Source organism: Perca fluviatilis, chromosome 3 (genome assembly GCF_010015445.1).
Source record: "Perca fluviatilis chromosome 3, GENO_Pfluv_1.0, whole genome shotgun sequence".
Taxonomy (NCBI): Eukaryota; Metazoa; Chordata; class Actinopteri; order Perciformes; family Percidae; genus Perca; species Perca fluviatilis.
Window position 1 is genome coordinate 45,193,390 of NC_053114.1, and position 72,089 is coordinate 45,265,478.

General features: G+C 40.4%; 5 protein-coding genes across 6 annotated transcripts; all 5 read right to left on the reverse strand.

Moving 5' to 3' along the window:
* Positions 1 to 13,278: 13,278 nt before the first annotated feature.
* LOC120555435 (nuclear factor 7, brain-like) lies at positions 13,279 to 14,892 on the reverse strand. Its single transcript, XM_039794125.1, has one exon. The coding sequence runs from the start codon at positions 14,773 to 14,775 to the stop codon at positions 13,288 to 13,290; it is 1,488 nt and encodes a 495-aa protein (XP_039650059.1). The 5' UTR covers positions 14,776 to 14,892; the 3' UTR covers positions 13,279 to 13,287.
* Positions 14,893 to 18,268: 3,376 nt separating this feature from the next.
* Positions 18,269 to 35,685, reverse strand: LOC120555436 (nuclear factor 7, brain-like). Its single transcript, XM_039794126.1, has 3 exons — positions 35,517 to 35,685; positions 25,058 to 25,509; positions 18,269 to 19,750 (listed from the first exon to the last, which is right to left on the reverse strand). The coding sequence occupies exons 2-3, from the start codon at positions 25,279 to 25,281 to the stop codon at positions 18,487 to 18,489; spliced, it is 1,488 nt and encodes a 495-aa protein (XP_039650060.1). The 5' UTR covers positions 25,282 to 25,509; positions 35,517 to 35,685; the 3' UTR covers positions 18,269 to 18,486.
* On the reverse strand, positions 33,960 to 35,559 carry LOC120555433 (nuclear factor 7, brain-like). Its single transcript, XM_039794121.1, has one exon. It carries the CDS (start codon positions 35,474 to 35,476, stop codon positions 33,971 to 33,973), a length of 1,506 nt encoding a protein of 501 aa, XP_039650055.1. The 5' UTR covers positions 35,477 to 35,559; the 3' UTR covers positions 33,960 to 33,970.
* A 12,588-nt stretch (positions 35,686 to 48,273) lies between the features above and the next one.
* On the reverse strand, positions 48,274 to 50,499 carry LOC120555432 (nuclear factor 7, brain-like). The gene has a single exon (XM_039794120.1). The coding sequence runs from the start codon at positions 50,314 to 50,316 to the stop codon at positions 48,790 to 48,792; it is 1,527 nt and encodes a 508-aa protein (XP_039650054.1). The 5' UTR covers positions 50,317 to 50,499; the 3' UTR covers positions 48,274 to 48,789.
* Positions 50,500 to 61,844: 11,345 nt separating this feature from the next.
* On the reverse strand, positions 61,845 to 69,331 carry LOC120555434 (nuclear factor 7, brain-like). Of its 2 annotated transcripts, XM_039794123.1 has the most exons (2): positions 68,510 to 69,331; positions 61,845 to 63,003 (listed from the first exon to the last, which is right to left on the reverse strand). In XM_039794123.1, the coding sequence occupies exons 1-2, from the start codon at positions 69,158 to 69,160 to the stop codon at positions 62,152 to 62,154; spliced, it is 1,503 nt and encodes a 500-aa protein (XP_039650057.1). In that variant the 5' UTR covers positions 69,161 to 69,331; the 3' UTR covers positions 61,845 to 62,151. The 2 variants fall into 2 exon arrangements, with proteins under 2 accessions (XP_039650057.1, XP_039650056.1); XM_039794122.1 differs by lacking the exon at positions 61,845 to 63,003 and having other exon boundaries at positions 67,509 to 69,331.
* Positions 69,332 to 72,089: the final 2,758 nt, after the last annotated feature.

Sequence of the window (72,089 nt, forward strand, 5' to 3'; positions counted from 1 at the left end):
AGAACGACGCAGACACATAAGCGCACAAGTAGAAATCCTCCCAACGGTGTAAGCTCTGCGTAGAGTACGCACAACTAGAGCTGCACAATATTTGGTGTTTTTATCGTGATATCAGCTGGCGACATAAAAGACATGCAGAGACTTTTTGAGTTAGTTGAAAGAGTATCGGTAGAAAACTCCACTTCACTCCACTTTCATGTTCAATCCAATGTTCAATTAGTTCAATAAAAGAAAGTCAGAACTGAAACCGTTAGTTTGTCCGAAGGGAAAGAATTGCTTATTGCTTTTATTAAAATCTATTTGAGTGTTTGGACGTGAGATGCAGCAGGTCGTCTGACAACATGAAGAGAAAGTTGTGTTTGTGTAAACAGTTTAACCATAAACACACAGTTTGACTCTGCAAGAAAAGTCCCAGCAGCAAAGCATGCTGGGAGTATTTCATGGATTAAATCTGTGTTGATCTTCACGTTTGACTTGTTTTCTGAACCAGACTTTCTGGTCCGATTGGACTCTGACACCCAGCTTCCTACTGGCGTCTCAGTGTAAGGTATTGACGGCAAAATAGGCTCCAGAATATTTTGTTCTGTATTGACAGGTTTTAAATTACATTCATATCTGCATTTATATCAAAACCTCGAGACTTTCACACATAAAAATTTCATTTATTAAATGTATTTGTGTCTTAAAATCTGTACGACACCCAACCCTACTTATTTGGCTCTTGCTTAGGATCAGTGTAATACCAATTTAATACATGCGTGGGGATATATAGGTCCTTTTTATTGGAGTGAGACACATTTTCCCAAAAGGGGGGGACACAGAGGAGGTCAATCCCCAACAACGGGTTGGCAGGTGTCAATTTAAAGTGTCCACATTATGAAAAAATCACTTTTTCTGGTGATTTGGGGTGTTATTTTGTGTCTCTGGTGCTTCCACACACATACAGACTTTGAATAATCCATCCATGGTGTTCGGAGTGAGATCCGGTTTCTGAATGTGTCCTGCCTTCAGTCTCCTGGTGAGCTGGTCAAAATCTGCATGGCTTTCTACGGCACTAGCCGAGACGAAGGGGGCTAGGGGGCTAACCGTTAGCATGCTAGCTCATTCTCAATAGTAAAACACTGCTACAACACACACTAGTTCACTATAATCTCCAAAAGAACTACTTCCATGTGCGCCCTGGTTTAGAAGCCTTTCTTTTACTGTCTATGGGGCTAGCTGACATGATCTACGATCTGAGCTACTGAGCATGTGCGATCAAAGATAGTACAGAAGAAGAAGAGATGTCTCACTCTGTAGCTAAAACAGAGACCTGAACACAGGGTGAAAAGAGGAGCTGCAGCAATGTGCAGTACAACTAAAATATGGTGTTTTTGAAAATTAAACCATGTAAACCTATTCTGGTACAACCTTAAAATACAATTATGAACCTGAAAATGAGCAGAATATGGGCGCTTTAAAGCCCTGATCTCAAGTAATATCCTTATGGCAATATTCAACGTTATCGTATAGTGCAGCTTTTCATACAACCATGAATCAGCCCTAACGACTCCTTCAGCCCAATGTAATGTTCCAGACTCAAGCTCCCCCTCTCTTCCTCTCTTCCTCTCCTCCTCCTCCCAGTCTGCAGTGACGTTTAAACTCGCTCACTACAAAGCCGTCCCAAACAGTAACTACAGGCCTGTGATGTGTTCACTGGCCTCTGATTCCAGTGGGTCTCTGGGGTGCTGAGCTGCTGGGTTTCCTACAGACTGAAGGACACGCGGAGTAACAAACCCAACCCAGCTGCAGCCTCCCGCACGTCACTAAAGATTAACTCCATGTTTTCCTGAGTCCACGGTCTGTTATCTACAGGTGTTACACACACACACACACACACACACACACACACACACACACACACACACACACGCACACACACACACACACACACACACACACGCGCACATGCACACAGACACACACACACACACACACACAGACACATGCGACACACACACACGTACACAGAACCACACATACACACACAAGCATGCACACACACACATGCACACGTACACCGCCACGTGCACACAACCACACACACACACTGACACACACGCACTTGCACGCACACAGACTCACACGTGTGCGCGCACACACACACAGACACAGACGTACGCACAGACATACACGCACACAGACTCACTCACGCACACGTGCACACACTCCCACAGGCACACACACACACACACACACACACACACACACACACACACACACACACACACACACACACACACACACACACACACACACACACATTCTAATGTAAGGTTTGGCTTTCTGCTAATATTGATCTACAGGTGGGACCAGAAACATGTCTGTGTGTTTCTGGTCTTCTCCGGTCTCTCAGTTTATTAGAGCTGCTCGCTGCTCTCAGTGCTCGAGCTACTGAAACAGCTGTTTTTGTATATACGTGTCTATATTTATTCTTATTAATCTTCAATAGGTTTGTCACCAAGGCAAATCCACGTAGGGTAACAGCTGTGGCAGTAAACTCCTTTCTGATTATAAGCTATTGAATATTTTATTTTTTATTAATGTGTGGGTTATGTTCTGGATGAATGGATGAGTTGTTAGGTCTCTAAAATGTGGACCAGTGTTCCCCAAAGCCCACGATGACGTCCTCAATGTCTCAAATGTCTTGTGTTGTCCACAACTCGAAGATATTCAGTTTCCTGTCCCAGAGGAGAGAAGAAACTAGAACAATTTTCACATTTAACAAGTGGACATCTCACTAGTTCAGTGTCGGCGCTATGGTGGGGCATTTGAGGGCCGTGGCCCCAGCGGTCATTGATGCCCCTCCTACCACAGGCCATGGCGTGGCAAAAAAATATCCCTTTTAGTTATTTTAATATTAAATGTGCAAACTGTAACTTAAATTAAATCAAATAAAATTAACTGGGAGAACGCAACATTTTAGTTGTGCATGTGCAGCATAGCAGGTTACTAGGCTTGGTCAGCGCTCAAGTTTACTCAGCGGCCCTCGAATGCCCCACCATGGCGCCGATACTGGTTGAGCTGCAGCGCACAGAATCCATTTCAAGTTGTTGGTTGGAATCGAAAACAATAGAACTAACAGTTTGTGCGTCTACATAGGCAGTTAGCCTAATTATCGACAAAAAATGGATTTACGAAAATGGCTTAGACCTCCTCCTCTTCAGACTCTTCCAGCAGCAGACTCTGACACTCCGGCCACCACCACCAGAACAGCCACCACCACCAGTAGGCCTACAGCCACCACCAGTACAGCCACCACCACCAGTACAGCCACCACCATCAGTACAGCCACCACCACCAGTAGGCCTACAGCCACCACCACCAGTACAGCCACCACCACCAATAGGCCTACAGCCACCACCACCAGTACAGCCACCACCACCAATAGGCCTACAGCCACCACCACCAGTACAGCCACCACCACCAGTACAGCCACCACCATCAGTACAGCCACCACCACCACCAGTAGGCCTACAGCCACCACCACCAGTACAGCCACCACCGTCAGTACAGCCACCACCACCAGTAGGCCTACAGCCACCACCTTCACCAGTAGGCCTACAGCCACCACCAGTACAGCCACCACCACCACCAGTAGGCCTACAGCCACCACCAGTAGGCCTACAGCCACCACCACCAGTACAGCCACCACCAGTAGGCCTACAGCCACCACCAGTACAGCCATTACCACCAATAGGCCTACAGCCACCACCACCAGTAGGCCTACAGCCACCACCACCAGTACAGCCACGGTCTCTGGGAGCCGACCTGGCCCTTCAGCTTCATGGAGCTAAATGCTTGGAAAACAAATGATTGAAGACTCACCGATTCCATTCTACGAAGGCAAAGTAGGAGACTATAGTCTTTATATTATTTTCTGTGTCCCAAATCACACTGATTGGAGCCTAGATGTTGAAGAGCTCTCTCACCAATCGGAGTTTAAAAATGGTCAGTAGTAGGAACCAGATAACCGCAAACTCCCATAGCCTCGTCTTTGTTGCTTTCATGATTTCCTTTTAAAAGTTTTTCTTATATTAAAAAAGAGATACACAATGACAAGCCAGCGTTCCCAATTAGTGGAGTAAATAAAGTTAGATAGAGCTGCTACTAGGGCTGGGCGATAAAACGATAACGATATGTATCGCGATAGACACGTAATCAATATCAATAGAAAATGCGTTCGATAAGTTGTTTTTCTTCTTCTTTGCGAAGCAAGTTTGGTTGCATGAACAAAGGCACTCATTCTCTGGTAACCTAGCAACGTAGGGAGTGACACTCTAACAGCCAATCATGTAACAGTATCATGTTTGGTTGCGCCACATCGCTGTCTCGTGTTGGATTCTACAATAACAGAACCGGCGGCGTGGAGCGATAAGTGGAAAGTGAGTGCCGCAGCGAGCGAGGAAATTGTTGATAAAACAGGAAAAGTCAGTATGGCAGTTTTGGGGATTTTATAAGTCTGACCGTCGTCCCCACCAACACTACCGCAAACTTGTTTTACCACCTTAGCCGCGCTCTCACACTTTGGAGCACAGCCGTATTCGCCAGCAACGTCCAACATCTGCAGCTGCTACACCGCAACGCAGCAGACCGCCATGGAGAGGTACTCTGCATCAGGCTTTACTAAACGCTACCAGAAAGAAATACGAGGCAGACGCGTGCTGAGCACTGTCCAGAAGCCAGGTTACCAACCTAGCACTAAACCTGCAGAAAATAGTTCTTCTCAGGTTTCAGGTTTCTCTAAGTTTATATTTAACACTTAACACCATTTTATTACACCTTATTAAGCAGTTCTTACTTATTCTTTCTTCACTGTGATTTTAGACTTATGTTTACATTTTAATTATTTGAGTGATTTCCATGGTTGTGTTGACATTTCTGCTTTTATAACTGAGGGGATTATAATCAGAGGAAGGTTAAGTTTAAAATAAAAATGTTTAAATTTAATATATTTTTCTCCTGGTCCTTATTTTAAATAGGTCATAAAAAATATCAATAATTATCGATATCGACCGATATGAAACACTTATATCGTGATACAGTTTTCAGCCATATCGCCCAGCCCTAGCTGCTACGTGGTGGCATGACAACGGAAATTAACAACAACAAAACCGAAATTCACTAATGAAATAATTTAATAATAATAAAGAAAAACTAACAACCATTTCTGCTGTGTTGGAGTATGTCGCCACTGCGTTAAAATATTTCTCAAACGGCAGTGCCCCCCCACTGATGACCCAATGCCCCCCCCCCAGTAGATCTGCTCTGGTGCCGACTCTGCACTAGTTTACCTGTTTTATCATAAAAAAAATGACTCTAATCGACATTTGTCACTTTATCGTGTGTGTGTGTGTGTGTGTCTCGGTCTGTGTGTGTGTGTGTGTGTCTCTCGGTCTGTGTGTGTGTGTGTGTCTGTCTGTCTGTCGGTCTGTCTGTCGGTCTGTCTGTCGGTCTGTCTGTCGGTCTGTCTGTCGGTCTGTCTCTGTCTGTCTCTGTCTGTCTCTGTCTGTCTCTCTGTCTCTCTCTGTCTCTGTCTGTCTCTGTCTGTCTCTGTGTGTGTCTGTGTGTTTATCTCTGTGTGTGTGTGTGTGTGTGTGTCTCGCGTGTGTGTGTGTGTGTGTGTGTGTGTGTGTGTCTGTGTGTGTGTGTCTCGGTCTGTGTGTGGGTCTGTGTGTGTGTGTGTGTGTGTCTCGGTCTGTCTGTGTGTGGGTCTGTGTGTGTGTGTGTGTGTGTGTGTGTGTGTGTGTCTTGGTTGTGTGTGTGTGTGTGTGTGTGTGTGTGTGTGTGTGTGTGTGTGTGTCTCTGTCGGTGTGTGTGTGTGTGTGTCTGTCGGTGTGTGTGTGTGTGTGTGTGTGTGTGTGTGTGTGTTTCCAGAGCTCTCAAGTGTTTCCAGTTTAGTAAATGTGATTAGAAGCACCACGAGGTCAAGTCTTATCTGTGGCGAGGTGATTATGCTCCGTGATCAGACTCAGGCGGTAGTTTGTGTAGATTCAGACGGCGTGGCGTGTGAAGTTGGCGTGTGAAGTTGGCGTGTAAAGTTGTGGGAGAAACTGCAGACCTGAGGAGCGTGACGGAGCGAGAGGAGAACATAGACGTGACAGTTAGTTTGTCCGAAGGGAAATCTATTTGAGTGTTTGGATGTGAGCTGCAGCAGTTCGTCTGACATGAAGAGAAAGTGCGGGAGAAGTGCTCTTGTGTTTCTGTAAACAGTTTAACCATAAACACACAGTTTGACCAACAGCAGCAAAGCATGCTGGGAGTATTTCACGGATTAAATCTGTGTTGATCTTCATGTCTGACTTGTTTTCTGAACCAGACTTTCTGGTCAGATGGGACTCTGACACCCAGCTTTGTGTGTGTGTGTGTGTGTGTGTGTGTGTGTGTGTGTGTGTGTCGGTCTTTAACCTTTGTGTGTGTGGGTCGGTCTTTAACCTTTGTGTGTGTGTGTGGGTCGGTCTTTAACCTTTGTGTGTGTGTGTGGGTCGGTCTTTAACCTTTGTGTGTGTGTTTGGGTCGGTCTTTAACCTTTGTGTGTGTGTCGGTCTGTCTTTAACCTTTTGTGTGTGTGTGTGTCGGTCTGTCTTTAACCTTTTGTGTGTGTGTGTGTCGGTCTGTCTTTAACCTTTTGTGTGTGTGTGTGTGTGTGTGTGTGTGTGTGTGTGTGTCGGTCTGTCTTTAACCTTTTTTGTGTGTGTGTGTGTGTGTGTGTGTGTGTGTGTGTGTGTGTGTGTGTGTGTGTGTGTGTGTGTGTGTGTGTGTGTGTGTGTGTGTGTGTGTGTGTGTGTGTGTGTGTGTGTGTGTGTGTGGGTTTGTTTTAATCTTTTGTGTTGTCCTTTCGGTCCCTAGCACCGGGCGGACAACACAAGGATTATGTAATCTCCGTTTACTTTGTTGAGAATTGCTCTCTAAACAAGGGTTAATACAGCACCTTAGTTCTTGTTTGTACAGCATTTTGGTCAGCTTAAACTGTGTTTAAATGTGTTCTAGAAATAAACTTTATTTACTTACTTTACAAGAAACAGGGTTTAGAGAGCAATTCTCAACAAAGTAAACGGGAGATAATCCTTGTGTTGTCCTTCGGTCACTGGGACCAGGGACAAACACAAGGGTTTAACCTTGGTGTGTGGTGTGTGTGTGTGGGGGGGTGTTTTAAATTCCTGTTTGTGTGTGTGTCTGTGTGTCGGTCTGTCTTTAACCTTTTGTGTGTGTGTGTGTGTGTCGGTCTGTCTTTAACCTTTTGTGTGTGTGTGTGTGTGTCGGTCTGTCTTTAACCTTTTGTGTGTGTGTCTGTCTGTCTTTAACCTTTTGTGTGTGTGTCTCTGTCTTTAACCTTTGTGTGTGTGTGTGTCTGTCTGTCTTTAAACTTTGTGTGAGTGTAAACAGTTTGAGACCAGCAGGTGGAGCTGTTGAGCCAGATCTCCCATGATGCTGCAGGGCGTCTGGCTGTCTGAGTGACTTCACTTCCTGCCCAATAAAACCCAGAAACACAACTTAAATTAGCACATTAAAGGCAGAGCCACTCTCTAACTCTCTAGTTGGATCTGTGGTCATTTTCAGTAGCAATACTTAGTTATTTTTGAGATTTCTCAGTAAATTTAGCTCATTTATGATCATGAATGATGTCACATGTTCCCTTAACTTTTAATTGTGTATTTCTCCTGTTGATGGAGCTACTGGAGGGGGAGAGAAAGAGAGGGAGGGAAGGAGAGAGAGAGGGACCACCTTGGTTGTTTCCTTCACTGTCAGATTTTCTCTTTCTGTCGGTTTTCTTTTTTCCAGATGACTGATGGTGTGTGTGTGTGTGTGTGTGTGTGTGTGTGTGTGTGTGTGTGTGTGTGTGTGTGTGTGTGTGTGTGTGTGTGTGTGTGTGTGTGTGTGTGTGTGTGTGTGTGTGTGTGTGTGTGTGTGTGTGTGTGTGTGTGTGTGTGTGTGTTCCACCCAGCTGCTAACGCTGTAATTTCCTCCTAAAATAGCTCCGTTGGAGAAGGTGAAATGGGTGTGTGCGATGCATTTAGCGACTCTGTAAACCACTTTACCCAAACATTTTTTTTTTTTTTTTTTTTTTTTTTTTTTTTTTTTTTTTCTCTCTCTCTCTCTGTGTATGTCTGTCTGTCTGTCTGTCTGTCCCTCTCTGTCTATTTTCTGCTCTTTGTCCGCACGGCTGATAGTATATTTATTTGCATTTACAGAACATTTAAATTGTTATTGCAAAAATATTTGATTAACAATATAATTTTCTCTTTAAGTCAAATTTTAAAATATGTAGTGTGTGTGGGGGGGGATATACAGCTTGTAACAAAGCTCATGTTTTGATTCACTAAATAAAGAATAGAAATGTTAATTAAATGCCACAAACAAGGAAAGGACTAAAGAGTTATAGTCTACAGAGGAATGAACATTTCAACTGGCTGACCCACACTAAACCAGTTTGACAACATTTTTTATTTCTCAGCAGCTGTAACAGAAAACCTGTTGCATGGCAGTGTTCATTTCACCCAGTCGGACTAAACTGTACAGGGGTGGGTTAGGGTAAGTGTTAGGTATAGGGGTGGGTTAGGGTAAGCGTTAGGTATAGGGGTGGGTTAGGGTAAGTGTTAGGTATAGGGGTGGGTTAGGGTAAGTGTTAGGTATAGGGGTGGGTTAGGGTAAGCGTTAGGTATAGGGGTGGGTTAGGGTAAGTGTTAGGCATAGGGGTGGGTTAGGGTAAGGGTTAGGTATAGGGGTGGGTTAGGGTAAGGGTTAGGTATAGGGGTGGGTTAGGGTAAGGGTTAGGTATAGGGGTGGGTTAGGGTAAGGGTTAGGCATAGGGGTGGGTAAGGGTTAGGTATAGGGGTGGGTTATGGTTAGGGATGGGCGCTTTGAGGGGCATGGGCACAGTTTTTTCAAATGTCTTCCAGATTGTCCAGCTTTCTCGTTTCGGCCACCAGCCGGAGCAAAGATAAGAAACCACGGTACAATTGGGAACACTTTTGCCAAAAGGGAACATATGCTCATCCAAAGTTTCCGAAATGTTCCAAATAGACCTTTTTCACGGCAGACATGTTGACATGTCATAGTAGGAAAAGCACAGGTGTATTCAAACCCATTAATGATAGCTGCATTCCACTTAGGAGAGGTCCTGGTATTGTGCATGCTGACTCACTGAAATAGCTTACTGGGACACTTGATGGAACTGAGCCATCGTTAAGGTTATCTGTTTCAGCTTTGCTTTACCTACTATGACAAGTCAAAATGTGTGCTGTGAAAAAGGTCCCTTGGCCAAATGAGAACACTTCTGTGAAATGCAAAAAGCCAAATGGGAACACTTACGATATTTGGGAAGAACCATTGGGAACACTTTAGCCATTTGGGAAGGACACTTGGGAGGACAATTGCTCCATTGAAAGGCTGCCAAATGTCCACCAGCCCCGAGGGATGCTAATCATCCCAAATGGCATAATTATATCCCATTTTTAACTAAGATAAGTACGGTATTAGGGAAGACTAACCCAGGACATTTGGCCTGTGTTTAATAGGGGGATTGACTGTTCCCAAGTGTCCCTTGCAAATGTCAAAAGTGTTCCCAAATGTCCTTCCCCAACTGGAGGTGGCTTGGATGCATTTTTGGCCTCAACCTAAAGCTTAAAAATTGCAATTTTTTGACTTTCAGCTATAGCCCTGGTTTTTGAGTATGTTGTTGCCAGCTCTTTATGGAGCAAAACTGTGTTGGTTTGGACATGCTAGCACTTAACATGGCTGCACAGGAAGATAGGCCATTTGGGAACACTTTTGCCATTTGGGAAGGACAATTGGGAACAGTCACTCCCCCCTATTAAAAACAGGCCAAATGTCTTGTGTTGGGCTTTCCTAACACTGTTCTTCCCTTAGTTAAAAATGGGACATTTGGCCTGTTTTTAATAGGGGGGTTGACTGTTCCCAAGTGTCCTTTCCAAATGGAAGAAGTGTTCCCAAATGTCCTTTCCCAACTGGAGTCCAGAACCTTTCTGGTGGGAGCCAGTAGGGGCCCTTTCCATGGTTCCAGGTCCACCAAAATGTTGTAATTTATTCTCCAGAACAACATCTCCAATATTGAACAGGTTTCCGGTCATTATTGCACTGTTAAATGTGAATATTTTTATTAGCATTAAAAAATGGTTTTCTGACCTTTTGGGTCTTATATTTTGGGACATTTGGGAACACTTCTTCCATTTGGGAAGGACATTCAAGAAGAGCCAATCCTCCTATTAAAAACATGCCAAATGTCCCATTTTTAACTAAGATAAGTACGGTATTAGGGAAGCCTAACCCAGGACATATGGCCTATTTTGAATAGGCTTTTCCCAAATGGAAGAAGTGTTCCCAAATGTTCTTTCCCAACTGGAGGTGGCTTGGATGCATTTTTGGCCTCAAACCTGAACCAGACAATTTTTCCACTTTCAGCTAGAGCCCTGGTTTTTGAGTGTTTTTGCCAGCTCTTTATGGAGTAACACTGTGTTGGTTTGGAGATGGAATTGGAAACTGATTTATTTGAAACGGGGACAATGTACAAATAAACATTAAGCTTGTTAAACAAGAGAATATGTCTTGGGCCAGGTTATAGCAACAATTGCTAATTTCCACCTGTAGTCCCTGGGCAATGGGTAGATACTAGCACTTAACATGGCTGCACAGGAAGGTATGCCATTTGGGAAGGACAATTGGGAACAGTCAACCCCCCTATTAAAAACTAAATGTCCTGAGTTGGGCTTCCCTAACACTGCTCCCGAGTTCTCAGATTATGTAAATTTAGGCTATGTATGCTTGTCCCTCCCAAATGGCAAACGTGTCCCCAAATGTCCTTTCCCAACTGGAGGTGGCTTGTTTTACACCACTACTGATCACCACCCCTGCAACTCTTTCACATGTGTTCCCAAGTGTCAATCGTGCCCCAGTGTCCCCGGCACAGCAACCTATGGGTCCACGGTACCAGGCACATTGCACACCCAAATGGCTGAAGGGAAGGCCCAAATGGAAAAAAATGTTCCCCAAAAATAAACAAGGGGCTGCTAATTGTCCCAAAACCCAACCACAATGAAAATGAGGTGCATTTCTGCCGTGTCCCTATACACTCCCATTGAAAATGAGGGACAAACGGGAATAGTTCCCTTAACCTAACCCATCCCTATATCTAACCCTTACACTAACCCATCCCTATACCTAACCCTCAGTATTTTCAACATGGCTACTCAGAATACAGTGGTGCTCATAAATGTATGAACCCATGCTTAAGTTGACTAAAAAGAGAAATTAAAAAAAATTATCTTTTGGAAATTGATCTTAATGCCTTAATTAAAAAAAAATTGGAAAAATCCAACCTTTTAAGGACACCAATTTTCTTTGTGAATGAATAATGTTTCATAAATAAATGTTCTTCCTTAAAATACAGGGGGCATAAGTCAGTACACCCCTATGTTAAATTCCCATAGAGTCAGGCATTTTTATTTTTAAAGGCCAGTGATTTCATTTACCCAGGATACTATGCATCCTGATAAATCATCACATACCCTTCACCATACCTAGAGATTGGCATGAGGTACTTTCAATAAAATCATCTTTTTTTTAATTCTTCTTTTTAGTCAACTTTAGCATGGGTTCATAAACTTATGAGCACCACTGTATTCTCCTCCTCCTCCCCACTTCTCTTCCTAATAGTTCCTGTTTGGAGCAATGATCTGTGTTTTTGAACAATTTATTTTACCTCTGCTTACTATCTTACATCACATCTTGAAACTAATTATAGATGTGTGCTCACTCTGTCCATGACGCAGCTGATATCTAAACAAACCTATTACACTTAAAAAAACCATTTTATATTACTTTATAGTTATCATAGTTTAAGTATTATTAATGGAGATGTTGTAGTATTTCTATAGAACTGTTTTTAAATTACTTATTTTTTTAATATATCAGATTTCAGTTCAGTTTGAGAACAAGTGAACAAATCGATTTGTCGACAAAATAGTGTTAGTAGAGCTGAAACTACTCCAAATTTTTCCAGATGACTGTTGTCATGTTACAGCTGTTTCCATCCACCCAGCTGCTCCTCCTAAAATAGCTCCGTTGGAAGGTGAAGTGTGTGTGTGTGTGTGTGTGTGTGTGTGTGTGCGTGTGTGTGTGTGTTTTGTGTGTGTGTGTGTGTGTGTGTGTGTGTGTGTGTGTGTGTGTGTGTGTGTGTGTGTGTGTGTGTGTGTGTGTGTGTGTGTGTGTGTGTGTGTGTGTGTGTGTGTGTGTGTGTGTGTGTGTGTGGTGTGTGTGTGTGTGTGTGTGTGCTTGTGTGTGGTTGTGGGGTTTTCTGAACCGGAATTTCTTGTCAGATGTGACTCTGACACCTGGCTTCCAACTGTGTGTGTGTCTCTAAGTCTTTGTCTCTACTTGTGTGTGGGTGTTTTAATAACAGATAAGCAGCCTATAAAGTAAACCATGCCTCTTTATTATCATAAAACATTGAATATTTTTCTTAAATGAACATTAAACTGACAGAACATTTATCGTCATCAATAAAAACAAACCACCAATAATCACTTATATAATTACAATTATGCAAATCTAAACAAAATCAACAATTACCATCAACAGTCATACCCAAAACTTAACATGTCTACACTGATATTACTAATAGGAGCAACAACAGTTCTGCTGATCAGAGCTACAAATACATAACAATACTAAGTCAAAACCAAACTGTTGTAAATCCTATTAAAGCCAGTAAAATAGAACATATGAGGATTGAGAGACAAGTTCAAATAAAGGAAGTAAATGTACATTTCAAATGTTCTCTCCACTCTCTCCCCTTTCTGTCATATAAGAGTCTACTCTGGACCCCCTCCCAAACATTTAGGATCACTCACTTTAAGAGTGATGCATTCTGGGAATGCAATTAGTTGTTTTTTAACAAAACCTACAACTTGCAACTTGAACACCACCCATCCAGACACACACACACACAGCAACTACAATATTCCAGATCATTCAACAAAATAGACAATAAACTAAATAAATATTATTAAAAAATATGTATAAATGACATCATCATCATCAGCCCATCATACATGTCTCTCCCCAGCACAAAGCTTCTTAGGAGCCTCCAGAAAGTTCAGCTACTTTCTCCATTTTCTAGTAGAAACATCCAATCTGGCAAACACTTTTAAATAAAAAGATGAATCTTTTCAAACCAAAAAAAAAAAAATTTCATTTTACATCAGGTCATTTGCTAAAACGCATCAGTTCTTATTTTTTTTTACGACTAATAAACAACTTTCTCTCCACCTTCTCGGAGTTCTTTAAACCTGACAGAGAAATCTCAGCTGGACAGATTTTGATTTCTGCAGTTTTAGCATCACCAGCCTTTCCCATACTGAAATAAGGAAAGAGTTTCTCAGTGAAAGTGTCTCTGTGAGTGTAGATGTGAGTCATGTCTTCAGCATTGTAGAAGGACACCTCCCGCCCCTTATAGTCCAGCTGGACTCTGATCCTCTGGAGACTCTTCTTCACTGTGAGGGTCTTACCAGATCCATCAGTGTATTTTCCATTGTGATATTTAAAACACCAGATTCCATATTCTGGTGAAACACCTCTTTTTCCCTTCCTGTCAGCTGACTCTTTGGCTAAACCCACAAGCCAGTCAGGATAATCTCCCACCTCCACCTCCCAGCTGTGTTTCCCTGAGCTGAAACCCTCAGAGCCCAGAACCTCTGCATACCTGCTGTGTCTCTCTGGATTGTCTGGAAGCTTCTGCTTTGTGTCTCCACGTCTCACACTGGTCAGATCATCAGACAGATGGAGACTGAAGGCTGCAGTGTTTGGTTCCAAAATGACTGGACAGAAGTGGACCATGTCCTTCATCTTCTCCCAGACTCTGAAGGACAGGTTGCCCAGATGTTTGGCCACATCTGTCAGCGCTCCTGAGAGCAGCTGTGGATCTGACAGCGAGCACTGGACTCTGGCTCTGCTCTGAGAGGCTTTATAACTGCTGAGGAACGGCACGCTGTCTTTCTGCAGCTCTGCTTCCACAGCAGAGATGCTGTCTGACAGAGAGGAGATCTGCTCCTGAATCCTCTTCATCTCTCTGCTGACAGTCTTCCCCCTCTGCTGCTCTTCCTTCCTCAGAGCTGCCAGTCTGGACTCCTCTTCCTCTTTCAGGAACTGGTGCAGCTTGTTGAACTCGGCTCTGATCTGACTCTCTGTAGACAGCAGCTGCTTCTTGGAGTGTTGATTTATTTCATCGTATGTTTCCTCCACTCGTCTGTGTTTGTCCCTCTTGTCCTGCAGAGACTGTAAGTCAGATTTCAGCTGCTCCTTCAGATCTCTGACTGTTTGTTCTACAGGAACCACCGTGTGACCGTGGTGGAGAGAAAACTCACAGACAGGACACACAGCTCTATCTTCATCCTTACAGAACCAATAAGGCACTTCTGGATGTTTATCACCCACCACCTCCACTTTCTTCTTTTCTTTTCCCGTCTCAGATGATCCAGATTTCTGTCTTCCAGCAAAGTTATCAGCCAGTTCCTTCAGTGCAAAGTTCACTGCTGGTTCATCCGTTAAGGACTTTGTTTTACAAATGGGACAGTTTTTGTTGTTAGCTTGTTCCCAGAATGCGTGCAGGCAGCTTGAACAGAAGCTGTGGTTGCAGCTCAGAGACACAAGATCTCTGAAAGTCTCTGAACACATATGGCAGTTCAGGTAACTTTCTAAAAGAGCAGTTTTCTCAGCCATCTGTCTTTGTATCTAAATGTCTCTCAAAAACAAGACTCACCGAGTTCCTGTCCCTTCTCTTGACTGCTTCAAATCTTCCCGTCGTGTGTTTTCCAGCAGAGATCTTACACCCTGTAATGGCATCTCAGCTCCGTTCAGAAATGTCAAAATCTACTTTCATTTTCACTCACCAGTCACCAGGTGAACATTTCAACCGGCTGACTCACACTAAACCAATTTGACATTTGCTAGCAACTGTAACAGAAGACATGTTGCATGGCAGTGTTCATTTCACCCAGTCGGACTAAATATACGTCTCTCTCTTAAGTTACACTTCTATTAATCAGAGTTGTTTAGTGTTGGGTGGCCAACCCAGTTCTCTCCCGGAGTTAGAGGAAGACATTACAGCTAGAATAGAAGATAGCTTCATGCAGAGCATGAGCATTGCAATTGGACTATTCCTCAATTGCGTAACTAAACCTTGTGAGTTCAAGATACTGTCACAGCATAACAGATATGAGCTAAGAGGTGAGATTGAGGCCCCCATCCCTAACCCTAACCATAACCCATCCCTATACCTTACCCATCTCTATACCTAACCCATCCCTAGACCTAACCCATTTCTCTACCTATACCTAACCCATTCCTATACCCATCCCTAACCCTAATCCATCCCTCAATGCACACTCTGTCATGAAAAGTGCCACCAGGAGTGCCCCTTCTTGCTCAGTATGAGACATGGGTCGGGTGCAGTTTGTGGAACATGGAAGATAAGTTCTCGAACTGTTTCCACACAGTGGCCACACATCAGCTCTACTTGTGCTTTGATTAACAAACCATGAGGCTAAGTAGTTACCTATGTCGGTAGGTCAATTCATAGAATTCCAAAAATCGATTCATATTTTTTACTTTTTTTTAAATTGTATGTCTACTGCAATCACATGGGAAAAGTAACTACATTTAAAAACTGAATCGTTTTTTTAATATTTTTTTAATATTTTGAATCTAATCTTGAGCCTAAAAATCTTTCGAATCGTGACCTTTTCTAAATTGTGCACCCATTGTCACTAGGAAAGAGAATATCCCAGCGAAATCAAGACATTATCCCCATTTTGTCTTAAACAAGTAGTCTTTCTGAATAAAGAAATACAATTTATCTCACCTAGGAATCCATCTCCAGTGGTTCTGTCCTCTGTTCAAAAAAGGAAACAGTCCCCTTCCCTCCAGCTGGAACTGGCCTCTGTGGAAACAGCAATTCAAGTTGGAGGTCTTTCAGGACCCAAAAGCTGGAAGTGGGGGGACGGACGTCTGGGATCCGGCTCGAAGGATCAAGTTGTTAGGATAATTATTAATTTAATTTTTTTTTTTCTTTTTATCGAACAATCAACAATTTTGCAACAAAAAACAAAATTCAAACCCCAAAATTCAAACGCAAACCATCAGAATTTACCAAAGACAAAAAAATAAATGATAAAGTTCGAGAATGAGCAGGCAGAAGCAAATAGTTTATAGATATTATTATTATTATTATTATTATTATTATTATTATTATTATTATTATTATAATAGAACAAATGGATATGCAAATACAGCATGCAATCTTTCAGGTCTTATAATAACAAGGTACAGAGTATGTAGTGTATTTTGGTTCAGTATGTATCTAGTTTTACACAATATACCAAAACCTCTGGCCATCTTCATGCACAGATATTTAATGTGGGGCTTCCAGCAGAGTTTATGGTCAAGAACAACACCCAGAAATTTATTTTCATAGACTTTTCAGTTATTTCATAATCAATTACTATTTGAACATCTGTATTTATAGTACGATTTCCAAATATCATGAATTTAGTTTTGTTCATGTTTAACAACAACTTATTTGAATCAAACCAAAGTTTAAATTTATGTATTTCATTTGTGACCATCTCCAGCATCTGCTGCAAGTCATCACTGCAACAAAAAATATTTGTCATCTGCAAAAACGGTAACAGTTTCGGGCCTGAAACTGCCCCCTGTGGAATGCCACAGGAAATACTAAGGCTTACTGACCGGTGTTACCCATTTGAACAAACTGACTCCTGTTTTCCATCTATACTAAATAAAATTTAAAAAAATGCAACACTTTTGTTTTTGCCCCCCATTTTTCATTTTTTGTAATTTCTTTTGATTGGTTTTACACCCCCCCCCCCACATTTTAGAGAGGCCTTTTATTGTGGCCAGCCTAAGGCACACCTGTGTAATCATGCAAAAATGTGTTGCGTTCATAATTGTTTTCAGTATTTTTTTTTTTTTTTTTGTAATCCAGTTATAAAATTAAATAATAAATATATAATAACATTTTTTAACAGGATTTCATGATCGACAGTATAAAAAGCTTTTTTTAGATCAATGAAAATCCCCACTGCATAGTTTTTGTTTTCAATACAATTTGTTAATCTTTCTACTAACTCAATTAGTGCTATAGACGTTGATCTATGGGATCTGAATCCATACGGACTGTCCATTAGTAAATTGTTTTTATCAGTGAAATTATCTAGCCTAAAGCAAGGATTTCTGTCTATAGTTATTGAAAATACGTGTCAGATTTATACAAGGGGATGTCTTTAGCTACTTTCATCTTGTCAGGAAATACTCCTGTTTTTAAATGAGATTTATTTATTTAATTATTTATTTTATTTATATATATATATATATATATATATATATATATATATATATATATATATATATATATATATATATATATACACACATACACGCACACACACATTCTCAGAAAGGTATTCACTTTTTTAAATTACTTTTATTTTGTATTCTAATTCTATTTACAAAAGGGAAGTTAGCTGTAAAAGAGAACACACATAACAGTGATATTACTAATAGTTATGCAAATCATAGCTACAAATACATAACAATACTAAGTAAAAACCAAACTGTTGATCAAAATAAATCCTATTAAAGCCAGTAAAATAGAACATATGAGGATTGAGAGAAAAGTTAAAATAAAGGAAGTAAATGCACATTTCAGATGTTCTCTCCACTCTCTCCCCTTTCTGTCATTTAGGAGTCTACTCTGGACCCCCTCCCAAACATTTAGGCTCATTCACTTTAAGAGTGATGCATTCTGGGAATGTTGCCAGTTTATTAGGTAAATGATATCAAAATAACAAATCAGAAACACTTAAAAACAGAACAATGTCTTTAGGGATTAACCAAAGGGTTTCTCTCTCATCTCTCTCCTGGAAAAATTACTTTTTTTGTGCTTAACAATTACTTTTTAACAAAAACCAAAACTTATAACTCACAACTTGAACCCCACACACACACACACACACACACACACACACACACACACACACACACACACACACACACACACACACACACATACAGCAGCTACAATATTCCAGATCATTCAACAAAATAGACAATAAACCAAATAAACATATGTATAAATGACATCATCATGATCATAACATTTTAAGCTTTGTACTAATCCCTGGAAATAAAAAACATATTTTTAATTAAAATCCCAGTTCTTGCAGCACATTTACACCAAAAGCAGTTCAGCTGTAGTTTCTCATTCTGGGCTTTGGAAATATTTTGTGTATCAAAGAACAACCAAGGAATGGTTTCCATCAGGTCATCAAATATTAATTCTTCTTCTAACCTGGATCTCTACATTTTCTTAAAAAAAAACTAACTGGATTCTGTATCAGCCCAAAAAATACACTACCACATAAGACGCCTAATAAACGACTTTGAGCTCTCTGCTCTCTCCTCCTTCTCTGAGCTCTCTGAAACTCGCAGAGAAACCTCAGCTGGACAGATTTTGATTTCTGCAGTTTTAGCATCACCAGCCGGACTGATGTTGAAATAAGGGAAGAGTTTCTCAGTGAAAGTGTCTCTGTGAGTGTAGATGTGAGTCTTGTCTTCAGAGTTGTAGAAGGACACCTGCCCCCCCTCATAGTCCAGCTGGACTCTGATCCTCTGGAGACTCTTCTTCACTGTGAGGGTCTTAGCAGATCCACCAGTGTATTTTCCACTGCGATATGTTAAACACCAGTTTCCATATTCTGGTGAAGCTTGTATTTCTCCCTTCCTGTCAGCTGACTCTTTGACTAAACCCACATTCCAGTCAGGATGATCGCCCACCTCCACCTCCCAGCTGTGTTTCCCTGAGCTGAAACCCTCAGAGCCCAGAACCTCTGGATACCTGCTGTGTCTCTCTGGATTGTCTGGAAGCTTCTGCTCTGTGTCTCCATATGTCACACTGGTCAGATCATCAGACAGACCGAGACGGGGGTGTGCAGTGTTTGGGTCCAGAATGACGGGACAGAAGTGGACCATGTCCTTCATCTTCTCCCAGACTCTGAAGGACAGGTTGCCCAGATGTTTGGCCACATCTGTCAGTGCTCCTGAGAGCAGCTGTGGATCTGACAGCGAGCACTGGACTCTGACTCTGCTCTGAGAGGCTTTATAACTGCTGAGGAACGGCACGCTGTCTTTCTGCAGGTCTGCTTCCACAGCAGAGATGCTGTCTGACAGAGAGGAGATCTGCTCCTGAATCCTCTTCATCTCTCTGCTGACAGTCTCCCCCCTCTGCTGCTCTTCCTCCCTCAGAGCTGCCAGTCTGGACTCCTCTTCCTCTTTCAGGAACTGGTGCAGCTTGTTGAACTCGGCTCTGATCTGACTCTCTGTAGACAGCAGCTGCTTCTTGGAGTGTTGAGTTATTTCATCGTATGTTTCCTCCACTCGTCTGTGTTTGTCCCTCTTGTCCTGCAGAGACTGTAAGTCAGATTTCAGCTGCTCCTTCAGATCTCTGACTACTTGTTCTACAGGAACCACCGTGTGACCGTGGTGGAGAGAAAACTCACAGACAGGACACACAACTCTATCTTCATCCTTACAGAACAATTTAGGCACTTCTGGATGTTTATCACACACCACATCCATCTTCTTCTCTCCTTTTTCTGTCTCAGATGAACACAGGTAACTTTCAACAGGAGCAGTTTTCTCAGCCATCTGTCTTTGTATCTAAATGTCTCTCAAAAACAAAACTCACCGAGTTACTGTCCCTTCTCTTGACTGCTTCAAATCTTCCCGTTGTGTGTTTTCCAGCAGAGATCTCACACCCTGTAATCGCGACTCGGCTCCGTTCAGCAATGTTAAAATCTACTTTCATTTCCACTAACCTCTCACCAGGCGAACATTTTAACAGGCTGACTCACACCAAACCAGTTTGACAACATATTTATTTCTCAGCAACTTTAACAGGAAACCTGTTGCATGGCAGTGTTCATTTTACCCAGTCGGACTAAATTTACGTCTCTCACTTAAGTTACACTTCTATTAATCAGTTGTTTAGTGTTGGGTGGCCAACCCAGTTCTCTCCCGGAGTTAGAGGAAGACCTTACAGCTAGAATAGAGGATAGCTTTATGCAGAGCATGAGCATTACAATTGGACAAATCCTGAATTGCTTGACTTAAACCTCTTGAGTCCGAGATACTTTCCCAGCATAACAGATATCAGATATGAGAAGTGAGATTGAGACAGTCTGGGTTTCTAACGATGGCCACCGCGCATCCACTTTTCTCTAATATCTTTTTAAAGAACTTCTCCAATTAATACAACTTACAAGAACTTTTATTGAACAGATAACTTCAAATGGGTTTCATTGTAGTTGTTTTTACATCTATTTCAGTCATTTTCCCTAACCCGCTGACCGGCCTGTCCAGTGGTTCTTTTACCCACTTTTAATATATGTGTCCTATGTAGACGGCTTTATAGATAACCAAACCTGGCTTTTTAAGGAGGTTTTAAAGTGTGTTCTCACATTAGTGGTCCCCTTGTGCCTGTGCCCCTCGAAGCGGCCATCCCTAACCTATCCCTATACCTAACCCGTCTCTATACCTAACCCATCCCTATACCTTGCCTATCTCTATACCTAACCCTAACTCATTCCTATACCCATTCCTAACCCTAACCCATCCCTCAATGTGCACACTGTCATCAAATGTGCCACCCGGAGCGCACCTTCGTGCTCCATATGAGACATGGGTTGGGTGCCGTTTGTGGAACATGGAAGATAAGTTCTCGAACTGTCTCCACACAGTGGCCACACATCAGCTCTACTTGTGCTTTGATTAACAAACCATGAGGCTAAGTAGTTACCTATGTCGGTAGGTCGATTCATAGAATTCCAAAAATCAATTCATATTTTTAATTTAAACTTTTTTAAATTGTATGTCTACTGCAATCACATGGGAAAAGTAACTACATTTAAACACTGAATCGTTTTTTTTAATCGAGAATAGATTTTGAATCGAATCTTGAGCCTAAAAATCTTTAGGACCCAAAACCTGGAAGTGGGGGGATGGATGTCTGGGATCCGACTCAAAGGACCAAGTTGTTAGGATAATTATTAATTTCATTTTCTTTTTTCTTGAACAATCAACAGTGTTGCAACAAAATACACAATAAAATTAAAACCCCCAAATTCAAACGCAAACAATCAGAATTTACCAAGGACAAAAAACATTATGTTAAAGTTTAAGTTAGAGAAGGAGCAGGCAGAAGCAAATGGCTTATTAGGTCCTGCTCCTACTTCAGAATATATTATTACAAAACAAATATATATGCAAACACAGCATACAATCTTTCAGGTCTTACAATAACTTACAACAATACCTTTACATTACAATTCCATTCCTACGTTTCGGTCTATTTTCTGTATTGGTCACGTATTGATTTCTTTAATGTATTTTTGAACTGAATGATATTATGGCTCTGTTTGATGTCATTCTTCAGTCCATTCCATAAGGTCACCCCACAAACTGAAACACACATGCTTTTAATGGCAGTTCGTCTCTTTCATTTAAACATTGCAACGTATGTTACATGGTAAATTATTTTCTTTAACTTTAAAGATAAATTGTGCCATTTTGAATGTATCAATGTCCATAAATTTCAGCAAATGTGAATTCAAAAACAGATGATTAGTGTGCCCATAGTACCCGGTGTGATTTATTATCCTGATTGCTCTTTTTTGCAATGTGCAAATATTTTGTAAGTTGCTTTTGTAGGTATTTGCCCAAACTTCCACACAATATAACATATATGGTAAGTGTGCGGTACAGCGGATGTAGTGTATTTCGGTTCAATATGTATCTAGTTTTGCTCAATATACCAATACTCCTGGCCATCCTGATGCACAGATATTTAATGTGGGGCTTCCAGCACAGTTTGTGGTCAAGTACAACACCCAGAAATTTACTTTCATAGACTTTTTCAGTTATTTCATTATCACTTACTATTTTAACATCTGTATTTATAGTATGATTTCCAAATATCATGAATTTAGTTTTGTTCAAGTTTAACAATAACTCATTTGAATCAAACCAAAGTTTTAATTTATTCATTTCATTTGTGACCATTTCCAGCATCTGCTGCAAGTCATCCCTGCAACAAAAAAATCGGTCATCTGCAAAAACAGTAAATTTTAGGAACCGTTTCGGGCCTAAAACTGACCCCTGTGGAACGCCACAGGAAATACTAAGGCTCACTGACCGGTGTTACCCATTTGAACAAACTGACTCCTGTTTTCAATATATACTAAATAAAATAAAAAAATGCAACACTTTTCTTTTTGCCCCCCATTTTTCATGTTTTTTTACTCACTGGTTTTCGGCCCCCCAGACAACTGCACATTTTAGAGTGGCCTTTTATTGTGGCCAGCCTAAGGCCCACCTGTGCAATTATCCTGCTGTCTAATCAGCATCTTGATATGCCACACCTGTGAGGTGGATGGATAAGCCTTTTGTGTACGTAGAAAAAGTCTTAGATCTTTGAGTTCAACTCATGGTAAATGGGGGCAAAAACAAAAGTGTTGAGTTTATAATTTGGTTCAGCATGGTTTTTTTATCCAGTTATAGGCCACACCTCTGATACCATACCTTTCCATTTTTTTAACAGGATTTCATGATCGACAGTATCAAAAGCTTTTTTTAGATCAATGAAAATCCCCACTGCATACAATTTGTTAATCTTTCTACTAACTCAATTAGTGCCATAGACGTTGATCTACGGGATCTGAATCCATACGGACTGTCGATTAGTAAATTGTTTTTATCAGTGAAATTGTCTAGCCTTGTGACAAATAGTTTTTCAAGAATATTTGAGAACCAAGAAAGCAAGGATATCTGTCTATAGTATTTAAAAAAAAAAAGTGAGTCACCAGATTTATACAATGGGATGACTTTAGCTTTCATCTTGTCAGTAAATACTCCTGTTTAGATAGATGGACGATTGATTGATTGATTACTTGATTGATTGATTCTCAGAAAGTTATTCACTTTTTTAAATTACTTTTATTTTTTGTTCTAATTCTATTTACAAAAGGGAAGTTAGCTGTAAAAGAGAACACACATAACAGTGATATTACTAATAGTTATGCTAATCAGAGCTGCAAATACATAACAATACTAAGTCAAAACCAAACTGTTGTTAATCACATTAAATCCTATTAAATCCAGTAAAATAGAACATATGAGGATTGAGAGAGAAGTTCAAATAAAGGAAGTAAATGCACATTTCAAATGTTCTCATTTAAGAGTCTCTCTCACTCTGGGCCCCCTCCCAAACATTTAGGCTCATTCACTTTAAGAGTGATGCATTCTGGGAATGTTGCCAGGTTATTAGGTAAACAATATCATAACAAATCAGAAACACTAAAAACAGAACAATGTCTTTAGGGATTAACCAAAGGTTTTTTCTCTCATCTCGCTCCTGAAATTTTTTTTTTGTGCTCAACAATTTTTTTTTTTTTAACAAAAAACAAAACATACAACTCACAACTTGAACCATACATACATACATACAGCAGCTACAATATTCCAGATCATTCAACAAAATAGACAATAAACCAAATAAACATATGTATAAATGACATCATCATCAGCCCATCATACCCGTCTCTCCCCAGCACAAAGCTTCTTAGGAGTTCAGCTACTTTCTCCATTTTCTAGTAGAAACATCCAATCTGGCAAACACTTTAAATGACATCTTTTCAAACGCCCCCACCCTGTCATCTCACAAGCCCACTCCTGAATAGACGGCAGCCCTTCATTCCTCCATCCTCTTCAAATAATCTGTCAGGATATCATTAGACTAGTCTGGACCAGCTTCTTATGTGTAAAATCTAAATTAAACTCAGAATGTTAACACATCTCCACCCAAAGCTGAAAACCAGTCGGCTACATTCTGCAGATTTTCATTCTGGATCAAAACAACAACTAAACCCTGCAGATTCTGATTGGGTCTGATCATAACATTTGAGCTTTTTACTCATCCTTGGAAATTAAAAAACATTTTTAATTAAAATCCCAGTTCTTGCAGCACATTTACACCAAAAGCAGCTCAGCTGTAGTTTCTCATTCTGGGCTTTGGAAATATTTTGTTTATCAAACAACAACCAAGGAATGTTTTTCCATCAGGTCATTTGCTAAAACATATCAAATCTATTATTTTTTATGTGTAAATAATAACTTTGAGCTCTCTCCTCTCTCCACCTTCTCGGAGTTCTCTGTACCTGACAGAGAAATCTCAGCTGGACAGATTTTGATTTCTGCAGTTTTAGCATCACCAGCCAGTCCCATACTGAACCAAGGCAAGAGTTTCTCAGTGAAAGTGTCTCTGTGAGTGCAGATGTGAGTCTTGTCTTCAGAGTTGTAGAAGGACACCTCACCCCCCTCATAGTCCAGCTGGACTCTGATCCTCTGGAGACTCTTCTTCACTGTGATAGTCTCACACTTATGTCCATAACTGTATTTTCCACTTTGATATAATAAACCCCATGTTCCATATTTTGCTGAATGTATTCGATTTCCTTTCCTATCAGCTGACTCTTTGGCTAAACCCACAAACCACTCAGGATGATCTCCCACCTCCACCTCCCAGCTGTGTTTCCCTGAGCTGAAACTCTCAGAGCCCATAACAGAGAAAAAGTAAGTGTGTCTCTCTGGATTGTCTGGAAGCTTCTGGTTTGTGTCTCCACATCTCACACTGGTCAGATCATCAGACAGATAGAGACGGGGGTATGCAGTGTTTGGGTCCAGAATGACGGGACAGAAGTGGACCTTGTCCTTCATCTTCTCCCAGACTCTGAAGGACAGGTTGCCCAGAATTTTGGCCACATCTGTCAGTGCTCCTGAGAGCAGCTGTGGATCTGACAGCGAGCACTGGACTCTGGCTCTGCTCTGAGAGGCTTTATAACTGCTGAGGAACGGCACGCTGTCTTTCTGCAGGTCTGCTTCCACAGCAGAGATGCTGTCTGACAGAGAGGAGATCCCTTTTGAGGATTTTCTTTTACAAATGGGACAGTTTTTGTTGTTAGCTTGGTCCCAGAATGCGTGCAGGCAGCTTGAACAGAAGCTGTGGTTGCAGCTCAGAGACACAGGATCTCTGAAAGTCTCTGAACACACATGGCAGTTCAGGAAACTTTCAACAAGAGCAGTTTTCTCAGCCATCTGTCTTTGTATCTAAATGTCTCTCAAAAACAAGACTCACAGAGTTCCTGTCCCTTCTCTTGACTGCTTCAAATCTTCCTGTCGTGTGTTTTCCAGCAGAGATCTCACACCCTGTAATGGCATCTCAGTTCCGTTCAGCAGTGTCAAAGTCTACTGTCCTTTGCACTCACCTGTCACCAGGTGAATTATTAACAGCAGGATCATTCAACATTAGCATCGTTGATGTATCTACAGGAAGAGAAAGGTGTAGTACAGTTTAAGATGATAATCTGATCATGTATCTAGAAATAAAACTGTGTTAAACTATCATTATTGATGGTACACAAGACTAAAATCTGTTCATACAATATAGTGTTTATACACAGCTCTTTACAGCAAAGATTAGAGATTACAGAACACACACACACACACACACACACACACACACACACCCCAGGGCTCGACCCAAGCAATGGTCCGGGGCCAGTAAAATGTATGTCAGGCTAGTTGATTGGCCAGTATGGGCCAGTGACTGTGACTCTGTCTGCTGCATCAGCATACGTCATACAGAGTGGCATGAAGCATGTGAATGTTAACATTTCACATTTTCACCTCAGGTACTTTATAACCAATTCATTTGGATACAAGCGTTGCATTTTGGAAGATAGACGGGATTCTGAACAGCAATGCCCGCGCTGCGCGTACACATACAGCAGGGCCGAGGTGTGTGCGTTACTTCACGCAGCACATGTAACTGACTGGAAACGTTACCGGGGATTATTTACCGCCGATGGCGCAGATGAACTAACGCTACACTCGTTACTGTAAGTAGCCTACAATAAACCCTCCATGACTAAATAGTCTATAGAGCTCAACAATCCTGCCCAAAGCCGTCGATGGTAGACTTAAAACCAGCATGCCCACGTGACGAAGTGATTCTATATAATCATAGACGCCAAAAATCATGTGGCACCAACCTTGTTTTGAGATAAACGTCTTTTATTCGCGATGTCTTGGATAAGTACTTAATTACCCACAATCCTCAACAATCCCACAATACCACAGTGACTCCTCTGATTGGTGGAACTCATGCTGGTGAGGGGGGGGGGGGGGAGCTGCCCGTACGATCAGTCACGAGGAGTTACGACACTGCACGAATCACGATCTGTTCCACGCTTCTGCCGTTAGCCTCCGCCGGGAAGCTAACGTTAGTTTAGCTAACTGCTAATTTGGCTAACCGCTAGCTGACCGCTTGATTCAGTCTAAAATAACATTAATTTAAACTAAACACTGGGGAAAGCAAGCTACAGCTGATGTAACAGCAGTTATATATGTTAACGTTTATTTTCCGGTTTTATTTTGAGGGTCTTTAAAAGTTATTACATGCTGTCTCAGCTAGCGGTTAGCCGAATTAGCTGTTAGCTAAACTAACGTAGCTTCCTTTATTCAGTGGTGTGCGGTGGTTTATGGGATGAGTAGTTCCTTCCCTCTGAAATGACGATATGTACACAGTCTTGTACCTTTGACTTTTTTTGGATTTTCTGTTGTTTTTTTCACTCAAAATGGTATGTTTGTATTCATATGAGTCACGTACCATCTGGTTAGCCTAATGCATGGTCTAAATCTCTCTATGTACGTATTTTTCCCGACGTCAATGGGAGAAATGAACGGGAAATTTACTTCCGGAACCCAAGGACTCTCAGAGGAGGGGCGGGACTGTTGAGTTCTATACTTATCAATACCCACCTACCTGTTCTACAGGCATAAACATGTAGAAACCGATATCTCAAACTGCTCTGCATGCGCTGTCCACTCTTGTCCACCGCGCTGTGTAAACACAGCTCTACTCTGCAAATAGCGACTTTACAAACGAGCTAAAATGAAAGTTGTCAGTTTGTAGTCTGTTTATCTTAATTTGCAACCAATCTTGAACTTTGGACAAACTCTTGTAAACATAGCAGCTGTCCAAACGAGCCAGCCTCTCCGCTGGAGCGGTAAACCTATGGATGTATTATTAGGGGTCCAAGCCCGAGGGGACATGGGAACCGTGTGTTGCAAGGCAACGTGGTTCACGTCTCCAGCGGAGCGTGGAACCCTATTGTTTTTCTACTGATTATTATTCTTCTCCGCCTAAAACTCCGACTGCAGCCTAAACCGTACATGGTGGGGGGTTGCCATTTTCAGGACTGGTCCAAAACCCCGCAAGGACCTCAGGCACAAAAATTTACCCATTTCCACCACTAGGTGGCGCTATGGCAGAAAAAACGCGTTTGGCCCTATAACTCCCACACCGTACTTCCGACAATCAAAAAACATACATCTACGCATTCACTGGATCCAACTGAATCACGTGATATAGGCCACGCCCATTTCCGCCTAGACTTTTATGCATGAAAAATCGCGATTTATCAAAAACATACTTTTTCGAACTCCTCCTAGACCGTGCGACCGATCTGCACGAAACTTGGTACATAGCATCTCCAGACTGACCTGACTAAAACTTATGCATATAACGCACAAACTAATTTGTGTAGCTAACTGTGAAAACACCAACTTTGCCATAGCTCGGCCAAAATGAAACCCTAGAATGGGGTACCGAAGGGTCAAAGTGGGCGTGGCCTATGGGACACATTTCTAAATTTACCACTTGCACTAATGTGAACAGCTTTAAATTTACAGGGTAGATGGTCAATGGGCCCTGGACCACACTTACCAAAAATTACACATATGGACCACTAGGTGGCGCTGTAATGTTTTTGTCTTTCACTCCCACATTACACATTAGAAATGTTTACATCCACGTGTTCCTTGAATCGAGCTGAATTACGTGATATAGGCCATGCCCATTTCCGCGCAAACGTTTTTTCGCAATATCGCACAATGGGCAAAACCAACTTTTTCGAACTCGTCTTAGGCTGTGCGACCGATCTGCACGAAACGTGGTAGTTAGCATCTCCAGACGGACCTGACCAAAAGTTATGGAAAGAATTTTGCTAGTTAAAGTATGCGCATTTGACGACCAAACAAATTTTACTAGCTAGCTACCTACCACACACATATCATATCATATCTCGGCCAAATTAAATGTTATCAGCAAATAACTTGAAATTTTGGCTAAGATCGGCCTTTAGGTGGCGCTATAAGCAACGTTTATTTGTTTTGGCCAAGAACTCAATGCATTTAAATGGGAAATTTGCAATTGTAATATCTCTGCCACAGTGAAAGCAATCAACACGAAACTTGTTATCCTCGTTTGGCATGCCGGTCTGAGGCTCTGTACCAAATTTGGTGAAGATCGGCCATTAGGGGGCGCTATAGTCAACATATATCACTTTGGGCCTTTTAACCCCTTCTGAGGTCGAGCATGTTGTATACAACCCCAAACGGCACTTCTGATTCATAACTTTATAACTTCATAATTATAAATAGTCAAAACGTAGGGTCTTTTGGAGCCAACAGCTAACAGTTGCCCCTTTCTGCTGGTGTTCTTTTTGTCTTCCTAGCCCTTACAGAAGGTTTTGCATCCACCCTAGAAGTCCAGAGTTGTTCGGGTCTTTGTGAAATTAATCCATACTGTTAAAACCAAGATTGATATACTGTGTGTAAGAAATGTTAATAGTTTGTCCTTTATGAGTTATAATGTTCAAATGGTTTGTTTTTGCACTGGATGACTCCGAATATAGAACTGTAGATGTGTTGCTCGTTCGGCATGCCGCTCTGAGGATTTGTACCAAATTTGGCAAAGATCGGCCATTAGTGGGCGCTATAATCAATGTATAAGAGTTTTGCCCTGTTAATCAATGTTAATGGAATATTTGCAATGGGAATGTATCACAGAGCTTGCAGCTCACACTTCTAAAAATTACTAATGTTTACCTCCTACCGTTACGTTTTGGTTTTTGCTTTCGCATGCTCCCCTGGTGTTCTACAATAAACAAACTTCTTAACCCACCTGACAAAGTTTCTACAACCTTCACAGTGGACAAATGTAACTCTTTTCTCCTACTTTTTCAATCCAAAATCAACACCATTCATAGGCGCTGATACCGTGCAATTAAACATTGCAGTTGGTGCTAAGTGGAGAGTCCGTTATAGTGTGATTGATTATGTCGGTGGCATTGATTCTTAATTTCCCACGAAGCTGATCACGGTTACGTGTCGGTTAAACTTCTCATCTCCAATCCTATCTGCATTTGTTAGAAGTGGCGCTGTCCTAAGTTGAAAGCCTACTTTTTTCGAGTTAATAGCATGTGTTCGTGTCGGCCGCTGTCCATTTTCTAAGGTTTTGAAATGCAAACAACTTTTGACAAATTTTTTTTTTTTTTAAACGTGCGCCTGTGAGCACCCACGGAGGAAAATATCAATCGGCGCCTATGACACCATTTCCAACAACCTATACACGTCCCCTGCTCCTTCAACCACCACACCTGCCTCCCCCCCTCCACCCTCTGTCACTCTCATTTCTCTCTGCTGTCCCCTGTGGTCATGGGGGTTAAGAGGTTTGTTTATAGTAGAGAACTGTTAAAGGTAGTCTGTATATGCATGGAGATGAACTGTTAACCACTACATTTGCCATGGCAGAGTACCGCAGACCTTGTGCATCAAACCTCTCGATATTCACCAACATTCGCCACCCCTACGTAATGCTTCAGGTCCCGCATTGGCGCAGCTTCCCAGGTCATTGGGGGTGACTGGCGCGGCTCCCCGGGGCGTCGGGGACAACTGTATTGTTTTTTATTGTATTCCATATTCCTTTCACATTATATTTTTATTCTCTAGTAATTATAATAATCCTTCTTACATACCCTCATTATGTTAGATCATTTATTTTTATATTTCTTAAATTTTAACTCAGATTCTTTCATTTTATATTTTGTAAAATTCCTATAAAGGGTATTCTTTTTTACAGGCATTTTGAATTGCTTTGGACTTCCAGGGCTTTTCTGAATATACCCCTTTTATTGCAATATTGTTTTATCGGACAGGTTTTATTATATAGAGTTGCAAATAAGTCTAAAAATAGTTCATATGCAGTATTAAGGTCAGCATCCTTGCTTACTTCCTTCCAATTATACTTTATTAACTCATTTCTAAATGCAGTTAGTTTCTTCGGTTCTTATTCTCCTGTATTTAATCTCATTGCACTCCCTTTTCCCACTATAATTACAATCATGAGTCACAAAGATTGGCAGGTGGTCACTTATATCATTAATCGATATTCCATTTGAAGAGTTGATTTCCATATTGTTTGTACAAAAATCTATCAGAGTGGCACCATTAGATGTTGTTCTGGTTGGTTTTGTGATTGTTGGAAAAAGACTCAAACTATACAATGTTTCAATAAACTCTATAGTCAATTTGTGTTTGGGATTTAATAAGTCAATGTTGAAATCCACACAGATTTAGTTGACTTTATGCTTTACTTTATTAAACATTTGTTCCATTTTTTTCTGTAAATATTTTAATGTTGGATCCTGGTTTCTTATACACACAACTTACTATGACATTCTTAATTTTTTTCCATACATAATTCAATTGATATACACTCCATTGTATCATCAGTGACTACTGCCATGTTTTCAACAACCTTGTAAATGAGACCGTTAACAACAAAAAGAATAGACAAGAACACAGAAGTTAATTTTTACTTGCGCAAGCAAGGAGTTAATGTTACAGCACTCAGAGCTTAGTACAAAAAGTTACTGCTGAAAGCCCTCTACAGCAGCTTTTTATGATATCCTAATAGTTCCTGTTTAGAGCAATGATCTGTGTTTTTGAACCATTTATTTGACCTCTGCTTACTATCTTACCATCACATCTTTAAGCTAATTATAGATGTATGCTCACTCTGTCCATGACGCAGCTGATATCTAAACAAAAATATTACTTAAAAAAACATTTTAAATTACTTTATAGTGATACTTGTTTAAGTATTATTAATGGAGATGTAGTATTTCGATAGAAGTGTTTTTAAATGTTTTAGTTTTTAATATATCAGTTTGAGAACCAGTGAACTAATCGATTAGTCGACAAAATGTGTTAGTAGAGCTAAAACTACTCCAAATTTTACAGTAACATTAATTGCGTCTTTCTCTGTCGTAACACAGATAAGCAGCCTATAAAGTCAACCACGTCTCTTTATTATCAAAAAACATTTAATCTTTTTCTTAAATGAACATTAAAATGACAGTAGAACATTTATCCTCAATAAAAACAAACCGCCAATAATCACTTATATAATATAATTTATAATTACAATTATGCAAAACAGTCATACCCAAAACTAAACATATCTTTAACAATATTTATAAACATGAATGTATTAATATTAGTGCTGTCAAATGATTAAAATATTTAATTGCGTTAATGTCATGGTTAACTCAATTAATCGCAATTAATCGCACATTTTTATCTATTCTAAATGTCCCTTAATTTCTTTAAATCCCATTCTTTTTTTTCTCATTTTAATGCTCTTATCAACATGGAAAAGTGGATCGGCTTGCTTTGTACAAATGTTTATTTTATTTTTTTTATTGAAAACAACATTGCCATATACCGTAGTGTTCAATTTCCAACTAACATTCTCACTTGGAGCAAATAATCTCTTACACAATGTAACACTGTCCATCAATAAAAGGTGAAAACAGCCCTTTCTGAGGGATCAAAACAGGGCGATCCAACATAAAATTACAAAGTGCACATGTAAGGTAAACTAGGACTCAGCCTATAATGCCGTTAAACCATGGCTTAATACTTTACTTTTCTCAAGTTTGCTTTAAAAATGGCAGTCAGGCTACTGCTCTTTATTCACCAGAGGCTCATCAACCCAGCCTCTCATTTCAGAAAGAATGAACAGTAACGGTTAGCAATAAAAGGTAAGCCTACTACTTCTTTGCTTTGAGCCAGTTACTCAAACAGACGAGCCTGTTGACATTTTCAGACAACAGGGAAGCTCACTTCTTTTGTACAACATGCCCAGACAGTGAAAACAACCTTGCAGAAGGTACTTTGGTGCAAAGCGGGCAATTTCACTGTGTGCCCTTTCATGTGTGGACCACCATTCCTTGGGACGGTCATCCATGCTAGTAAGAGGCTCTGCCTTGTAGTGCTCCAGATATTGCTTAATGGAACCATTTGGCAACTTTTTAAAAGTAAACTTTCCATTCAGAATCGTATTGGCATCCATTTCAGCGTCTCTCGCTCGCCATCCACTCAAAACGTAATCTTAGCCTACTACTCTTTGGCTGGCTCACAAGCCCAAACAAGTGTGTGCGGCGTGCCTGTTGTTGTGTTTCCAGTTTAGCTAGCTCTGGTGTGGTGTTGTAGTTTTTCTAACGTTAGTAGTTGTTGCAACATCATGTGAAAAAACTACAAAGTTTGCTAGGCCAAAAAGAACATTAATCTCGCGATAGAAAAATTTACGCCGTTAAAGTGGGTTTACGTTAACACTGTTAATAACGCGTTTAACTGACAGCTCTAATTAATATATAAATTCATTCTCAGAAAGTTATTCACTTTTTTAAATTACTTTTAGCTTTCATTCTAATTCTATCTACGAAAGGGAAGTCAGCTGTAAAAGAGAGAACACACATAACAGTGATATTACTAATAGGAGCAACAACAGTTCTGCTAATCAGAGCTACAAATACATAACAATGCTAAGTAAAAACCAAACTGTTGTTAATCAAAATAAATCCTATTAAAGCCAGTAAAATAGAACATATGAGGATTGAGAGACAAGTTCAAATAAAGGAAGTAAATGCACATTTCAAATGTTCTCTCCACTCTCTCCCATTTGTCATTTAAGAGTCTACTCTGGGCCCCCTCCCAAACATTTAGGCTCATTCACTTTAAGAGTGATGCATTCTGGGAATGTTGACAGTTTATTACGTAAACAATATCAAAATAACAAATCAGAAACGCTAAAAACAGAACAACATCCTTAGGTATTCTCTCTCATCTCTCTCCTGAAAAATTACTTGTTTTTTGTGATGAACAAATAGTTATTTTTTAACAAAAAAACAAAACCTACAACTCGGAACTTGAACGACAGACACACACACAGAGACACACACACACACACACACACACACACACACACACACACACACAGCAACTACAATATTCCAGGTCATTCAACAAAATAGACAATAAACCAAATAAACATATGTATAAATGACATCATCAGCCCATCATACACGTCTCTCCCCAGCACAAAGCTTCTGCCTAGAAGTGCCCAGAAAGTTCAGCTACTTTCTCCATTTTCTAGTAGAAACATCTCACAAGCACACTCCTGGATTCATTCCTCCATCCTCTTCAAATAATCTGTCTGGCTGTCATTAGACTAGTCTGGACCCAGCTTCTTATGTTTAAAATCTAAATTAAACTCAGAATGTTAACACATCTCCACCCAAAGCTGAAAACCAGTCGGCTACATTCTGCAGATTTTCAGTCTGGATCAAAACAACGACTAAACCCTGCAGATCCTGTTTGGGTCTGATCATAACATTTAAGCTTTTTACTCATCCTTGGAAATTAATAAACAAACATTTTTAATTAAAATCCCAGTTCTTGCAGCACATTAACACCAAAAGCAGCAAAGTTGTAGTTTCTCATTTTGGGCTTTGGAAATATTTAGTGTCTCAAACAACAACCAAGGAATGTTTTCCATCAGGTCATCAAATCTTAATTTTTCCTCTAACCTGGATCTCTACATTTTCTTCAACCTAAAACGCCTAAGAAACAACTTTGAGCTCTCTCCTCTCTCCATCTTCTCTGAGTTCTCTGAACCTGACAGAGAAATCTCAGCTGGACAGATTTTGATTTCTTCAGTTTTAGCATCGCCAGCTGGTCTGATGCAGAAATAAGGGAAGAGTTTCTCAGTGAAAGTGTCTCTGTGAGTGTAGATGTGAGTCTTGTCTTCAGAGTTGTAGAAGGACACCTCCCCCCCCTCATAGTCCAGCTGGACTCTGATCCTCTGGAGACTCTTCTTCACTGTGAGGCTCTTAGATCCATTAGTGTATTTTCCACTGCGATGTAATAAACACCAGATTCCATATTTTGGTGAAACATATCTTTCTCCCTTCCTGTCAGCTGACTCTTTGACTAAACCCACATTCCAGTCAGGATGATCTCCCACCTCCACCTCCCAGCTGTGTTTCCCTGAGCTGAAACCCTCAGAGTCCAGAACAGAGGGATACCTACTGTGTCTCTCTGGATTGTCTGGAAGCTTCTGGTTTGTGTCTCCACATCTCACACTGGTCAGATCATCAGACAGATAGAGACAGGGGTATGCAGTGTTTGGGTCCAGAATGACGGGACTGAAGTGGACCATGTCCCTCATCTTTTCCCAGACTCTGAAGGACAGGTTGCCCAGATGTTTGGCCACATCTGTCAGCGCTCCTGAGAGCAACTGTGGATCTGACAGCGAGCACTGGACTCTGGCTCTGCTCTGAGAGGCTTTATAACTGCTGAGGAACGGCACGCTGTCTTTCTGCAGGTCTGCTTCCACAGCAGAGATGCTGTCTGACAGAGAGGAGATCTGCTCCTGAATCCTCTTCATCTCTCTGCTGACAGTCTTCCCCCTCTGCTGCTCTTCCTCCCTCAGAGCTGCCAGTCTGGACTCCTCTTCCTCTTTCAGGAACTGGTGCAGCTTGTTGAACTCTGCTCTGATCTGACTCTCTGTAGACAGCAGCTGCTTCTTGGAGTGTTGAGTTATTTCATCGTATGTTTTCTCCACTCGTCTGTGTTTGTCCCTCTTGTCCTGCAGAGACTGTAAGTCAGATTTCAGCTGCTCCTTCAGATCTCTGACTGCTTGTTCTACAGGAACCACCGTGTGACCGTGGTGGAGAGAAAACTCACACACGGTACACACAACTTTATCTTCATCCTTACAGAACAATTTAGGCTCTTCTTGGTGTTTACTACACACCACCTCCACCTTCTTCTCTCCTTTTCCCGTCTCAGATGATCCAGATTTCTGTCTCCCAGCAAAGTTGTCAGCCTGTTCCTTCAGTGCAAAGTTCACCCCAGGAAAGTTATTTGATGATTTTCTTTTACAAATGGGACAGTTTTTTTTGTTAGCTTGTTCCCAGAATTTGTGCAGGCAGCTTGAACAGAAGCTGTGGTTGCAGCTCAGAGACACAGGATCTCTGAAAGTCTCTGAACACACATAGCAGTTCAGGTCACTTTCAACAAGAGCAGTTTTCTCAGCCATCTGTCTTTGTATCTAAATGTCTCTCAAAAACAAGACTCACCGAGTTCCTGTCCCTTCTCTTGACTGCTTCAAATCTTCCCGTCGTGTTTTTTCCTGCAGAGATCTCACACCCTGTAATGGTGTCTCAGCTCCGTTCAGCAATGTCAAAGTCTACTGTCCTTTCCCCTCACCTGTCACCAGGTGAATTATTAACAGCAGGATCATTCATCATCGTTTATGTACCTTCAGGAAGTGAAAGGTGTAGTTCAGTTTAAGATGATAATCTGATCAAGTATCCCACCCCGTACCCATATCCTCCCCCTGACCCCAACCCTGACCTTAACCCTTATCCTCACCGCAACTCTCATCCCCACCCTAACCCCAACCCTCATCCTAACCCCAACCAAACTCCTTTCCCGATTATTCCGTTTGTATCCACTTACACCCAACAGACCACCAGATTACATCACTACATTAAACACAATTTCAGCATTTTACAAACACAACATCAAGCATTTACCAACCATAAAACTATTTCCGCCTATCGGAAAAACAAAAACCTCCATGACCTACTTGTTCATTCCCAGTTTACTGATCATAGACCTCCCGTTAACACTCAACACAACATTTTTTACAAAAACAGAAAATTTATTTTTAACCCACACAGTCGGACATCCCACCCCATCCTCCAGTCGTACTCCCTTCATACAAGCAATACCGTTTACATTATTACATGCACTGTCTGCAACAAACATTACATATGCGAAACATATGTATGTAAGCATACCATTCTCACACGCCTTAAACAACATCTTTACAATATTGAACAAGGTAAACTCACGACACCATTAGTCATACATTTCCAGCAACACTCAACCAATCACCTCATCATTTCTGGCTTAGAATCAAATGACCGTTGGACTGTGGGACAGAGGAAGAGGGCAGAAAGAATCTGGATTCACCTTCTCAGGACCATCACACCCACAGGTTTAAACGACAAATAAATTCCCCTGTACATCCCTTCTGTTATCCATTCTCTACCCTACTCTGTATCCAGATCCATAAATCAGCCAAAATCAGCCACCCCAATGGGACCAACACAATTAAAAAAAAAATATATATATATATATATATATATATATATTATTTATTATTATTATTATTATTATTATTATTATTATTATTATTATTATTATTTTTATTTATTTTTTTTATTATTTTTTTATTTTTCTCTCCCTTCCTCTTTGGACGTTTCTTTATGCACTTGATTTTATTATCAATTATTAGATGTGTTTTGCATGTTTCTTTTTTTGAATTTATCACCAAGCACTTATTTTATCTTTTTATTACATTCTTAAATTATTTATAAATTGTGAATTATCTATGAAATTATTTATGTATTTATTATATATTCTACGGCCAGGTAGATGTGATTGCATACCTTTTTACTGGCCTTTTTACCCAGCACTTATTAATTTATCTCCTTTTTGCATGATCTCATTGTATTGTATTTTCTGTGTTTTTTCTTCCCATTTTATTTGCCCGGTGTTCCCATTGGCGCACCTTCCTGGGGCCTCGTACCCCTGTCCCCCGGATTATGGGCTGAGAGAGCTGCCTCTACACTAAGAACCTAGTCACTTAATAATCCATCATTTCACGACACCCCTTCCAATTCCCTCCTTTTTGGTTCAGATCAATAGGCCAGTACCAGAAAATTACAACCCTTAATTACTAACTCTAACCCTACCCCACCCCTAACCCCCTAAAATCTACTGTCCTTTCCACTCACCTGTCACCAGGTGAATTATTAACAGCAGGATCATTCAACATTTGATGTACCTTCAGGAAGTGAAAGGTGTAGTTCAGTTTAAGATGATAATCTGATCAAGTATCTAGAAATAAAACGGTGTTAAACTATCATTAATGGTACACGAGGCTAAGATCTGTTTATACAATATTGTGTTTATACACAGCTCTTTACAGCAAATCATAGCAGCTGTGTATAAAATCAGAGATTACAGGACACACACACACACACACACACACAAGTCTGTATTACCCTTAACCCTTACCCTCACCCTAACCATAACCTAATTCTAACCCTAATCCTAAAACTAACTCTTAACCCTCAAACAGCCCTTTAAACTCGTGGGGTCCAGCATTTTGGTTCCCACGAGGCTGTGCAGACCCCACAAAGGATACTGTAGTCCCCGGTTTTTGGACCCCACGAATATAGTAAAACAGGCACTCCGAAACACGCACAGAAACACACACACACGCACAGAAACAATCACAAATGCGCACACACACACTTAAACAAAAACAAATGCGCACACACAGAAACAAGCACACACACACTCCGAAACATACGCACAGAAACACACTCCGAAACACACACAAACACACACACACGCCGAAACACGCACAGAAACACACACACACACACACACACAGTTAATTTTATTTTAAAATTTGGAGTAGTTAAAGCTCTACTAACACTCAGAAGATTTTGTCGTCTAATCGATTAGTTCCCTGGCTCTCAAACTGTTTTACAACTGGAATCTCTGATGTATTAAATAATAAATTAATTTAAAAACACTACTATATAAATAATACAAAATCTCCATTAATAATACTTGAAAGTAAGTTAAAATATTTTTTTTAAACAAAAAGGTGACCGGGTACAGAGCACCACGAGCTGCCGGTCGTTTCAGCGGAGATTACAGTTAAATTCAGGCGACAAAAAGGGACCATTATGCGGCGACAACAGTTAAGTCACCAAAACTACTAGTTAAGGATGGTGGTTTGGGTTAGGGGGTTGGTGTTAGAGTTAGGGTGTTTGGGTTAGGGGATGAGAAACTCATCTTGATGGCTTCGCCGGCTTCGTCTGACGACTGGATGGTTAAACTGGGAAGCCAAAGGCAGAAGCACGGGCCAGTGCTTGTCACTTGAAGTTCTCCATTCGTGCAGTTGTGCAACTTGTAAATTGAAATTTGCACTCGTAGAAAATGTTCACACACCTGTATTCTGAATGTGAAGTCACAGAAAAAATCTTCAAAAATGTGTAGATTGATATTTACATGAACACAATGACAGCTGCAGACTTGTAGTGCAACATTTACATTTTCCATCACAACCACAACTCAGTGATTACAACCTCTCAAATCTGTCACTGCAACTTCACATACGTGCTCTCTCACATCACCAAGGGGCGAATCTGCACGCCTTGACTTTTGCAACACTTTTTGCGATGCATTTGGTGCAAAACTAATTTATACCTGTGGGCTTATTAGGCTGTGGAGCTCTGAGCCAACAGAACGGGGAAAGCAGGGTTTTTATCAACCAATGAGGGACAACTCTGTCCAGCTTATTTATGTAGCATGGAAGCTAGGTGGAATAGCAAGCTAGTGTTCGCTAACTAATAGAGGTCGATTCATCGGTTTTGCAGATTAATCGGCACCGATAGTTGATTGGTGGAACTATCGTTAAAGGCAAACATCCATACTGAGTTTTTCCTGGTTGCGTCCGTTGCTGGAGTGGCTGTCATTCATTACACAGTACACGAGAGCTGAGAATGGTCTGCTGGCATCATGCATTACAATAGCGGCCTCTAGAGGCGAAATAAAAACCATCACTGATGCCTCGTGTTATTTATTTTCGACACGTGTTACTGCGCGCTGCACGGAGAGCACATGCTGTGCGGAGAAGGCTGACATCAGATGCGCGTTTAAAGCATCGACCGCAAAAAGGTATGTATACAGTACATTTTGTCATATCATTATAAAGTTACTAATTTGTTGAATAGATGCTGCATTAGTAGAGAAAGAACAGCACAACAGTATGTTTGTTTGCTTTCGAGGCTGAGATGATGCTAAACACAGGTAGACAAGTAAACAAGGTGTGCAGATTCGCCCCTTGGTGATGTGAGAGAGCACGTATGTGAAGTAATTTTTTTAATTACTTTTATTTTTTATTCTAATTATATTCCACAAAAGGGAAGTTAGCTGTAAAAGAGAACACACATAACAGTGATATTACTAATAGGAGCAACAAAAGTTATGCTAATCAGAGCTACATATACATAACAATACTAAGTCCAAACTAACCTGTTGTTGATCAAAATAAATCCTATTAAAGCCAGTAAAATAGAACATATGAGGATTGAGAGACAAGTTCAAATAAAGGAAGTAAATGCACATTTCAAATGTTCTCTCCACTCTCTCCCCTTTCTGTCATTTAAGAGTCTACTCTGGGCCCCTCCCAAACATTTAGGCTCATTCACTTTAAGAGTGATGCATTCTGGGAATGCTGCCAGTTTATTAGGTAAACAATATCAAAATAACAAATCAGAAACACTAAAAACAGAACGTCTTTAGGGATTAACCAAAAGGTTTTTGCTCTTATCTCTCTCCTGGAAAAACTATGTTTGTGATCTACATTTAGTTATTTTTTTAACAAAACGTACAACTCGCAACTTGAACACACACACCCCTTTCTTCTTGATTAACACACGAACACACACACACACACACACACGACATACAAACACTTCAAATAATCTGTCTGGCTATCATTAGACTAGTCTGGACCCAGCTTCTTATGTGTAAAATCTAAATTAAACTCAGAATGTTAACACATCTCCACCCAAAGCTGAAAAACTAGTCGGCTACATTCTGCAGATTTTCAGTCTGGATCAAAACAACAACTAAACCCTGCAGATTCTGTTTGGGTCTGATATCCCTGTGTTGTCCTTCGGGTCCCCAGGACCCATTCAGTTTGACATTTTTGCATTGGCCTGGCGTTGAGCTACGTGATGTCATTTCATGTGAACTGGCACGGAGGGTGTCCAAGAGACCCGTGCTGCGGTCGAACGCGTTTGGACAGGCTAATAAAAATGTAAATAAACTAACCAAGTTTTTTACTCATTCTTGGAAATTAAAAAACAAACTTTTATTTAAAATCCCAGTTCTTGCAGCACATTTACACCAAAAGCAGCTCAGCTGTAGTTTCTCATTCTGGGCTTTGGTAATATTTTGTATATCAAACAACAACCAAGGAATGTTTTCCATCAGGTCATTTGCTAAAACACATCAAATCTTAATTCTTCTTCTAACCTGGATCACTACATTTTCTTTAAAAAGAACCAACTGGATTCTGTATCAGCCCAAAAAAAACACTACCACATAAAACGCCTAAAAAATGACCATGAGCTCTCTACTCTCTCCACCTTCTCGGAGTTCTCTGAACTTCGCAGAGAAACCTCAGCTGGACAGATTTTGTATTTCTGCAGTTTTAGCATCGCCAGCCGGACCGATACTGAAATAAGGGAAGAGTTTCTCAGTGAAAGTGTCTCTGTGTGCAGATGTGAGTCATGTCTTCAGAGTTGTAGAAGGACACCTCCCCCCCCCTCATAGTCCAGCTCGACTCTGATCCTCTGGAGACTCTTCTTCACTGTGACACTCTTACCAGATCCATCAGTGTATTTTCTACTGCGATGTACTAAACACCAGTTTCCATAATCTGGTGAAATATATCTTTTTCCCTTCCTGTCAGCTGACTCTTTGGCTAAACCCACAATCCAGCGAGGATGATCTCCCACCTCCACCTCCCAGCTGTGTTTCCCTGAGCTGAAACTCTCAGAGCCCAGAATATTATAATACCTGCTGTGTCTCTCTGGATTGTCTGGAAGCTTCTGCTTTGTTTCTCCACATCTCACACTAGTCAGATCATCAGACAGATGGAGACTGAAGGCTGCAGTGTTTGGGTCCAGAATGACGGGACAGAAGTGGACCTTGTCCTTCATCTTCTCCCAGACTCTGAAGGACAGGTTGCCCAGATGTTTGGCCACATCTTTCAGTGCTCCTGAGAGCAGCTGTGGATCTGACAGCGAGCACTGGACTCTGGCTCTGCTCTGAGAGGCTTTATAACTGCTGAGGAACGGCACGCTGTCTTTCTGCAGGTCTGCTTCCACAGCAGAGATGCTGTCTGACAGAGAGGAGATCTGCTCCTGAATCCTCTTCATCTCTCTGCTGACAGTCTTCCCCCTCTGCTGCTCTTCCTCCCTCAGAGCTGCCAGTCTGGACTCCTCTTCCTCTTTCAGGAACTGGTGCAGCTTGTTGAACTCTGCTCTGATCTGACTCTCTGTAGACAGCAGCTGCTTCTTGGAGTGTTGAGTTATTTCATCGTATGTTTCCTCCACTTGTCTGTGTTTGTCCCTCTTGTCCTGCAGAGACTGTAAGTCAGATTTCAGCTGCTCCTTCAGATCTCTGACTGCTTGTTCTACAGGAACCACCGTGTGACCGTGGTGGAGAGAAAACTCACAGACAGGACACACAGCTTTTTCTTCGTCCTTACTTACGTTGTAGTAGTTTTACATCTATTTTTAGTCATTTTCCCTAACCCGCTGACCGGCCTGTCCAGTGGTTCTTTTAACCCGCTTTAAATGTGTTCTATGTAAACGGCTTTTTAGATAACCAAACCTGTTTTGTTTTTTTTAAGGAGGTTTTAAAGTGTGTTCTCACATTAGTGGTCCCCTTGTGCCCGTGCCCTTCGAAGCGGCCATCCCTAACCCATCCCTAACCTTAACCCCCCTATACCTACCCCAACCCATCCCTCAATGTACACTCTGTCATCAAAAGTGCCACCAGGAGCGCTCCTTCTTGCTCGGTATGAGACATGGGTTGGGTGCCGTTTGTGGAACATGGAAGATAAGTTCTCGAACTGTCTCCACACAGTGGCCACACATCAGCTCTACTTGTGCTTTGATTAACAAACCATGAGGCTAAGTAGTTACTTATGTCTGTAGTTCGATTCATAGAATTCCAAAAATCAATTCATATTTTTTTATTTAAATTATTTTTAAATTGTATGTCTACTGCAATCACATGGGGAAAAGTAACTACATTTCAATACTGTGAATCGTTTTTTTTAATCGAGAATTGATTTTGAATCGAATCTTGAGCCTAAAAATCTCTTGAATCGTGACATTTTCTGAATCGTGCACCCCTAGTCACTAGGAAAGAGAATAGCCCAGCCAAATAAAGACATTATCACAATTTTGTCTTAAACAAGTAGTCTTTCTGAATAAAGAAATACAATTTATCTCACCTAGGAATCCATCTCCAGTGGTTCTGTCCTCTGTTCAAAAAAGGAACCAGTCACCCTCCCTCCCCTCCAGCGGGAACTGGCCTCTGTGGAAACAGCAATTCAAGCTGGAGGTCGTTGTTCAAGGAGTCACCAAATGACAAAATTAGCTTTTAGGACCCAAAACCTGGAAGGGGGGGGACAGATGTCTGGGATCCGGCTCGAAGGACCAAGTTGTTAGGATAATTCATTTAATTTTTTTTTTCTTTCATTTTATTGTTTATCTTGAACAATCAACAGTGTTGCAACAATAAAAAAAATTAAAAAACGAAAACCCCAAAGTTCAAACGCAAACAATCAGAATTTACCAAAGACAGAAAAAACAAATGATTAAGTTTAAGTTCGAGAAGGAGCAGGCAGAAGCAAATAGCTTATTAGGTCCTGGTCCTACTTCACAATATATTATTACAAAACAAATATATATGCAAATACAGCATACAATCTTTCAGGTCTTACAATAACTTACAACAATATACAACAATACCTTTACATTACAATTCCATTCCTAAGTTTTGGTCTATTTTCTGTATTGGTCACGTATTGATTTCTTTAATGTATTTTTGAACTGAATGATATTATAGCTCTGTTTGATGTCATTCTTCAGTCCATTTCTTAAGGTCACCACACAAACTGAAACACACATGCTTTCAACAGCAGTTCGCACAAGAGGTTGTTTGAACATACAATGTCCTCTTAGATCATATTCCCCTATCTCTTTCATTAAACATTGCAACAAATGTTACATGGTAAATTATGTTCTTTAACTTTAAACCTAAATTGTGTCATTTTAAATGTAACAATGTCCATAAATTTCAGCAAATGTGAATTCAAAAACAGATGATTAGTGTGCTCATAGTACCCGGTGTGATTTATTATCCTGATTGCTCTTTTTTGCAATGTGCAAATATTTTGTAAGTTGCTTTTGTAGGTATTTCCCCAAACTTCCACATAATATAACATATGGTAAAATAAGTGTGCGGTACAGAGTATGTAGTGTATTTCGGTTCAATATGCATCTAGTTTTGCTCAATATACCAATACTCCTGGCCATCTTCATGCACAGATATTTAATGTGGGGCTTCCAGCACAGTTTGTAGTCAAGTACAACACCCAGAAATTTACTTTCATAGACTCTTTCAATTATTTCATTATCAATTACTATTTTATCTATTACTATTTTAACATCTGTATTTATAGTACGATTTCCAAATATCATGAATTTAGTTTTGTTTAAGTTTAACGATAACTTATTTGAATCAAACCAAAGTTTCAATGTATTCATGTGACCATTTCCAGCATCTGCTGCAAGTCATCCCTGCAGCAAAAAATATTTGTCATATGCAAAAACAGTAAATTTTAGGAACAGTTTCGGAACTGACCCCTGTGGAACGCCACAGGAAATACTAAGGCTTACTGACAGGTGTTACCCATTTTTTTATTTAAAAAAAAAAAAAAAAAAAATACAATGAAATATGGGGGGCGAAAACAAAAGTGTTGCGTTTTCTGATTTTATTCGGTATATATTGAAAACAAGAGTCAGTTTGTTCAAATGGGTAACACCGGTCAGTAAGCCTTAGTATTTCCTGTGGCGTTCCACAGGGGTCAGTTCCGAAACTGTTCCTAAAAATTTACTGTTTTAGCAGATGACAAATATGTTTTGTTGCGGGGATGACTTGCAGCAGATGCTGGAAATGGTCACAAATTAAATCAATGAATTAAAACTTTGGTTTGATTCAAATAAGTTATCGTTAAACTTGAACAAAACTAAATTCATGATATTTGGAAATTGTACTACAAATACAGATGTTAAAATAGTAATTAATAATGAAATAATTTAAAGAGTCTATGAAAGTAAATTTCTGGGTGTTGTACTTGACCACAAACTGTGCTGCAAGCCCCACATTAAATATCTATGCATGAAGATGGCCAGGAGTATTGGTATATTGAGCAAAACTAGATACATATTGAACCAAAATACACAACATACTCTGTACTGCAGTTATTTTACCATATATGTTATATTGGTAATATAACTGCTTAGTTTTTGTTTTCAATACAATTTGTTAATCTTTCTCCTAACTCAATTAGTGCCATAGACGTTGATCTACCAGATCTGAATCCATACGGACTGTCCATTAGTAAATTGTTTTTATCAATGAAATTATCTAGCCTTGACAAATAGTTTTTCAAGTATTTTTGAGAACTGAGAAAGCAAGGATATCAGTCTATAGTTATTGAACATATGTGAGTCACCAGATTTATACAATGGGATGACTTTAGCTACTTTCATGTCAGGAAATACTCCTGTTTTAAATGATAGATTATATATCCCTTGTGTTGTCCTTCGGGTCAGCAGGACCCGTCCAGTTTATTTGATGTTTTGTATTGGCCTGGCGTTGAGCTTCGGGGGTCCCCCCCCTCCCTCTCCCTCGGTTCATGTGAAATAACATCACGTACTACGCGTGGGTCACCGAGGGGTGGGGGGGACCCCGAAGCTCAACGCCAGGCCAATGCAAAACTGGACAGGTCCCGGTGACCCAAAGGACAACACTAGGGTTGAATATGTGTTAGTGGGTCTACAATCCCGTCAATTACTTTCTTATTTATTTTTTATTTTTTTTACTAGACATATTGTCGTCGCAATCTTTTGAAGTTTTACTCATACCCAATCTCTATAATTTCTTTGTTTTCTACAGTTCCAAAAAAATCCCTGTCTTATTTATATCTTTGGCCAGTTTAGGGCCCACATTAACAAAAAAATGGTTGACTCTTTCAACCACCTCATTGATATCTTTCATTGTCCTTGAATTTTTATTGCAATATTGACATGACATTAAAATGACATGTAATATTGTTTTATCGGACAGTTTTTATTATATAGAATTGTAAATATGTCTAAAATAGTTAATATGCAGTATTAAGTTCAGCTTCCTTGTTTACTTCCTTCCAATTATACTTTAACTCATTTCTAAATGCAGATTTTTTTTCGGTTCTTATTCTCCTGTATTTAATCTCATTGCACTCCCTTTTCCCACTATAATTACAATCATGAGTCCCAAAGATTGGCAGGTGGTCACTGATATCATTAATTAATCTTCCATTTTAAGAGTTGCTTTCCATATGGTTTGTAAAAATATTATCTATCGGAGTAGCACCATTACATGTTATTCTGGTTGGTTTTGTGATTGTTGGAAAAAGACTCAAACTATACAATGTTTCAATAAACTCTAAAGTCAATTTGTGTCTGTTAGGATTTAATAAGTCAATGTTGAAATCCCCACTGATATAGTTGACTTTATGCTTTACTTTATTAAACATTTGTTCCATTTTTGTCTGTAAATATTTTAATGTTGGATCCTGGTTTCCTATACACACAACTTACTATGACATTCTTAATTTTTTCCATACATAATTCATTTGAGCTACACTCCATTATATCATCAATGACAACTGCTATGTTTTCAACAACCTTGTAAATGAGACCTTTGTCAACAACAAAAAGAATAGACAAGAACGCAGAAGTTAATTTTTACTTGCAAGGAGTTAATTTTACAGCACTCAGAGCATAGTACAAAAAGTTACTGTCGAAAGCCCTCTACAGCAGCTTTTTATGATATCTTAATAGTTCCTGTTTGGAGAAATGATCTCAGTGTTTTTGAACCATTTATTTGACCTCTGCTAACTAAAAACAAACCACCAATAATCACTTATATAATTACAATTATGCAAATCTAAACAAAATCAACAATTACCATCAACAGTCATACCATAACTTAACATGTCTTTAACAACATTTATAAACCTGAATGTATTATTAGTGCTGTCAAACAATTAAAATATTGAATCGCGATTAATCTAATTGTCATAGTTAACTCTCAATGAATCACAATTAATCGCACATTTTTATCTATTTAAATGTCCCTTGATTTCTTTAAATTCCATTATTTTTTTTCTCATTTTAATGCTCTTATCAACATGGAAAAGTGGATCGGCTTGCTTTGTACAATTTCTTTTTTTTTTTTTTTCTTTTTTTTTATTGAAAACAACATTGCCATATACGGTAGTGTTCAATTTCAAACTAACATTCTCATTTGGAGCAAATAATCTCTCACACAATGTAACACTGTCCATCAATAAAAGGATGAAAAAAATACTTTGTCACACAAACAAACAGCCCTTTCTGAGGGATCTAAACAGGGCGATACAACATAAAATTACAAAGTGCATATGTAAGGTAAACTAGGATTCAGAATATAGTGCAGTTAAACCATGGCTTAATACTTGACTTTTCTCAAGTTTGCTTTGAAAATAGCAGTCAGGCTACTGCTCTTTATTCACCAGAGGCTCATCAACCCAGCCTCTTATTTCAGAAAGAATGAACAGTAACCAATAAAGTTAGCAATAAAAGGTAAGCCTACTAATTCTTTGCTTTGAGCCAGTTACTCAAACAGACAAGCCTGTTGACATTTTCAGACAACAGGGAAGCTCACTTCTTTTGTACAACATGCCCAGACAGTGAAAACAACCTTGCAGAAGGTACTTTGGTGCAAAGCGGGCCATTTCACTGTGTGACCTTTCATGTGTGGACCACCATTCCTTGGGACAGTCATCCATGCTAGTAAGAGGCTCTGCCTTGTAGTGCTCCAGATATTGCTTAATGGAACCATTTGGCAACTTTTTAAAAGTAAACTTTCCATTCAGAATCGTATTGGCATCCATTTCAGCGTCTCTCGCTCGCCATCCACTCAAAACGTAATCTTAGCCTACTACTCTTTGGCCGGTTCGCGAGCCCAAACAAGTGTGTGCGGCGTGCCTGTTATTGTGTTTCCGGTTTAGCTAGCTCTGGTGTGGTGTTGTAGTTTTTCTAACGTAGTAGTTGTTGCAACATCATGTGAAAAAACACAAAGTTTGCTAGGCCAAAAGAACGTTAATCTCTGATAGAAAAAAATTTACGTACCGTAAAGTGGGGTTTTAACACTGTTAATAACGCGTTTAACTGACAGCTCTAATTAATATATAAATTCATTCTCAGAAAGTTATTCACTTTTTTAAATTACTTTTAGCTTTCATTCTAATTATATCTACGAAAGGGAAGTCAGCTGTAAAAGAGAGAACACACATAACAGTGATATTACTAATAGGAGCAACAACAGTTCCGCTAATCAGAGCTACAAATACATAACAATACTAAGTAAAAACCAAACTGTTGTTAATCAAAATAAATCCTATTAAAGCCAGTAAAATAGAACATATGAGGATTGAGAGACAAGTTCAAATAAAGGAAGTAAATGCACATTTCAAATGTTCTCTCCACTCTCTCCCATTTGTCATTTAAGAGTCTACTCTGGGCCCCCTCCCAAACATTTAGGCTCATTCACTTTAAGAGTGATGCATTCTGGGAATGTTGACAGTTTATTACGTAAACAATATCAAAATAACAAATCAGAAACGCTAAAAACAGAAAAACATCCTCAGGTGTTCTCTCTCATCTCTCTCCTGAAAAATTACTTGTTTTTTGTGATCAACAAATAGTTATTTTTTTAACAAAAAAACAAAACCTACAACTCGCAACTTGAATGACCGACACACACACACACACACACACACACACACACACACACACACACACAGCAACTACAATATTCCAGGTCATTCAACAAAATAGACAATAAACCAAATAAACATATGTATAAATGACATCATCATCATCAGCCCATCATACACGTCTCTCCCCAGCACAAAGCTTCTTAGGAGCCTCCAGAAAGTTCAGCTACTTTCTCCATTTTCTAGTAGAAACATCTCACAAGCACACTCCTGGATTCATTCCTCCATCCTCTTCAAATAATCTGTCTGGCTATCATTAGACTAGTCTGGACCCAGCTTCTTATGTTTAAAATCTAAATTAAACTCAGAATGTTAACACATCTCCACCCAAAGCTGAAAACCAGTCGGCTACATTCTGCAGATTTTCATTCTGGATCAAAACAACAACTAAACCCTGCAGATTCTGATTGGGTCTGATCATAACATTCAAGCTTTTTACTCATCCTTGGCAATTAAAAAACAAACATTTTTAATTAAAATCCCAGTTCTTGCAGCACATTTACACCAAAAGCAGCAAAGCTGTAGTTTCTCATTCTGGGCTTTGGAAATATTTTACGTCTCAAACAACAACCAAGGAATGTTTTCCATCAGGTCATTTGATAAAACACATCAATTCTTTTTTTTTTATACCTAATAAACGACTTTGGGCGCTCTACTCTCTCCACCTTCTCTGAGTTCTCTGAACCTCGCACGCAAATTTCAGCTGGACAGATTTTGATTTCTGCAGTTTTAGCATCACCAGCCGGTCCCATACTGAACCAAGGAAAGAGTTTCTCAGTGAAAGTGTCTCTGTGAGTGTAGATGTGAGTCATGTCTTCAGAGTTGTAGAAGGACACCTCCCCCCCCTCATAGTCCAGCTGGACTCTGATCCTCTGGAGACTCTTCTTCACTTTGAGGCTCTTACCAGATCCATCAGTGTATTTTCCACTGCGATGTAATAAACACCAGATTCCATATTCTGGTGAAGCATGTCTTTCTCCCTTCCTGTCAGCTGACTCTTTAGCTAAACCCACAAGCCAGCCAGGATGATCTCCCACCTCCACCTCCCAGCTGTGTTTCCCTGAGCTGAAACCTTCAGAGCCCAGAACATCTGGATACCTGCTGTATCTCTCTGGATTGTCTGGAAGCTTCTGCTTTGTGTCTCCACATCTCACACTGGTCAGATCATCAGACAGATAGAGACTGGGTTTTGCAGTGTTTGGTTCCAGAATGACAGGACAGAAGTGGACCTTGTCCTTCATCTTCTCCCAGACTCTGAAGGACAGGTTGCCCAAATGTTTGGCCACATCTGTCAGCGCTCCTGAGAGCAGCTGTGGATCTGACAGCGAGCACTGGAGTCTGACTCTTCTCTGAGAGGCTTTATAACTGCTGAGGAACGGCACGCTGTCTTTCTGCAGGTCTGCTTCCACAGCAGAGATGCTGTCTGACAGAGAGGAGATCTGCTCCTGAATCCTCTTCATCTCTCTGCTGACAGTCTTCCCCCTCTGCTGCTCTTCCTCCCTCAGAGCTGCCAGTCTGGACTCCTCTTCCTCTTTCATGAACTGGTGCAGCTTGTTGAACTCGGCTCTGATCTGACTCTCTGTAGACAGCAGCTGCTTCTTGGAATGTTCATTTATTTCATCGTATGTTTCCTCCACTCGTCTGTGTTTGTCTCTCTTGTCCTGCAGAGACTGTAAGTCAGGTTTCAGCTGCTCCTTCAGATCTCTGACTGCTTGTTCTACAGGAACCACCGTGTGACCGTGGTGGAGAGAGAACTCACAGACAGGACACACAACTCTATCTTCATCCTTACAGAACAATTTAGGCTCTTCTTGGTGTTTACTACACACCACCTCCACCTTTTTCTCTCCTTTCTCTGTCTCAGATGATCCAGATTTCTGTCTCCCAGCAAAGTTGTCAGCCAGTTCCTTCAGTGCAAAGTTCACAACAACATTCTCTTTTGAGGATTTTCTTTTACAAATGGGACAGTTTTTGTTGTTAGCTTGTTCCCAGAATGTGTGCAGGCAGCTTGAACAGAAGCTGTGGTTGCAGCTCAGAGACACAGGATCTCTGAAAGTCTTTGAACACACATGGCAGTTCAGGAGACTTTCAACAAGAGCAGTTTTCTCAGCCATCTGTCTTTGTATCTAAATGTCTCTCAAAAACAAGACTCACCGAGTTCCTGTCCCTTCTCTTCACTGCTTCAAATCTTCCCGTCGTGTGTTTTCCAGCAGAGATCTCTCACCCTGTAATGGTGTCTCAGCTCCGTTCAGCAATGTCAAAGTCTACTTTCCTTTCCCCTCACCTGTCCAGGTGAATTATTAACGGGAGGATCATTCTACATTAGCATCGTTGATGTAGCTATAAGAAGTGAAAGGTGTAGTTCAGTTTAACATGATATTCTGATCAAGTATCTAAATTTAGCACAAAAAGGAAATTTGTGTTTGGTAGGTTATTTTCCCTGTGGTAACAATGCTTTTGGGCAAGAAATCTTATACCGTTGGAAAGCCTGTTTAGTTACCTTTTCAAATGGTGCCTGCATTGCAAATGCTTTTGTAGGATGAGCAGTAGCGCTGAGTATGTGGGTTGCACCTATGAAAAATTTGCTAAATCTTCTCTGCCAATGCTAAACAGCTTATTCTGCCATTGACTCGTTTGGTGGATTGGATGATTGAAGTTTGAAGAAACAAGACATATTGGCAATTTAACAATTTATTCATTTCACAAACAGGAGCCTCAGTAGCGTGTGGATGAACCATACACAGCCACAACAGCTTGGCACCTCCTCCTCATGCTGGTCACCAGCCTGGTGTGGGGCGGCATCTCCCTCACTGGAAAAACAAGGGTTGTCATCATTGGAGGCAATCTCAATGCAGAGAGATATAGAAATGAATAAATTGTTAAATTGCCAATATGTCTTGTTTCTTCAAACTTCAATCATCCAATCTACCAAACACCAAACGAGTCAATGGCAGAATAAGCGGTTTGGCATTGGCAGAGAAGATTTGGAAAATTTTTCATGGGTGCAACCCACATACTCAGCGCGGCTGCTCATCCCACAAATGCATGTTCCTTACAAATGGGGCACCATTTGAAAGGGAACTAAACAGGCTTTCCAACGGTGTAAGATTTCTTGCCAAAAAGCATTGTTACCACAGAGAAATAATCACAAAAACACAAATTTCCTTACTTTTTGTGGTAAGTTTAGAAATAAAACACAAGACACTCATATCTGTTTATACACAGCTCTTTACAGAAAATCATAGCAGCTGTGTATAAAATCAGATTACAGGACACACTCCAAAACCCACACACACAGAGACACACAGAAACAAACACACACAAACGTTGCCTTCATGGGAAACTTTTTGGGGACATTTTTGGGGACATTTTCGGTCTCAGTTGCTAAAAGCTTTTTAAATAAATGAAGAGAGAAACATTTTTACACTAATCAGCTCTAATCTTCTTACAGTCACTGAACTGAAACCTTCATAACTTTATAGCTTTGTTTTGAAATGTGACCGGTTTAATAAGTGAGTGAACAAGATTAAAATGCCCTCTTCTTCCTCAGATAGATATCACAATCTGATCGCTGACGCACATTCCTCCACTGGACCCAGCCCTGGTTGACTTTCTGTGGAACAGTTTATTGTTTTATTCTATTGGTTACTGTTTGATGGAGTTGGCAGGTTTATTTCAATAAAGGCTGGACTGGGTGCAGCCACTGTGTAAAGTTAGGGACTTATTTTTCAAGAAACTTATGAACACATCTTTGGTACACACAGTATTTAAAGTGGTGCTTTTGCCTGATTCATTGTGGAGAAACTCTGATTAATCAACAATGAAAATAAGCCAGAGAGACGTGGCCGGGTTGGCTCAGTGGTGGAGCGGGCGCACATGTGCTGAGGGGTTTATGCCTCGACACAGAGGTCTAGGGTTTGAGTCCGACCCATGGCGGTTTCCTGCATGTCTTCCCCCTCTCTCTCCCCTTTGTCACCTGGCTGTCCTGTCAAAAATTAAAGGCAAAAATAAATAATCTTAAAAAAATAAATATTAAAGGCAAAAATAAATAATCTTAAAAAAATAAATAATAATAATTAACCCGAGAGGTCACACGGCAAGAAATCCGTTGATATGGACTTTTTTTTTTTGCAAAATGCACCTCACATCTCAGCCTGTTCTCATGAAACCATACGTTCATACAGCTACGAGAAGTTAAGCACTGTAGTTCGTTAGCATTCCATGTTATGTTTTGCTTATGCACATTGACGGGTGATGTATAACAACGCGGTTGGTCCTGTAGTGAGAAGGTCGGGGTGGATGGGTGGGTCATAAACCACAGGGCTTTCAGGCCAGGGAGAGGAGTTTACTTCCTGGGGAAAACAGACTTTCACCGGGGAAATGCGTGTTCCTTTGGAGTCTTTTTCCTAACCCCCTAAACCTAACACCCTAACCATAACACCCTAAACCTAAAAAGTAAGTAAGTGTGGGAAAGGCAGGAATGGAGAACTTCAAATGATGTGCACCGGCCCGTGCTTCTGCCTTTGTCTTCCCAGTTTAACCACCCAGTCGTTGGACAAAGCGGTCGAGATGAGTTTCTCATCCCCTATTCCCCAAATACACCTAACCCCTAAACCCAAACCCCTTAAACCCAAACCAAACACTACCCCAGACCCCAACCCTAAAAACCACCCAAACCCCTCGCATAGCTCCTAACCCACCCCCTTCAGCCCTAACCGCAACACCCCTAAACCAAACCCCCAAACCACCATCTTTTTCCTTAACTAGTCATTTTTGTGACTAGCCTTAACTGTTGTTGCTGCATAATGCTCACTTTGTCTGAACTTAAAGGAGAACTCCGGGCAATTTTTACATTAATCTTGATCGCTATATGTGCGGGGTACTGTCGGTAGCAAAACGGCGAGATCAGTGCTAGCAACACGGAGCTGCTGCAGCTAATGCCGAAGGCTCCCACTAGCTAAAACGGCAGTTATGGGGGCATAAAATAAAGAGTGTCTTTGTGCCTCTTAACAGACACAAAATGCAATTAAAAAATGTCTGATTACCAAACCGCAACAGGGCCCTTACATGACAACAAGATGCGTTTAGCAACTTAGCCATTTGTTTAAATTCATCCTACTTGCTGCTAGCTGCCGTCTGGGATGAGGGATGTGTTCAAGCCAGGCTCCGTGATAATAATCCTCGCAGCAGTTCCATGTATTGTATTTACGCATATATATCCATTTTGTGTGCTGTCGTTGGTGAATATGAGTCTCTGCAGTGGCGAATTGCGTGATAGTTTCCTTAGCCAGGCTAGCGGCCGACCGGGCATCCTTCTACTTCCTCCTCTCCGCTTGCCCCCCGCGCCGAAGCAGGCCACAAACCCGCTGGTCTGGTGGATGTCCTCCAGAGGACAGTTCATGCTTTCACAGCGAAATATTGAAGTTTATTCCCCCCTCAAAAATAAGTAATTGAGCACTGTAGTGGTTATGATCATATCAGAAACTATGTAACTACATGGAAACAGACCAAATGATGCCTGTTTCTTGTAAAGTAACTAGCATTACAGAAGGTTGTAGCCTTGCGCTGAAGCCCCGTGGGAATTCAGTTGTAGCAGGAAAAGGTAAACAACAGAGCGTAGTGTGTGAAGAGTGAAGAACGGAGGTGTTCACAAGGGAAGAAGCTTGGAGTAACGTAACTATGGAGCTAGAGCTAATCTTCAGTAACGCTATTCGTAATAGTATTACAAGAAACAGGCATCATTTGGTCTGTTTCCATGTAGTTACATAGACACTGATAGGATCACTTCAGTGCTCAATTACCTATTTATGGGGAGTAGAGAAAAACTTCAATATTTGCCGTGAAAGCATGAACTGTCCTCTGGAGGACATCCAACAGACCAGCGGCCTGTGGATTGTTGTCGCGCGGCAGGCCGAGGGAGGCGGGAGGAAGTAGAAGGATGCCCGGTCGGGGCTGCTAGCCTGGCTAAGGAAACTACCACACAATTCGCCACTGCAGAGACTCATATTCACCAACGACAGCACACAAAATGGATATATATGCTACAAATACACATGGAACTGCTGTGATGATTATTACCGAGCCTCGCGGAAAACACCTCCCTCATCCCGGGCAGCTAGCAGCTAAGAGGGTAGGTGAATTTAAACAATGGCTAAGTTGCACGCATGCTTGTTGTCATGTAAGGGCCCTGTTGGTGTTGCACAGACATTTTAATTGCATTTTGTGTCTGTTAAGAGGCACAAAGACACTCTTTATCTTATGCCCCAAACAGTCCCCGTTTTAGCTGAGTGGGAGCTCTCGGCATTAGCTGCAGCAACTCCGTGTCGCTAGCACCGATTCGGCTCGTTTTTTTTGCTATCGACAGTACTCATATACATATAGCGATCAAGATTAATGTAAAAATTGCCCGGAGTTCTCCTTTAACCGTAATCTCCGCTGAAACGACCGGTAGCTCGCAGTGCTCTGTACCCGGCTCACAGTCACCTTTATTTGGTTAACTGAACCACCAACTACTGCTCGCCTGATGGAGTGACTGGTGCTCCGTAGCTGGCGTTGCAGAGCTTTGTAGCGGCTACACACATCTAACTGCTGCTGACACAGCAGAGTTGTGACAGAGGTCTTTAGTGGCTTAAACAACTAGCAACCGGCCAGCTCTCTGTCTGACATGCAGAAAGGACGGAATAGATCGCGCTCTCAAGGCTGATTTATGGCTCTGAGGAGGGTCCATGCAGAGCTTTGAAGTGGCCTGAAGTGTATACTTTAGCGCTGGTGTCTTTGTTGATCTTTTGTGTGTTTGTGTGTTGTGTGTGGTGTGTGTGTGTGTGTGTGTGTGTGTGTGTGTGTGTGTGTGTGTGTGTGTGTGTGTGTGTGTGTGTGTGTGTGTGTGTGGTGTTTAAACGCAGGGTATCTGCAAACTTTACTATTAAAAGAGCCATTTTTGGCCAAAGAAATCCATTGGGAGCTACAAAACATATTTGAGCTTTCTACAGAAAATCAAACCTTTTCTTTCATCCCCAGCCGTATACATTACAGTTTACTTCTCTCGGAAATGTTTTTTTATAATAATATAACTGGGTCAGTACCCTAACAAGTACGGTACCCAACCCCACTGATTGGAGGGTTGTATGACAGTTCGACTCCATTTCCTGTTGTGACTCTTGGACAACCTATTATCATGATGCGCAATAATATATATCGACAGTTTATAAGTATGCAATATTTAGTTTATTTTGTGGAGTGCTGCGTCCCGTCCGTTGGCTGTGTGGCTTAGTTGTGTTTGATTTAGAGCTTGAAACGCTGTAATGATCCTGTTTCATTGGCCAGTTACCGTGCGACTTGCACATGTTGGTACACGTCAGCGCACAGGGCCACTAGGTGACAAACCCTATGTAGCGTACCACGTGTGTGCATATTTCGATAGAGTGACAGTGTAAGTGAAGAAATGGAGACAAAAAAACGGAACGAATCAGAGAGGAGAAAGAAAACAGAGGACCTAAAGAGAGTGAAGGGAGTCAATGGTGCAAAAGAGAGAACGCAAAAGAAGACTACAACTGCAAGCAGTTATGACAGGGCCCAAGCCTCCAATGCCAATCGCCCCCGATGACCGGGGAGCTGCGCCAATGGGGGACCTGAAGCGTCCCCCAACATTTTTAATGTTCAATCAGACTAGAACTACTTGAGAGTCTGCTCTTGAGAATTTGCTCAAATTTTCGGGACAATTAGGGCAGGATTCGGGATTCAGGACAACTGCTAGGATTTCGGGACTGTCCCAAATTTTTCGGGACGTCTGGTCACCCTACAGCTGACACACAACAGAAACACCACGCTCATGGCACGCAGACAGTGTGTAGCTGCTCGCGTTTACATTTGCGTGCATGGCGGGTTTTAAAACATTACTGCAAAAGTCTAAGTAGCCTGTTTAACATCCAAAGACAGTCATTGTACTTGTCAAGAGTTAATAAACAGTACAGCCTTGCTCGCCGTTTCATTAATAGTCATATACTTACGTTCAGAGGCGGAGACGGGACTTTTCCCGGTGGGCCGGTAGTGTTTCAAGGCCGCGAGGGCCCGTCTGATAATTAATCTGAAAATAATAGTTGTACATCGCAAGTTCTTAGCAACACCATCTGGCGGCCTGGTGTGCCGCGTCTACTTTCATAGACTTTCAATTATTAATTACTATTTTAACATCTGTATTTGTAGTACAATTTCCAAATATCATGAATTTAGTTTTGTTCAACTTTAACAATAACTTATTTGAATGAAACCAAAGTTTTAATTTAGTCATTTAATTTGTGACCATTTCAAGCATCTGCTGCAAGTCATCCCCACAACAAAAAATCTGTCATCTGCAAAAACAGTAAATTTTAGGAACAGTTTCGGGCCTAAAACTGACCCCTGTGGAACGCCACAGGAAATGCTAAGGCTCACTGACCGGTGTTACCCATTTGAACAAACGGACTCCTGTTTTCAATATATACTAAATAAAATTAAAAAATGCAAAACTTTTCTTTTTGTCCCCCATTTTTCATGTTTTTTACTGACTGGTTTTCGGCCCCCCAGACTCCCCCAATGCAGTAAAACTGCACATTTTAGAGTGGTCTTTTATTGTGGCCAGCATAAGGCACACCTGTGCAATAATCATGCTGTCTAATAAGTATCTTGATATGCCACACCTGTGAGGTGGATGGATAAGCCTTTTGTGTACATAGAAAAAGTCTTAGATCTTTGAGTTCAACTCATGGTAAATGGGGGCAAAATAAAAATGTGTTGCGTTTCTAATTTTGCTCAGTATGTTTTTTTTTTTTTTTTATCCAGTTATTGGCCACACCTCTGATGCCTTAACATTTTTTTAAGAGGATTTCATGATAAACAGTATCAAAAGCTTTTTTTAGATCAGTGAAAATCCCCACTGCATAGTTTTTGTTTTCAATAAAATTTGTTAATCTTTCTACTAACTCAATTAGTGCCATAGACGTTGATCTATGGGATCTGAATCCATACGGATTGTCCATTAGTAAATTGTTTTTATTAATGAAATTATCTAGCCTTGTGACAAATAGTTTTTCAAGTATTTTTGAGAACTGAGAAAGCAAGGACTATATATATCGGTCTATAGTTATTGAAAATATGTGAGTCACCAGATTTATACAATGGGATGACTTTAGCTACTTTCATCTTGTCAGGAAATACTCCGGTTTTAAATGAGATACATATATACACATACACATATATGTATGTTAGTGGGTCTACAATCCGTCTATTACTTTTTTTTACTAGAGACCTATCAATGTCGTCACAATCTTTTGAAGTTTTATTCATACTTTTACTTACAATCTCTATAATTTTTGTTTTCTACAGTTCCCAAAAAGAATGAGTATAGGTCTGTTTCCACATGGTCCATCAAGGACCATTTCATCTCTGTGTACCTAATACCTTTCGTCAGTTTAGGGCCCACATTAACAAAAATGGTTGACTTTGTCAACCACCTCATTAATATTTGTCATTAGGGCCCGAAGCGCTGACCGCAGCAAAGGCCCTATTGAAACTGAAGGAATTATTGTTTGTTTTTTCTTTTCCTCTCATTTCGTTCCCGTCAAGTGAATTGGCTTTTGTAGGGGCTTAACATATTCAAAAACTCACCAAATTTGGCGGCGCATCAAGTCTGGTGAACATTTACGTATTTTAAGGGTTTTCGGAATAGAGGCACAAAATGGCTCGCTAGCACCCCTAGAAAGTTAAGAAAATTGAGCCCCTGCAGTGCATTAACGTGAGCCTACACGAAACTTGGTACTCACGTGAAACTTTTCACGCTTCATAAGCAGTCCAACCCTGAGGACAAATATATTGCGATATTTACTTAAAATCGTGCAGCCTTCGTGGCAACGCAGGAAGTAGGCCTTAAAGTCAAGGTGCTATACTTACGAACTCCTCCTAGAGATTTCATCCGATGGACTTCAAACTTGGTCTGTACCATCCCAACACCTTAACGATGAAAAGTTATTAAAAGAAAAACTTTTCGTCAGACTGTGTGGGCGTGGCGGCCATTTTGAGTGTTTAGCGATGAACAAAGAAGTTGTTGTAACTTGAGTGTACGTTGTCGTATCTGCCCGAAATTTCTCACGATTGACAAGGGTCCAGGCCTGAGGACACCTACAGGCCATAGTTGACTTTTGGCCATAGCGCCCCCTGCTGGCAACATGAAATGCGCCTTATATGACAAACATCATCCGATTTACATGAAACTCAGAATGTGTGGTCTACATGTGATAGTGAGCCGCCCCCTATAATATGGCCACGCCCACTTACTCAGGCCACGCCCCCTTTCATAACATTTGAACTGTTTAAGGTATACCCTTGTGTGAGGTGTCATTGAACTCAGCACAGACTTCTTTTTAATTGGTGATGGTTTGAACCGCCCCCTAAGATTTAGCCACGCCCCCTTTCATAACATTTGAACCGTTTAAGGTATACCCTTGTGTGAGGTGTCATTGAACTCAGCACAGACTTCCTTTTTAATTGGTGATGGTTAAACCCGCCCCCTATGCTTTAGCCACGCCCCCTTTTATAACTAATGACCCGTTTGATGTAGAGCCTTGTGTGAGGTATCGTTGAACCCGGCAGGGAGTTCCCTTTTCATTGGTGACGATTTGCGGCGTCGCAAGGAGCGCGGGCCCGATCGAACCCTAACGCGCACGAAGGCGCAAGGGCCCGGTCCATGGCGCGCTTGCAGCTTTAATTTGTTTTTATATTTCTTATATTTTAACTCATTCTTTTGTTCTATATTTAATACATTTCCTATAAAGGGTATTCTTTTGTGTTTACGCCATTTTGAATTGCTATGGACATCCAGGGTTTTTCTGAATAATGTAATTTTATTGCAATATCGACATGACCTCAAAATGACATGTAATATTGTTTTATCGGACAGTTTTTATTATATAGAGTTGTAAATGCGTCTAAAATAGGTCATATGCAGTATTAAGGTCAGCATCCTTGCTTAATTCCTTCCAATTATACGTTATTAACTCATTTCTAAATGCAGATATTTTTTTTCGGTTCTTATTCTCCTGTATTTAATCTCATTGCACTGCCTTTTCCCACTATAATTACAATCATGAGTCACAAAGATTGGCTGGTGGTCACTTATATCATTAATTAATATTCCACTTGAAGAGTTGCTTTTCATATTATTTGTAAAAATATTATCTATCAGAGTGGCACCATTAGATGTTATTCTGGTTGGTTTTGTGATTGTTAGAAAGACTCAAACTATACAATGTTTCAATAAACTCTTCAGTCAATTTGTGTTTGTTGGGATTTAATAAGTCAATGTTGAAATCCCTGCAGATATAGTTGACTTTATGCTTTACTTTATTAAACATTTGTTCCATTTTTTTCTGTAAATATTTTAATGTAGGATCCTGGTATCCTATACACACACATTAGTATGACATTCTTCATTTTTTTCCATACTTAATTCAATTGAGATACACTCCATTATATCATCAATTACTTCTGCCATGTTTTCAACAACCTTGTAAATGAGACCTTTGTCAACAACAACAAAAATCTTTTTTCTTAGCGCAAGGAGGTTAATGTTACAGCACTTTCGAGCATAGTAAAAAACTTACTGCTGAAAGCCCTCTACAGCAGCTTTTTATGATATCCTAATAGTTCCTGTTTGGAGCAATGATCTCAGTGTTATTGAACCATTTATTTGATCTCTGCTTACTATCTTATCATTACATCTTGAAGCTAATTATAGATCTATGCTCACTCTGTCCATGACGCAGCTGATATCTAAACAAAAATATTACACTTAACATTTGAAATTACTTTATAGTGATCATAGTTTAAGTATTATTAATGAAGATGTATTTCTAAATTATTTATTTGTTAATATATCAGATTTCAGTTGTACAACAAACAGTTTGAGAACAAGTGAACGAATCGATTAGTCGACAAAGTGTTAGTAGAGCTGAAACTACTCCAAATTTTTCCAGATGACTATTGTCATGTTACAGCTGTGTTCATCCACCCAGCTGCTAACGCTGTAATTTCCTCCTAAAATAGCTCCGTTGGAAGGTGAAATGGGTGTGTGCGATGCATTTAGCGACTCTGTAAACCACTTTACCCAAACATCTGTGTGTGTGTGTGTGTGTGTGTGTGTGGTTTTCTGAACCGGATTTTCTTGTCAGATGTGACTCTGACACCCGGCTTCCAACTGTGTGTGCGTGTCTCTAAGTCTTTGTCTCTACTTGTGTGTGTGTGGGTGTGTGTGGGTGTTTTAATAACAGGTAAGCAGTCTGTAAAGTAAACCACGCCTCTTTATTATCATAAAACATTGAATCTTTTTCTTAAATGAACATTAAACTGACAGTAGAACATTTATCCTCATCAATAAAAACAAACCACCAATAATCACTTATATAATTACAATTATGCAAATCTAAACAAAATCAACAATTACCATCAACAGTCATACCCAAAACTTAACATGTCTTTAATACAGGACAGCCATAACATCATTTATTAACCTGAACGTATTCATATATATAAATACATTCTCAGAAAGTTATTATAACTATTATTATTATTATTATTATTATTATTATTATTACTCTAATTCTATTTTTTTATTGAAACAGTTTCAAACATCCATCAGACTCTTTATCTCTTCTTCATGTTTCTTATTTTACAAAAGGGAAGTTAGCTGTAAATGAGAGAACACACATAACAGTGATATTACTAATAGGAGCAGCAACAGTTATGCTAATCAGAGCTACAAATACATAACAATACTAAGTCAAAACCAAACTGTTGTTGATCAAAATAAATCCTATTAAAGCCAGTAAAATACAACATATGAGGATTGAGAGAGAAGTTCAAATAAAGGAAGTAAATGCACATTTCGGATGTTCTCTCCACTCTCTCCCCTTTCTGTCATTTAAGAGTCTACTCTGGGCCCCCTCACAAACATTTAGGGCTCGTTATTCGCTTTAAGAGTGATGCATTCTGGGAAAGTTGCCAGTTTATTAGGTAAACAATATCAAAATAACAAATCAGAAACACTAAAACAGAACATCTTTAGGTATTCTCTCATCTCTCTCCACTATACTTTTTTTGTGATCAAGTTGTATTTAACAAAACACACAACTCGCCACTTGCGAACACCACACATCCAGACAGCACAAAAAAACACACACACACACACACACACACACACACACACACACACACACACACACACACACACACACACACACACACAAAAACACACACACACACACACACACACACACACACAGCAACTACAATATTCCAGATTATTGAACAAAATATACAATAAACCAAATAAACATATGTATAAATGATATCATCATCATCAGCCCATCATACGTCTCTCCCCAGCACAAAGCTTCTTAGGAGCCTCCAGAAAGTTCAGCTAATTTCTCCATTTTCTAGTAGAAACATCCAATCTGGCAAACAGTTTAAATGACATCTTTTCAAACTTCCCCCACCCTATCATCTCACAAGCCCACTCCTGGAGGCCGGCAGCCCTTCATTCCTCCATCCTCTTCAAATAATCTGTCTGGCTATCATTAGACTAGCTCTGACTGCCGCTTCTTATGTTTAAAATCTAAATTAAACTCAGAATGTTAACACATCTCCACCCAAAGCTGAAAACCAGTCGGCTACATTCTGCAGATTTTCATTCTGGATCAAAACAACAACAACTAAACCCTGCAGGTCCTTTTGGGTCTGATCATAACATTTAAGCTTTTTACTCATCCTTGGAAATTAAAAAACAATATTTTTAATTAAAATCCCAGTTCTTGCAGCAAATTTACACCTAAAGCAGCTCAGCTGTAGTTTCTCATTCTGGGCTTTGGAAATATTTTGTGTATCAAACAACAACCAAGGAATGTTTTCCATCAGGTCATTTACTAAAACACATCAAATCTTTTTTTTTTATGCCTAAAAAACGACTTTGCTCTCTCCACCTTCTCTGAGTTCTCTGAACCTCTCAGAGAAATCTCAGCTGGACAGATTTTGATTTCTGCAGTTTTAGCATCACCAGCCTCTCCGATACTGAACCAAGGGAAGAGTTTCTCAGTGAAAGTGTCTCTGTGAATGCAGATGCGAGTCTTGTCTTCAGAGTTGTAGAAGGACACCTCCCCCCCCTCATAGTCCAGCTCGACTCTGATCCTCTGGATACCCTTCTTCTCTGTGAAGCTCTCACCAGATCCACCAATGTATTTTCCACTGAGATACTTCAAACACCAGATTCCATATTTTGGTAAAGCATATCTTTCTCCCTTCCTGTCAGCTGACTCTTTGGCTAAACCCACAAGCCACTCAGGATGATCTCTCACCTCCACCTCCCAGCTGTGTTTCCCTGAGCTGAAACCCACAGAGCCCAGAACATTGGGATGCCTGTTGTGTCTCTCTGGATTGTCTGGAAGCTTCTGGTTTGTGTCTCCACATCTCACACTGGTCAGATCATCAGACAGATAGAGCCAGCGGCCTGCAGTGTTTGGGTCCAGAATGACGGGACAGAAGTGGACCTTGTCCTTCATCTTCTCCCAGACTTTGAAGGACAGGTTGCCCAGATGTTTGGCCACATCTGTCAGCGCTCCTGAGAGCAGCTGTGGATCTGACAGCGAGCACTGGACTCTGACTCTTCTCGGAGAGGCTTTATAACTGCTGAGGAACGGCACGCTGTCTTTCTGCAGGTCTGCTTCCACAGCAGAGATGCTGTCTGACAGAGAGGAGATCTGCTCCTGATTCCTCTTCATCTCTCTGCTGACAGTCTTATATACACATATATGTATGTTAGTGGGTCTACAATCCGTCTATTACTTTTTTTTACTAGAGACCTATCAATGTCGTCACAATCTTTTGAAGTTTTATTCATACTTTTACTTACAATCTCTATAATTTTTGTTTTCTACAGTTCCCAAAAAGAATGAGTATAGGTCTGTTTCCACATGGTCCATCAAGGACCATTTCATCTCTGTGTACCTAATACCTTTCGTCAGTTTAGGGCCCACATTAACAAAAAATGGTTGACTTTGTCAACCACCTCATTGATATTTGTCATTAGGGCCCGAGCGCTGACAGCGGCAAAGGCCCTATTGAAACTGAAGGAATTATTGTTTGTTTTTCTTTCTTTCTATTCTTTTCCCGTCAAATGAATTGGCTTTTTGAGGGGCTTAACATATTCAAAAACTCACCAAATTTGGCGGCCGCATCAAGTCTGGTGAACATTTACGTATTTTAAGGGTTTCGGGAATAGGCGCACAAAAATGGCTCGCTAAGCCCCTAGAAAGTTAAGAAAATTGAGCCCCTGCAGTGCATTTAACGTAGACTCACGAAACTTGGTACTCACGTGAAACTTTTCACAATTCATAAGAGTCCAACCCCGAGGACAAATATATTACGATATTTACTTAAAGTCATAGCGCCCCCTAGTGGCAACAGGAAGTAGTCCTTAAAGTCAAGGTGCTATACTTTAACGAACTCCTCCTAGAGATTTCATCCGATGGACTTCAAACTTGGTCTGTACCATCCCAACACCTTAACGATGAAAAGTTATTAAAAGAAAAACTTTTCGTCAGACGGTGTGGGCGTGGCGGCCATTTTGAGTGTTTAGCGATGAACAAAGAAGTTGTGGTAACTGAGTTAATGCGTTATGCGTATCTGCCCGAAATTTCTCACGATTGAAAAGGGTCCAGGCCTGAGGACAACTACAGGCCATAGTTGACTTTGGCCATAGGGCCCCTGCTGGCAACATGAAATGCGCCTTATATGACAAACATCATCCGATTTACATGAAACTCAGAATGTGTGGTCTACATGTGAATAGACCCCCTAAAAAAACCCCCCCCCCCCACACCACACCCCCCCCCCCCCAAAAACAAAAACGTTTAAGGTATACCCTTGTGTGAGGTGTCATTGAACTCAGCACAGACTTCTTTTTAATTGGTGATGGTTTGAACCGCCCCCTAAGCTTTAGCCACGCCCCCTTTCATAACATTTGAACCGTTTAAGGTATACCCTTGTGTGAGGTGTCATTGAACTCAGCACAGACTTCCTTTTTAATTGGTGATGGTTAAACCCGCCCCCTATGCTTTAGCCACGCCCCCTTTTATAACTAATGACCCGTTTGATGTAGAGCCTTGTGTGAGGTATCGTTGAACCCGGCAGGGAGTTCCCTTTTCATTGGTGACGATTTGCGGCGTCGCAAGGAGCGGCGTCCACCGGTAACCCCAACGCACGCAGAAGCGCAAGGGCCCGTCCATCGCTGCTTGCAGCTTTAATTTGTTTTTATATTTCTTATATTTTAACTCATTCTTTTGTTCTATATTTAATACATTTCCTATAAAGGGTATTCTTTTTTTTTACAGCCATTTTGAATTGCTATGGACATCCAGGGTTTTTCTGAATAATGTAATTTTATTGCAATATCGACATGACCTCAAAATGACATGTAATATTGTTTTATCGGACAGTTTTTATTATATAGAGTTGTAAATGCGTCTAAAATAGGTCATATGCAGTATTAAGGTCAGCTTCCTTGCTTAATTCCTTCCAATTATACGTTATTAACTCATTTCTAAATGCAGATATTTTTTTTCGGTTCTTATTCTCCTGTATTTAATCTCATTGCACTGCCTTTTCCCACTATAATTACAATCATGAGTCACAAAGATTGGCTGGTGGTCACTTATATCATTAATTAATATTCCACTTGAAGAGTTGCTTTTCATATTATTTGTAAAAATATTATCTATCAGAGTGGCACCATTAGATGTTATTCTGGTTGGTTTTGTGATTGTTAGAAAGACTCAAACTATACAATGTTTCAATAAACTCTTCAGTCAATTTGTGTTTGTTGGGATTTAATAAGTCAATGTTGAAATCCCTGCAGATTTAGTTGACTTTATGCTTTACTTTATTAAACATTTGTTCCATTTTTTTCTGTAAATATTTTAATGTAGGATCCTGGTATCCTATACACACAACTTAGTATGACATTCTTCATTTTTTTCCATACTTAATTCAATTGAGATACACTCCATTATATCATCAATTACTTCTGCCATGTTTTCAACAACCTTGTAAATGAGACCTTTGTCAACAACAACAAAAAATCTTTTTTCTTGCGCAAGCAAGGAGTTAATGTTACAGCACTCGGAGCATAGTAAAAAAACTTACTGCTGAAAGCCCTCTACAGCAGCTTTTTATGATATCCTAATAGTTCCTGTTTGGAGCAATGATCTCAGTGTTATTGAACCATTTATTTGATCTCTGCTTACTATCTTATCATTACATCTTGAAGCTAATTATAGATCTATGCTCACTCTGTCCATGACGCAGCTGATATCTAAACAAAAATATTACACTTAAACATTTGAAATTACTTTATAGTGATCATAGTTTAAGTATTATTAATGAAGATGTATTTCTAAATTATTTATTTGTTAATATATCAGATTTCAGTTGTACAACAAACAGTTTGAGAACAAGTGAACGAATCGATTAGTCGACAAAGTGTTAGTAGAGCTGAAACTACTCCAAATTTTTCCAGAGGACTATTGTCATGTTACAGCTGTGTTCATCCACCCAGCTGCTAACGCTGTAATTTCCTCCTAAAATAGCTCCGTTGGAAGGTGAAATGGGTGTGTGCGATGCATTTAGCGACTCTGTAAACCACTTTACCCAAACATCTGTGTGTGTGTGTGTGTGTGTGTGTGTGTGTGTGTGTGGTTTTCTGAACCGGATTTTCTTGTCAGATGTGACTCTGACACCCGGCTTCCAACTGTGTGTGCGTGTCTCTAAGTCTTTGTCTCTACTTGTGTGTGTGTGTGTGGGTGTTTTAATAACAGGTAAGCAGTCTGTAAAGTAAACCACGCCTCTTTATTATCATAAAACATTGAATCTTTTTCTTAAATGAACATTAAACTGACAGTAGAACATTTATCCTCATCAATAAAAACAAACCACCAATAATCACTTATATAATTACAATTATGCAAATCTAAACAAAATCAACAATTACCATCAACAGTCATACCCAAAACTTAACATGTCTTTAATACAGGACAGCCATAACATCATTTATTAACCTGAACGTATTCATATATATAAATACATTCTCAGAAAGTTATTATAACTATTATTATTATTATTATTATTATTATTATTATTATTATTACTCTAATTCTATTTTTTTATTGAAACAGTTTCAAACATCCATCAGACTCTTTATCTCTTCTTCATGTTTCTTATTTTACAAAAGGGAAGTTAGCTGTAAATGAGAGAACACACATAACAGTGATATTACTAATAGGAGCAGCAACAGTTATGCTAATCAGAGCTACAAATACATAACAATACTAAGTCAAAACCAAACTGTTGTTGATCAAAATAAATCCTATTAAAGCCAGTAAAATACAACATATGAGGATTGAGAGAGAAGTTCAAATAAAGGAAGTAAATGCACATTTCGGATGTTCTCTCCACTCTCTCCCCTTTCTGTCATTTAAGAGTCTACTCTGGGCCCCCTCACAAACATTTAGGCTCATTCGCTTTAAGAGTGATGCATTCTGGGAAAGTTGCCAGTTTATTAGGTAAACAATATCAAAATAACAAATCAGAAACACTAAAAACAGAACATCTTTAGGTATTCTCTCATCTCTCTCCTATATACTTTTTTGTGATCAAGTTAGTTATTTAACAAAACACACAACTCGCAACTTGAACACCACACATCCAGACAGACACACACACACACACACACACACACACAGCAACTACAATATTCCAGATTATTGAACAAAATATACAATAAACCAAATAAACATATGTATAAATGATATCATCATCATCAGCCCATCATACGTCTCTCCCCAGCACAAAGCTTCTTAGGAGCCTCCAGAAAGTTCAGCTAATTTCTCCATTTTCTAGTAGAAACATCCAATCTGGCAAACAGTTTAAATGACATCTTTTCAAACTCCCCCACCCTATCATCTCACAAGCCCACTCCTGGACAGACGGCAGCCCTTCATTCCTCCATCTTCTTCAAATAATCTGTCTGGCTATCATTAGACTAGTCTGGACTCAGCTTCTTATGTTTAAAATCTAAATTAAACTCAGAATGTTAACACATCTCCACCCAAAGCTGAAAACCAGTCGGCTACATTCTGCAGATTTTCATTCTGGATCAAAACAACAACAACTAAACCCTGCAGGTCCTTTTGGGTCTGATCATAACATTTAAGCTTTTACTCATCCTTGGAAATTAAAAAACAATATTTTTAATTAAAATCCCAGTTCTTGCAGCAAATTTACACCTAAAGCAGCTCAGCTGTAGTTTCTCATTCTGGGCTTTGGAAATATTTTGTGTATCAAACAACAACCAAGGAATGTTTTCCATCAGGTCATTTACTAAAACACATCAAATCTTTTTTTTTTATGCCTAAAAAACGACTTTGCTCTCTCCACCTTCTCTGAGTTCTCTGAACCTCTCAGAGAAATCTCAGCTGGACAGATTTTGATTTCTGCAGTTTTAGCATCACCAGCCTCTCCGATACTGAACCAAGGGAAGAGTTTCTCAGTGAAAGTGTCTCTGTGAATGCAGATGCGAGTCTTGTCTTCAGAGTTGTAGAAGGACACCTCCCCCCCCTCATAGTCCAGCTCGACTCTGATCCTCTGGATACCCTTCTTCTCTGTGAAGCTCTCACCAGATCCACCAATGTATTTTCCACTGAGATACTTCAAACACCAGATTCCATATTTTGGTAAAGCATATCTTTCTCCCTTCCTGTCAGCTGACTCTTTGGCTAAACCCACAAGCCACTCAGGATGATCTCTCACCTCCACCTCCCAGCTGTGTTTCCCTGAGCTGAAACCCACAGAGCCCAGAACATTGGGATGCCTGTTGTGTCTCTCTGGATTGTCTGGAAGCTTCTGGTTTGTGTCTCCACATCTCACACTGGTCAGATCATCAGACAGATAGAGCCAGCGGCCTGCAGTGTTTGGGTCCAGAATGACGGGACAGAAGTGGACCTTGTCCTTCATCTTCTCCCAGACTTTGAAGGACAGGTTGCCCAGATGTTTGGCCACATCTGTCAGCGCTCCTGAGAGCAGCTGTGGATCTGACAGCGAGCACTGGACTCTGACTCTTCTCGGAGAGGCTTTATAACTGCTGAGGAACGGCACGCTGTCTTTCTGCAGGTCTGCTTCCACAGCAGAGATGCTGTCTGACAGAGAGGAGATCTGCTCCTGATTCCTCTTCATCTCTCTGCTGACAGTCTTCCCCCTCTGCTGCTCTTCCTCCCTCAGAGCTGCCAGTCTGGACTCCTCTTCCTCTTTCAGGAACTGGTGCAGCTTGTTGAACTCTGCTCCGATCTGACTCTCTGTAGACAGCAACTGCTTCTTGGAGTGTTGGTTTATTTCATCGTATGTTTCCTCCACTCGTCTGTGTTTGTCTCTCTTGTCCTGCAGAGACTGTAAGGCAGATTTCAGCTGCTCCTTCAGATCTCTGACTGCTTGTTCTACAGGAACCACCGTGTGACCGTGGTGGAGAGAGAACTCACAGACAGGACACACAACTCTATCTTCATCCTTACAGAACAATTTAGGCTCTTCTTGGTGTTTACTACACACCACCTCCACCTTCTCTCCTTTCTCTGTCTCAGATGATCCAGATTTCTGTCTCCCAGCAAAGTTGTCAGCCAGTTCCTTCAGTGCAAAGTTCACAACAACATTCTCTTTTGAGGATTTTCTTTTACAAATGGGACAGTTTTTGTTGTTAGCTTGTTCCCAGAATGTGTGCAGGCAGCTTGAACAGAAGCTGTGGTTGCAGCTCAGGGACACAGGATCTCTGAAAGTCTCTGAACACACATGGCAGTTCAGGAGACTTTCAACAAGAGCTGTTTTCTCAGCCATCTGTCTTTGTATCTAAATGTCTCTCAAAAACAAGACTCACCGAGTTCCTGTCCCTTCTCTTGACTGCTTCAAATCTTCCCGTCGTGTGTTTTCCAGCAGAGATCTCTCACCCTGTAATGGTGTCTCAGCTCCGTTCAGCAGTGTCAAAGTCTACTGTCCTTTTCACTCACCTGTCACCAGGTGAATTATTAAAGGGAGGATCATTCTACATTAGCATTGTTGATGTAGCTACAAGAAGTGAAAGGTGTAGTTCAGTTTAACATGATAATCTCATCAAGTATCTAAATTTAGCACAAAAAGTAAGGAAATTTGTGTTTGGTAGATTATTTTCCTTACAGAAGGTTGAGGTAGGGGACATGGGGGAAAAAAAGCTCTTACAGCTAGACTGCTCTAAGGGCCCTGGGCTAGATGGAATATCCCCTCGGTTTTTACGTGATGCTGCTGTCCAAATAGCTCCTTGCATCTCCCATATTTTTAACCTGTCTGTTGAATTGGGTATTTTTCCCAATGACCTCAAGAGGGCCAAGGTAGTTCCCCTTTTTAAAAAGGCAAACATCCATGATCCTGGTAACTACAGACCAGTATCTATTTTGTGCACAGTCTCAAAGTTTTTTGAAAAGTCGGTTAATGAGCAATTTAATGAATACATGAATAAAAACAACTTCATGTTTAAATTCCAATCCGATTTTAGGAAGTCACATTCCACTGAATCATGCCTGTTGTATTTAACCAACACCATACGCAGGGAAGTAGATAATGGAAATCTCTGCGGAATGGTGTTATTGGATCTTCAAAAAGCATTTGATACGGTCAATCATGACAGACTGATTGCCAAACTGGAGGCCTTGGAGGCAGACAGCTCCACCTGTAGGTGGTTTAGGTCTTACCTATCAGGGAGGGAACAATTGGTGGTTTTAGGGGGAGTACTGTCTGACCCTAGTGTAGTTGAATGTGGCGTTCCACAAGGAAGTATCCTCGGGCCATCCTTATTTTTAACATACATTAACCCTTGTGTTGTCCTTCGGGTCCCAGTGACCCAAAGGACAACACAAGGATTATGTACTTCCGTTTACTTTGTTGAGAATTGCTCTCTAAACAAGGGTTAATACAGCACCTTAGTTCTTGTTTGTACAGCATTTTGGTCAGCTTAAACTGTGTTTAAATGTGTTCTAGAAATAAACTTTACTTACTTAACAAGAAACAGGGTATAGAGAGCAATTCTCAACAAAGTAAAGGGAGGTACATAATCCTTGTGTTGTCCTTCGGGTCACTGGGACCCGAAGGACCACACAAGGGTTAATGATATGGCAGACTCCTGTTCATGTGAACTATTTTTGTACGCTGATGACTCGGCACTTTTTAATGTCACATAAACAACAATCCACACTAGAGAGTACCCTGAGCTCAGAGCTATCTTCTGTAAACAACTGGCTGATTGACAATATGCTGTCACTACATTTTCATAAGACAGAGGCCATCTTTTTCGGTTCAAAATACAGATTGAACAGATGCTCGGAATTTAGGGTCATTTTGAATAATGTTGTGGTCAGTGCAAAAACGTCAGTAAAATACCTGGGTTGCATCCTAGAAAACTGGGTTGCATCCTAGAAAACAACTTGGATGGCAGGAATATGGCCAATAAGGTTTTGAGTAAAGTCACGGGGCTCACAAAGTTTTTAGCCAGAAATTCTAAATTTTTAGAACGGTCAACAATGATCATCTTAGCTAATGCCTTAATTTTAAATCACTTTGAATTTGCATGTACCTCCTGGTTTGAAGGCCTAACAAATAGACTCAAAGGGAGGCTGCAAACAGCACAGAATAAATTAATAAGAGTAATTCTGAATTTGGGCCATAGGTCTCATATAGGTAGGTCACAATTTGTTGAGCTCAACTGGCTCTCTGTGGAGTCTCGTGTTACTATGTTAAGACTGACCATGATTCAGAAAATATTGTTTGGTAGTGTCCCAATTTTTTTGTCGTGTCTTATAACTAAGGTAAAGGACACACACAATATTAATACTCGTGGCAGCATATCTGACCTGTGTCCTTATAAATTTAAGACAGTGTTAGGGAAAGGAACATTTGCCTATATGGGGGCAGTTCAGTGGAACAAGTTAGATCGTCATATTAAAGTAATTTCCAGCCTGAACTCTTTTAAAAAGAGCATCAAGGTCTGGTTACTAGAGAGGGTTGTGGAATAGATTAAAGGGCAAGTTACTATTTATATTTAAGAAAAATGTTTTTATGTTATGTCATTGAGTATCTTGTCTTGTCCTGATGTGTGTTGAGGACCACAATGGAAATAAGTCTTGGACTTTATTGTGTTTTTATTCTCGATTTGTATTTGATGTCCTTTTGTCATGTGTAGGGCATTCTCTTACAATTAAATAAAATCAAATCAAATCAAATTTCTCTGTGGCAACAATGCTTTTTGGCAAGAAATCTTATACTGTTGGAAAGCCTGTTTAGTTACCTTTTCAAATGGTGCCTGCATTGCACATGCATTTGTAGGATGAGCAGCAGCGCTGAGTATGTGGGTTGCACCTATGAAAAATTTGCCAAATCTTCTCTGCCAATGCTAAACAGCTTATTCTGCCATTGACTCGTTTGGTGGATTGGATGATTGAAGTTTGAAGAAACAAGACATATTGGCAATTTAACAATTTATTCATTTCACAAACAGGAGCCTCAGTAGCGTGTGGATGAACCATACACAGCCACAGCCTGGCACCTCCTCCTCATGCTGGTCACCAGCCTGGTGTGGGGCGGCATCTCCCTCACTGGAAAAACAAGGGTTGTCATCATTGGAGGCAATCTCAATGCAGAGAGATATAGAAATTAATAAATTGTTAAATTGCCAATATGTCTTGTTTCTTCAAACTTCAATCATCCAATCCACCAAACACCAAACGAGTCAATGGCAGAA

Excerpts from the sequence above, each read along its gene's own strand:
- LOC120555432 (XM_039794120.1), bottom strand. The coding sequence starts at position 50,316 with ATGGCTGAGAAAACTGCTCTTGTTGAAAGTCTCCTGAACTGCCATGTG.
- LOC120555436 (XM_039794126.1), bottom strand. The coding sequence starts at position 25,281 with ATGGCTGAGAAAACTGCTCTTGTTGAAAGTTTCCTGAACTGCCATGTG. Across the intron at positions 19,751-25,057 it reads TCTGCTGTGGAAGCAGACCT|TTACCTGTGTTCATCTGAGA; the intron begins GCAGAAAGACAG and ends TCCTGTTGAAAG.
- LOC120555434 (XM_039794123.1), bottom strand. The coding sequence starts at position 69,160 with ATGGCTGAGAAAACAGCTCTTGTTGAAAGTCTCCTGAACTGCCATGTG. Across the intron at positions 63,004-68,509 it reads GGAAGACTGTCAGCAGAGAG|ATGAAGAGGAATCAGGAGCA; the intron begins ATGAAGAGGAAT and ends GTCAGCAGAGAG.
- LOC120555435 (XM_039794125.1), bottom strand. The coding sequence starts at position 14,775 with ATGGCTGAGAAAACTGCTCTTTTAGAAAGTTACCTGAACTGCCATATG.
- LOC120555433 (XM_039794121.1), bottom strand. The coding sequence starts at position 35,476 with ATGGCTGAGAAAACTGCTCTTGTTGAAAGTGACCTGAACTGCTATGTG.